Source organism: Tenrec ecaudatus, unplaced genomic scaffold (genome assembly GCF_050624435.1).
Source record: "Tenrec ecaudatus isolate mTenEca1 unplaced genomic scaffold, mTenEca1.hap1 Scaffold_690, whole genome shotgun sequence".
Classification (NCBI taxonomy): Eukaryota; Metazoa; Chordata; class Mammalia; order Afrosoricida; family Tenrecidae; genus Tenrec; species Tenrec ecaudatus.
In genome coordinates this window covers 40,496-112,584 of record NW_027459582.1, presented here as the reverse complement: position 1 = coordinate 112,584, position 72,089 = coordinate 40,496, and the positions used below count along the sequence as shown (strand labels likewise).

At 42.3% G+C, this 72,089-nt stretch overlaps 2 long non-coding RNA genes across 2 annotated transcripts; both read right to left on the bottom strand.

Annotated features, from left to right (window-relative positions):
- Positions 1 to 15,286: 15,286 nt before the first annotated feature.
- On the bottom strand, positions 15,287 to 68,510 carry LOC142436847 (uncharacterized). Its single transcript, XR_012782153.1, has 3 exons — positions 68,373 to 68,510; positions 68,036 to 68,079; positions 15,287 to 16,574 (listed from the first exon to the last, which is right to left on the bottom strand). It is a non-coding gene; the product is annotated as an uncharacterized LOC142436847 (long non-coding RNA).
- LOC142436848 (uncharacterized) lies at positions 49,465 to 67,400 on the bottom strand. Its single transcript, XR_012782154.1, has 3 exons — positions 67,065 to 67,400; positions 50,060 to 50,323; positions 49,465 to 49,693 (listed from the first exon to the last, which is right to left on the bottom strand). It is a non-coding gene; the product is annotated as an uncharacterized LOC142436848 (long non-coding RNA).
- Positions 68,511 to 72,089: the final 3,579 nt, after the last annotated feature.

Genomic DNA, 72,089 nt, shown 5'->3' with positions numbered 1-72,089 from the left:
TCATATCAGTTCAAAGACCCAGAAAACACAATCTCTGAGTTGTTCTGTATTATAGTTATGATGAGCTGCATTATGACCATCTGCTTCTCTTTCTTTTTTTAGATAGTTTACCATAAGTAGCATGCACTCATGCTATACCACACACCTCTGATGCCATTGTAGCTGTAAGTTTATATCCAATGTATTCAAGACCCACAGACTGATGACGGTGAGATATGTAAAACCAGGGGGTGGGAGTCCCCCATCCAGAGATTTTTCATTTTTTTTAATATTAACTAAGACACTCAATATTGGTTTCTCTTGTTAGTTTTTAAAAAAATTTTTAAAAAGATGCTCAGTTACTGTTTTGTTGGGGTTTTTATATTTTGTGTTTGTTTTTATATTTACCTCTTTTGTATAGGTAGGGAATTTATAGGGAAATATGTACTGTATGGAATAAATTTTAAGAACTAAAATATATTTTATTTTAAATAAATTAACGGATCTTTGATCTTACAGCTAAATCACTGATTATATATATGCAGAGCCGACTTAAAGGATGAAAGAAAATTCTATCAAGGGTGTTACTTTTGACTTCAAAGCCTTTTAAATAAAGTCTTTTAACTACCTGTGGAAAAAAATATAAGAAAAAAAAAGCTAGAATCATGAGGTATTTGACTTCGGTCAGGACTGCCTCTTGACAAAATCGTCGGGATGGGATCGGACATAACTGAGAACTGAGTACCTTTCATCCAAACAGTTACTGTGGGGTAGATTCCAAGTCATGGAACTACCAGGTGTGCAGAGCCAAACTGAACCGAGTGATATAGGGCCTGCTAGGCTGTGTGAGGTTACAAAAGCAGACCACCAGGTCTGTCTTCTGAGGTACCACGATTTGGGTTCAGATGATCGTTTAAGTTATGAATTGAGCACTTTACTGTTTGTGCCACCCAGAGATGGCATGGATGAAAATAGCTTTTCACTGTTTAGTGTCTTTCCCAAACGGAAATGGGTGCTTACTTGTGTCCTGCCTTTTCTTATATTACTTGGGTTAGTCTGAGTACATTAGAGAAATAAATCCACTGAAACTGAAATGTATAAAATAGAGCTTTAGATAAAGGGTAAATGCACATGGAGAAAAAATCCCAAACCTGTGCAGCTGAAGTCTACAAGTCCAACATTAGCGCATATGTCACACCCCAATCCACTATGTCCTCCTCCATCTTAACAAACACATGCAGTGATGGTAGCTGCAGGTGGAAAGAACTGCCCATCTGGGTTTCTGAGGTTGTTAACTCTTTACTGGAATTAAAAGCGCCTTTGGTGCGCCTGGAGCGGCTGTTGTTTGTAACCACTCAGCCACGAGGGCTCCATCTCCTTGTGCAGGACTACTCGTGATTTATTATCTACTCCAATGCCGATCAAAGGGTGGTACATGGGTCGGTGATAATCTGTGACCTGTTTAAAATCTGTCCATTTGTGGCTAGGTACAGAAAGGAAGGTCAGGGTGCAGGTCACTGCTCTGTCATGTAAAGGGCAAAGCCGCAGCAGGGTTTCTAGAGTAAGGACACACTGAGGATGATGAAATACACCACTGAAAACCTTATGCTAATCATGGAACCACTGTCAGGTAGTGGAGGACTAGTAAACCAAGGCAGAACCTTGTCAGAGAGAGGGCCAGATGACGAACCCTTCTGGTCAGATTAAAGGAGAGGGCCAGTGACAAAGAGCCAGGCCGTTTGCAAGACGCATGGCCACGGGGGCTGCAAAGATGGGTTCAAACATCAGAAAGATATGAGGGTGGCCCAGGACTGGCAGACTCATAGTGACCCTATAGGACAGGGTACAACTGCCCCTGTGGGTTTCCCAGACTGTCACTCTTGACAGGAGTCGACACCCTCATATTTCTCCCAAGGAGTGGCTGGGGGTTTAAGACTACTGTCTTTGTGGTTAACAGCCCAAAAGTACCAGGGCCTCTAGAACTGCAGAATCCCAGGTCCCACCCTGAACCCACAAAATCAGAATCTGCCTCCCACCCTGATTTCCAGGAACCTGGGTAAGTGCATGCATGTGAAAGTTTAAGAAATACTGCCTTAGAAACCATTACTTTCCTGATCAACTTCCTCCTGCCAGGGGTGCAGAAATGGAATTCCATTGGGCTATGCTCCCCTAGAAGCATATTGAGGTCTCAGTGCTCCTATATCCTGCCTGTCGTCCAGATTTCCTGATTCTCACCTGGACTGTGGTCCCTACAGAAGGGTATTGGTGAGTCCTCAGTATGAACAGCCCCAAATTAGGTCTAGAGACACAGCTCCCATTTCAGAGTAGTAGAATCCACAGTTTACTGTAGAATTAATGACTTTTACTGGCTTGGGGTAGGGTCTAGTGGGAAACGTGTTTCAGCAAGAGATAATATGTATTCCAGATGTACACAATGAGTTTGTCTTGAGACATATTTATGCCTGTAGTTGTTATGGAGTCTCTTTATATCCCATGCAATGTTAATCTTTTTGAAAATTTATATTTGCTTTTTATTACCCAGATATATAAGTGATTTATAGCTAGGTCTGATGGATTGGAATCAGATGACCAAGCCTGGATTAACCATGGGTCCTGGTGACCATTAGTCAGTTCTTTCTGTTAATGATATTTTCACCTGAGTGAATGCATTCACGACTTTTCTTCTCTTAAGATAAATAAGCAGGTGGGTATCATTTTGCTATGCTGGCACTTCCTTGTGCTGTTTTAAGTTCACCCAGCAATTTTTAAAAAGACAGACATATTGAAACTGTCATACACTGAATAATTCATGTGGAAAAATGGGGGGAGTGCTAAATAGAGGTGACTCGTGGTACAGTCTTATTTACTGCTTGTTAGAAGGTACTGTGATCTTGTATACATAAACACTAGAAACCAGAAGAGAGGAAATGGTGGCTCCATGGCACAATTCTCACTAGTCATGAAGGAAATTTGGGTTTGATTCTTGGCCAGTGTGCCTCCTGTTACAGCTACCACCTATCTGCTAGTGGAGGCTGGCATATTACTATGATGCTGAACAGATTTCAGCAATGGTTTCAGCCTACAGTCAGACTAGGAGGGAAGGCCTGGTGACCTCCTTTCAGACATCAGCCACTGAAAACCCCCCAGCTGACAAGGGGTCAAATCTACAACCCACTGAAGGAATGGGGCAGGACCAGTGGGCATTGTGTTCTGTAGCGCATGGAGACCGCATGAGTCAGGAGCTGACTGACTTGAAGGCAATGGGCCGCAGCACTCTCTCGGAAGGCAGTGGTTGGAGCACATAGGTGTCTTTCATGTGGCCCCATGATCATCAAGCCTAAGTCACACAACCAACTCCGGGAAATGAAAGATACCCAGGGTACCAGGAATATTTGAAGGACCTGGTGTAAATTGGTTCAGTCCAGGGGAGTTCTGGAAGCCACCGAGGTAAGCTTCCTGCTGAAACCACTAACTTAGCCCAGTGCAAGTGGATGGGTGTCTGCGCATGCACCCAGGCACCATTAGTGTTTTGTTGTTGTTGTTGTTGTTGCTGCTGTTCACGTCCATAGAGTCGATGCCAATTCACAGTGAGCCTATATGACAGGGTAGAATTCCCCCTGTGAGTTTCTGACACTGTGACTCTTTATGGGAGTAAAAAAAGCCTCATCTTTCTCTTGAGGAGTGGCTGGTGATTTTGAATGGTTGATCTTGCTGTTAGTCCATTGCGTAACCAGGTGCTGTCAATTTGGTTCCAACTCATGACCACTCTATGTGCAGCAGAACAAAACAGCACGCTTCCCTGCGCCATTCTCACAGCCATTCCTACATTTGAGCCACTGTGTCAACCCATCTTGTGGAGGTTTGTCCTCCTTTTGGCTTGGCCAAGATGCTGCCCTTCTCCAGGGACTGGTCCCTCCTGATAACACCCAAAGTACATGAAGCCAAGTGTCACCATCCTCGCTTCTAAGAATCAATCTGGCTGTAGTTCTTCCAACATAGATTTGTTTGTTCTCCTAGAAGTTCTTTGGTGTATTCAATATTCCTCACAAGGACCGTATTTCAAATGCATCAATTCTTCTCTTGGGACTTCCTTATGCATTTTCCAGCTTCCACATGAAAATAATCATGCCTTGAGTCAAGATGCTCCTGGGTTCTTAAGGTGACAAATTTTCTCAATGCAATTTGTCCAGTGATTTCTTGACAGATGTTTCCATGAGCGCTGGTTGTGGATTGGTCCAAGTAAGATGAAATGCTTCACCATTTCTATCTTTTCTCTGTTTCTCATGTTGCTTATTGGTCTAGTGGTGAGGATTCTTGTTCTCTTAACCTCGAGTTGTAATCCATACTGAAGACTATCATCTTTGAACTTCATCAGTAAGTGCTTCTACTCCTCTTCCCTTGCAGCAAGCAAGGTGAGTCGCCTGCATATCTCAGGTTGTTCTCAAGTCTTCCTCCAATCCTGAAGTCTCCAATTCAGCCATTCAAAACTCAAAACAGCTCAATGCCATGGAAGTCAGGTCAATTCTGACTACAGCAACCCTGTAGGCCAGGGAAGAACCTCCCGGAAGGTTTCCAAGACTGTAATCTTTCTCACTTGGGATAGCTGGTGAATTCCAAGTGCCGTCCTATTGATTAGCAGTCATGCTTAACCAAGACCCTACCTGGATTCCAAGTGTGACCTAGCAGCCACAGTTTTCTTCCGAGATCAACGGGGTTGTTAGGTGTGAATTCTCGACCCACGGTGGTCCAGCAGACCTGCTCAGTATTCTCCCAGGTGCAAAATCCATCAAGATGATGCATTGTCATTACTTTTTTAATCATGTAACACACCCAGGTGTAGCAGCAACCCAGCTTTCTAATATCTCCCTGGTTTTGATAAATATGTCACATTCCCTGATAACTCTTCCAAATCCTTTAATATCCCGCAGCTCAGTCCCTGATGTCTGGCTGTAACAAAATGTGTGAAGGGAGACCAAATGCCAATAAATTCTCCCTGTCTGCCTCAACTCAGCACATAATCAGCTCCAAGGTAAATGCATGATAAGTCAGCTATGCGCTGGCGGGGTGGGGAAGAGGGTGGGATGAACCCCCTTTCAGTTTTGTCTTCTTATGGAGCTGACCAAAAGGACTTCTAATTTCAGTCTATTAGGAGAGTGAGAGTTAGGGTTTCCCCCTCACCCCCATTTTTTTCCTTTCCCTTTTTGTCCCTTTCCCCTTGGAAGATCAGCCTGCTCTGCTGTTCTGAAAGGGTTGTCTGCTTTATGCTTCACTCTCCACTCCATTAAATCACCTTTCCTCACATTAAATACAGGTCTTCAGGTGGTCAGAGAGCTTCGCTCTGAGGGATGATGTTATAATGAGGACGACATGTATGAAATATCATTTTTTAGCTCAATCCCAGGCAGACCACGGGGAAGCATGAATGGGGAGGGGGAGAGGTGTACCTCACTTTAGACAAGAGTCAGGCTTCTGAGAGGGCAGTCTCAACCTGGATGGCTGCAGAAGGCTTCTTTACCTCAATCACTCATTCATTCAAACAGCTTGCTACTTACTTATTAAGTGCCAGGCCTTGGGACTCTTTCAGTGAACAAAAGAGACAAAAATCCCTCTTCTGTCAAGAAGCTTCCATACACAGAGGCATTCAAACCCTTCCTGGGGAATGTGTTTAAAGTCCAATTTACATGAAAGCAGAGGAAGAGCCTGATGTGAGGGACTTCAGACACCCACACACACAAATCATCCAGGAGACACTATTCACTGGAGTTAAATAATTTTTTATTTTTTTCCCCATGAGCTTTCTTTTTTTTTTTCTTTCTGAGAGCAATTGTCCTTGGAAGCGATTAGCTGTTATCACTGTCTAACACCTTAGTGTGTATTTATTAATTGGCTCCTTTTCCTGCCTAGATAGGAGGGGCCTCCAGGGCTGCTAAAAGACAGAAAAATCCCCAAAAGGCAGCAACAAGAGATGCAGAAGACAATTGTGGCCCGTGTTTCTCATTTGAGTCTCTGGGGGGCCATTTGGTAAAGATGCAGATTACACACACACACTGCCCCGCCGCCCCCACCCAATATGGCCCTACTAAATAAGGATCCTACCCCACCATCTGTCCGGGAGCCCCTGAACTGGCCCTTCCCATGAAACAAGCCAGGGCCATTGAAAGTGAATCTTTAGGCAAAAAACCAGTGACTTAGGCTTTCCAAACCAGGATAAAGCCCATTTGCTAAGCACTTGCATATTAAAACCAAAAGGTTGATGCTTCAAACCCACCCACAGGTTCCTAAGAAAGCAGGCCTGCCAATCTGATACTGAAAGGTCACAGTCTTGAAAAGGATCCCTGGTGACATATTGTCCTGCTACCCATAAGGCCAGCAGTTCAAAACTACCAGCTGCTCTGAGAGAGAGAGCTGAGGCTTTCTACTGTAAAGATGTATAGTCTCAGAAACCTACCAGGGCAATTATACTCCGTTGCCATGAGTCAGAATTGACTCAATGGCAGTAAGTGAGTGGATGGGCTGGAATTGATTTACACCAACTAACACCAAGAACAACTATTTTGGGCGGCAGTGCCATTCTTCTCCTTTATCTAGAATCTGAACTCTCAGCGTCATTAACAATTTAGACAACAGACAAATAATAATAAACTACAGAAGGATAAAGAAAAGCTAACGAAGTTACTTCTTATTGAGGTTTAGTTGTGTTTTTAGCAAAAAATATGAAATATGAAGGGACTTGCTGAAATTAAATATAAACCTATTTTGCAACCCCAAGTCTTTCTTGCCAAAAAATAATGTCTCACAATAGGAATGGCCTCTGCACTGCCAAGAAAGCATGGCTTCTGCGTTGGATCAGATCAAGATAGCTATAATACCCTGTATTGAGATCACAAAAGAATGTAATGCAGTGCCTTGTAGACAGTCTCATGTACATACACAAAATATTTTCTAAGAGTCTTCAGGAGGCTGTGCTACAGCCTAAGTAGGCTGAATTGCAGCTTAAAACAGAGAGAGATCCATCTCAAAGAGATGTGGGGATAGGCTTTCATAAAATGGAGTGCATCATGTAATCCAATGCAAGGGAAACCCAGTAAGTTTGGGAAGGAACTGCATTGGCTTGGACTAAACAGCCAGAGATTGTGCCACATAAAAAGAAGGAAGACAATTGATAAAGCAACCCAGACATTATTGTGGAAAAGGAAAAGAGACTTAGAAGACAATCAAAAGCTACAAGGAACCTCTCTCAGGGAGAATGTCCTGTGGCTTCAACTTGTGTGCTCTGGGGGATATTCGGCAGTCACATATAAAATTGTGTATTCAATTTAATCCCTTTAAGGGATTTATTCATGGGCCGTCACCCCAACTATCCTGACAAAAAATCTATCTTGAAAATCACCCTGCAGTGAGGAAGTTAAAGGTAAGAACATGGTACGATCACATGGAGGAAAATTGGGGAGCCAATGCAACAGCAAGAACCAAGGCCCTAGACCTATGAACCAAAGCAAACCCGTCTTGCCCGGTCTTGCTGCCTTAGCAGCTTTGGTCAATGCCATGTGGAGCGGAGTTGAGCTGCCCTGGTCAAACCTTCCTCAAATTACAGAATTGTGAGCAAATAACACACTGAGTGGGATTGAAAGTCACTAGGCAGCAGTAGGTAAGTAAAACATATGGGTCTACTATTACCTATCTGTAAAAAGTCTTTGGCAACTGGTTTATGGAAGACCCAGGCCCTGATTACCTCCCATAAACGTGTATTCTTTATCATAGCCACGGACGCTCATGAAAACATGACAGTTGTGCTCAGGAGAGGAAAAGGCGGGATAAGAACTGAGAAAGACGGTCATGTGACCTGGATATTGCTCGAACACTCCATTCTCCTCGGTGTCTTGGAAGAAGTAGAGGGATGAGAACCTAAAGCTGTAAACATTGTGTGGATTAGAAACATGTTAAGTTTGGGGTGAAGGCAGAAGGTGCAGTTTTAGTCCTATAAAGAGTTCCAGTCTCTAAAACCCACATGGGGAGTGTTACCCTGTCCTATAGGGTCACTGTGAGTCTAAAGGGATTCAACAGCAGTGAGGTTATTTGTTTTTAGATTCGTTGGCTGATTTGTTTCATGGCTGAGGAAAGTGGAACCCAGAGAGGTGAGATGCCTTGCCAAGGATATACAGTGAACGACTGGCAAAGCCAGGGTGGGAACCCAGGCCACCCACTCTGGAGTCTGGCCCTCCCCGACTTTTGACCCAGCCTCTCAGGAGCTCTGATTTATCACAAGTAATTTTCCCCGATGTATTTCGTCATCCTCAGTGTGTCCTTAGTCTAGAATCCCTGCTACGCGCTTTGCCCTTTACATGACATTGCTGGAATTGGAAATAGCAGTGACCTGCACTCTGACCTTCTTTTCTGTACCTAGCTACAAATGGACAGATTTTAAACAGTTCACAGTTTATCACCGGCCCATGTACCACCCTGGGAGCAGCATTAGGGTAGATAATAAATCACGAGTAGTCCTGCACAAGGAGATGGAGCCCTCGTGGCTGAGTGGTTACAAACACCAACCGCTCCAGGTGCAAAAAAGGCGCTTTTAATTCCAGTAAAGAGGTAACAACCTCAGAAACCCAGATGGGCAGTTCATTCCGCCTGTAGCCAACCTCACTGCATGTGTTTGTTAAGATGTTGGAGGACACAGTGGATTGAGGTGTGACAAATGCGCTGATGTTGGACTTGTAGACTTGGGCTGCACTGGTTTGGGATTTTTTCTCCATGTACTCTAATGTACTCAGACTAACCCAAGTAATATAAGAAAAGGCAAGACACAAATAAGCACCCGTTTCCGTTTAGGAAAGTCACTAAACAGTGAAAAGCTATTTTCCTCCATGCCATCTCTGGGTGACACAAACAGTTAAGTGCTCAATTCATAACTTAAACGATCATCTGAACCCATACCGTGGTACCTCAGAAGGCAGACCTGGTGGTTTGCTTTTGAACCCTCACAGAGCCTTGCAGCCCCTATCTCACAAGGTTCAGTTTGGCTCTGCACACCTGGTAGTTCCATGACTTGGAATCTACCCAACAGTAACAGTTTGGATGCAAGTATACTCAGTCCTGAGTTATGACCGGCCCCATCCTGACGATTCTGTCATGAGGCAGTTCTGACCGAAGTCAAATACCTCATGATACTAGCTTTTCTTTTCTTATTTTTTCCACAGGTAGTTAAAAGACTTTATTAGGAAGGCTTTGAAGTCAAAAGTAACACTCTTGATAGAATTTTCTTTCATCCTTTAAGTCGGCTCTGCAAATATATAATCAGTGTTTTACCTGTAAGATCAAAGATACGTTAATTTATTTAAGATAAAATATATATTAGTTCTTAAACTTTATTCCATAAAGTACATATTTCCCTATAAATTCCCTACTTATACAAAAGAGGTAAAAAATAAAAACAAACACAAAATATAAAATCCCCAACAAAACAGTAACTGGGCATCTTTTTAAAAATTGTAAAAAACTAACAAGAGAAACTAATGTGTGTATTTGTTAATATTAAAAAAAGTGAAAAATCTCTGGATGGGGGACTCCCACCCCCTAGCTTTATATATCTCACCTTCATCAGTCTGTGGGGCTTGAATACTATGGATATAAACTTACAGCTACAATGGCATTAGAGGTGTGTGGTATAGCATGAGTGCATGCTACTTATGATAAACTTTCTAAAAACAGAAAGTGAAGCAGACGGTCATAAAGCAGCTCATCATAAGTGTATTACAGCACAACTCAGAGATTGTGTTTTCTGGGTCTTTGAACTGATATGAGCCAATTGAGATGTGGGCTGATGAACTGAATGTGAAATTGACCTGTTTTTTAAAAGCTTGAATGATCTGGAGGTTAAATGGAATGGGGGAAAGTATGGTTTAAATCCTTGGAATAGTGATTTGGGGACCTTTCAGGAACCTGTTTCATGACGCCAATTTACTTCCAACACTGTGGATAGTGACACACATTCAATGAAGCAAGTGCTTGACTGCCAACTTTGAGCCGGCTCTATTACTGCCTACGCAGCCTCTCCAGACATTTCCTTGCAAACTGGCATATTTTTTTAGCCAAGTAAGCTTCTAGTGGCTTATTTTTTCAATTTCCATAAACCACATTATTTAATAACAATTTTTAATCTCCACAAATGAAAATGTGGTTATAAAGTATTAACACCAGGGTTATTGGGTAAAAGGGACTGCAGGACACAGGGTACTAGGAAATTCAGAAGCCTAGGGATTTGGGTGGAAACACTGATTGAGGCACACTAAGACACCGCTTGACGTGGAATAGCCCTCATGTGGACCTACGACGTGTGATATCTAGACAGTGAGCCCTCCTACTCAGTCACAATCACCGACTCCTCAGAACTGTTTTGGAGTCAGGGGAGACTGCATATAATGTCCCCAGAAAGGATCAGTGTCTAGGCTGGAGTCTGAACGCATCAATATATTAAAGATACTTGCTTCTGTTTGCATCACTTTTATCCCTATCATTCTTCTCATGCAGCCAAAACTCAGTCCCAGGCGGATGGCAACTACAGTAACCACACTGTTCTGTCTGACTTCTACGTTAGGACACATAGACCATCTGAATAAACCCTTTGATTCTGTGTCCCTCTCCTTCCCATAGACAAAAGTGCAGCCAGCACCAGACCTTAAACCTGCAGACTAAAGGTTTGTCAAAAGTCTAGAAAGAGCAGTCAATACCCTGAAAACCTAGCCTGCAGAAGAGAAGACACAGAATCAAAAGCTACAACTGAAAAAAAAAAACTCCAGGTGGGTGTCATTCAGACAACCAATTCCAATGAAAACACTTGAGCTTCTCACAGTGTAAAATTGCTTTTACTTCTATACTATTGTAATTCAAACAGTTTCCCATATCTCACCTCCAAATGTAACTCCAGCAGATTCAAGTATATTAAGGAAGAGGCAATTATTCTGGTGTTTTCTCTGCACCGATTATGGAGCATCAAACAGTTTTTTACTATTCTCAGCTCATGCCTTAGATTTTCAACTATTTGAATGTGAAGGAAATCTTAACATGCCGCGTTTCACTGGCTGCCTTCTGTGTTGCCTCACCCAGATTTACGTTTTTCATTTTGAGAGTGCCTCAACATGGTTTTTTTGTTTTTGTTTTTTTTGGTCAAGGGGCATTGTCATTTTCCATCTTCAGATCCATATGGGAAATTTTACATCCTGCATGTTCCCGTATACAATAATTACATTAAACAATGGAGCTTTCTGTATCTTCCTGTTTTTCACAACAGGTTGTGCTCACTCATATTGTTAGCTTATCATGCCAAATGTCCAAAATGCACAGGTGGTGTTAATTGAAGGGCGGAATGATTCATGCATTGGTCACTTTAGCATTGCAAGTTCTTGAGCATCTTGATTTTGAAATTCAGTAAAGTGAGATGATGCCTTAGCCAGTTAAATGTTACTCCTTCCAAACTTCACGTACACTCAGACATATCTGAGCAGAAGCCACATTATCTACGTGAAAAAGCTTTGGGTGCTCCCCAGCTATATGCAGATGCCCACCAAATATGAGATTATTTTGCTTTCTCTGACTTTGCTCTTAATAGCAGTCAGCCTCATTCCATCTCTTTTGTAGATGGTTGTGGATTCTGGGGGGCCTATGGCATAATGGTGGGCTTATGAGATTAAAAAGATCTTTTAGGGAAGTTTTCTTGATGTTCATTTAATATTTAATTACAACTCTCTTTTATACACGTGTGTCTGTGGATTTCAACATTTCAGTGAACAGATTAGCACATTCCCATAGCGGAGTGAACCTCCCTTCCGTCATCTGGTCCCAAGTATTCTTGATATTGGTCAGGAGTGTTACCTGGAGTTGTCTCAGCAGGTTTCCTGCCATGGGCAGTAGAGCTACCACAGTGGTCAGCACAGCAGTTCTCGCTGACCAGGCACTGCAGTCCTTATCCAGGCTCCTGTCCTCACTTCTTTCTTCACTTGGTCCAGAGCTGATGGGTCCTTAGCACTCCTGCAGGTCAGCTTTCTCCCTGAGGTTAGTTTTATGTCTGGACTCACACTGACTCTCCCTCACTGTGAAAAACTTTGGAGGTAGAGAGTGCTACAACTTGAAGACAATCTGAATTGGGTACAGTGGAAGGAAGTATGATCTATAGATATAGATAATTATATAGATATTATATTGAGATATATTCCGCAATAAAATACTGATTAAGAAAGAAATCTGCCTGAAAGACAATGAAGGTATTGAACAGAGTGTAGGCTTCACTCTTTCCACATGAAGAGAAAGATACTTAAAACAGACTTCTATTCAAAATAATTGAAGCAAGAAAGTAAAAGTTATTTGTCCCATGTAAAGGAGGGAATTGTCAAGTCAATTCTTTTTGATGGGTGTCTGTGATGTGTGTGATAGGAAAGCTTACAGCTGTTGGCAATTGTTGAACATGATGATAATCTAAGGCCACTGAGTCATTCATGAAAAGAATTGTTGAAAATTTATTTTGTTGCCTATACATGTACCATGAGAAAAATAAATTAAAAATGAAAGATAATTTCTTCATGCATAATCAGAAACTGATGGAAAGTCTTGCTGGTACAACACTTCAAAACACTAGCTAAAATATTGAGCTGGAAAAGAGATTATGATATAAGCCAGAAATTTGAAATTAAAAAATTGTTAGCAATGGAATAGTCTTTATTTAATATTTAATTATTTTCTCATTTTTTTCTCCAAAACCATTTTATTTGGTGCTTATAATCATATCAATTCTTAGTTTAAGTGCATCAAGCAGCATTGAACAATTGTTACCAGAATCAGTTTCAAAACACCCCCTTCCTTCTTGAACTCCTTGGCATTAGCTCCCTTTTATCCCCGCCACGCCCTACTGTAGGCCCCAGAATCTCTTATTCTCTTTGCTATCTCGATGTGTTCATCAATTCTGGGTGTCATCTAATGTAAAACAGATAAACAAAGAACAAAATTTCAAGAATGTTACCGCCCATGACAAAAATACATCTGAGATAAACCCAAATAGGAATTGGAAATTGAAGAAGCAGGCAGTCCAAGTGCAGTCTGCTGCCCTTCCCCAGAGTCCATCACAGACCCAGGTGTGCTTAGGACCAAATGTGTCAGGCTGGCTACTGGAATGTGATGACCTTGCTGTCTGACTGCCTTTCCCAAGGCTTCTGGATCTAAAAATACTCTTTAGTAGCTGGCATCCTACAACACACCTACCTTCTTCTGAACATAAGCCAACATTCCCCAAACTGATTGTTACATACATTACATGGAATATACAAAACAACAACAACAAAACCATATCACTCCCTTCCAGTAGATTCCACCTTATAGCACAGCCTTCCAGTAGATTCCACCTTATAGCACAACCTTATTTCTCTATCTCTGCTGTTGAGGAGGGAACACTGTTCTTCACTTTCAGCACAAAGGAGGGATGCTTGCAAACCTCCATTCCTGCACTGGCCACAGTGTGAAACCACTGGCTGTGGAGACTGGTGCCCATTCCTGATGATGAGCCGGCTCTGTCTCTTCTCTCTGTGAGAAAACTATTGCATCCAATGCCTGTGAATAAGGTGTGCTTTTTCTGGTGACCTCAGACATTGGTTGAACGGAAATATTCTGTTAAGTCGTCCTTACACTATAAAAGAAGGGGAAAATGCAAATGGATGGAAGAATAAGGTTATTTTTATCAAGCTACTTTGTAAATTGAAGCACAACCAGAAAAAAATATCTTTAAAAGGAAAACCATTAACATGTTAATAAATATAAACAATATCATAAATGATGTCACAGAAAAGATGAGATTATTAACCTAAAAACACAATGTAGGAAATTCTATGAAGACCATGGTAATGGGAAAAAAACAATTCCTGACAATAGAATTAAATATGTTTAAACAAAATACAGAAAATAAACTAATGGACATAAGCAACCAAAATAAGATTCAAATTGGAAACACAATTAACGTAACTCACTGGCACTGACTCATAGTGACTGTCTAGAGTAGAGTAAATCTGCCTCTTAGAGTTTTAGGCACTGTAAAACTTTTTTAATTGAGAAATTGGCAATTTTATTATGAAATATATAATAGATAATATTATATCGATGTTAGATTTCTTATTTAATTTTCAATATTATTTTGTTAAAATAATTTTTGAAAGTATTCAAAATAAAAATATTTTAAAACATTTTTTCAAAACTAATATGTTTTAACATTTTATTTCTTTCAAACAAAAACCCTTTTATTAAGACCTAATCCAGACATCATCCCATTCTACAGTTAAATTGTATCCAGCAGTGTTTTAGAGTTAGAAAACATGTTTTTTCCTTCTTCAACTCCTATTAACTCCCCCATCTCTCTTGCTGAAACCCCCAGGAACCCTTATTCTGTAGAGTCACCCACCCTGTGCTTCATACATTAAGAAACATATAAAAATATATGAGGATCAAAAGTGCTACCAACAATAACAAAACACAGCAGAAATAATCCCTTAAATTTGTAAAAATCACATAAAATGTTAAAACCCAGATTCAGCACAAAATTCATAAAAGGAGAGATCAAGTGAAAAGTTTTAACCATCAAAGTCAGATGTGTCACTCTGAAATTCTATAGTCATCTCTCCAATACTCTCTGATCACCAGCTTTTTCCACCCCTCAGTTACGGTCAGAGGGAAATCACAGGAGGTGTATTCCCTGTGGAGATCCTGCAAATGTATTTTGAGATTCCACTGTCATCCATGGCCTTCTGCATGCCAGAATCTCACAAGTTAAGCTCTGATACTATTTAAAAATTTTTGTTTTTTAAGCTCTGATACTATTGGCTTCTTTGGATTTGGATTATATAATTTACATTCCTTGTAAATCTTTTTAAAGCCTCATCTGTCTCCCTTGGAGTGGCTGATGCTTTTGAACTGCTTACCTTGTACTTAGCATCCCAATGTGAAATCCACTATGCCACCAGGGTAGTGGAGTTGTAAATAACCTTTATTTGCATATATTATATATTAGTTATTTATTATACTTTGTTCTCCTGATTGAAAAACATATAGCTGTAATTTAATTAGGACTGGTACATTTATTACATTTTAAATGTTAAATAATTTAAAAATTATTTAACATTTAAAATTTTAAAAAACGGTTTCAGATTATTTTAGGTAATTACACTTAGCTGACCATTCTGCACCTCAGGCCATCAAAGATGCTGGGTGTTTTTGAGTCACTTTTACTCATGAAGACTTACAGCAAATAAGTAAACTTCCAAATCCTGAACCATCCTCACTTGCTCTTAAGTTTGATACCATTTTTGCAGCCACTCTGTCTGTGCTTCTAACTGAGCGTTTTCCTCTGTTTTGCTGACACTCTACCAAACAGGATGTCCTTTCTCTAGGAACCAGTTCCCCTGATCACAGATTCAAAATACGTGTGAAGTCACACTATTCTCAGTTCTAAAAAGCATTCTGAGATATGAGTGTGGAATGTCCTCCTCTTATGACACATTTGCTTTCTTTTGGAAATCAAAGTTTTCATTCCAACAAGCGTTCACTTCCTTGGGACTCCAATGAGTAATCTTACAAAGGAGTCCGCGAACCAGACAGCTCATTCCAGTTCACCTGTTCCCCTCTGTGCCTGTAACACTTGTTTTTGCATCAAGGGAGACAGTGGAGAGCAAGCATTATGAAGGATATGCCACAAGTTTAGCCCCAGAAGTCACCCATTTATTTTCTCAGACTTAGAGATCTTTAGTCAATTATCACACACAGTGCACAGGGAGCATTGTAGAAAGAACTCCAGAGGCCTGCCCGGGCTGTAATAGATCAGCGAGCTCAGGACATTTGAAATCATGCTTTGCACTCATGAATCTGTGCATGCCTGTATTTCATTGTCAACAGATTTTGAGTAACAGATAGGATGAGAATGACCATGATAATCAGTTTGTAGAGAAGGAAAATCGGTCATACAAGATGAGTATGAAGGATCAGAGTAACTTTAATATTTGTTCCTCCGTTCAAGTATGCAGGGAGGAAATTAAAAAGCCTGTAAATTTAGAGGTGAGTGGAGAGAAAAAAAATTGTCCCTGGTGTGGCTGAGAGGTAAGAGAGGAAACCCTCATTCAACAGGAAATCCTCCCTGTCATTCATGTGTCTGTCTAGGACTGGGTGTGTGTGTTCAGTGGGTCCTGCACGCCCCCTGCTGCCCAATGTGTTCCCTGCAGGGGAGGCTTGTGTCGGCTCACACTGACTTCCCTCACTGTTCCTTGCACAGTAATACATGGCGGTGTCCTTAGCAGTCATGGAGCTCAGCTGCAGGGAGAACTGATTCCTCCATGTGTCTCTGGTGATGGAAAGTCGGCTCAGGAATGACGGGTTATACTCTGTACCACCATCATAATCTCTGTATCTCATCCACCACAGTCCTTTCTCTCAGGTCTGGTAGATCCAGTTCCAGTCGTAACCAATGCTGGTGATGGAGACACCAGGGACAGTGCAGGTGAGGGACAGCTTCTGGGAGAGTTTCACCAGTGCTGGCCCTGACTCCTGAGGCGGCACCTGGGACAGGACGCCTGTAAATAAAAATAATTGGAATATGTCAGTCACTTGCAGTTACAACCATCCTCATAGAATCAACACTGATATATGAGACCCTCAGGTTGGGGAACTGTCACCAGGCACAGAACTCACAGAAATGGCATCTTTAGACCACAGTTCTGCTTTCCCAAGGGACCCACAGCCCTGTCAGAAGAGAACTGATAGCTTTCAGTACCCAAGGCTGGGATTTTAACCTAGTGCCTGCAGAATGATTTGCATAGGAGGGAACCCTGTGTTTATCAATAGAGGTTCTTTTGTTTCTTCTGAGGCCATTGTAGGGTAATTCTTCTTTTGAACTTATTTGTGTGTTAGGCTGCAATGAGAGATCTCTTTTCCTAAGAGGTGTGTGTGAATGGCCAAAGGAAAACCCAGCATTTCTGAGCCCAGTGTTCTCTCCCTCCAGCCTTCATTGCTCCTGCCCTGACTGAGGCTCCCGTATATCCTGTGTGTCGAGGACTGGACAGTATGGAATTATCCTGTGTGTCGAGGACTGGGCAGTATGGAGTTCCTTGAAACCATCAGGTCCACCCGAGAGTATCATCATTGCCCCACACTCTCCAACACCCATGTCTTCTTTAGACACTGATGCTGTGAGGCAGAACTATGGGCTGTCACTCTACGTGCCAAAGCCTCTCTCGACCCTTACAGGAAGTTGGAAGCTGCTTAAGGCTAAAGGGCATGCTCACATTCAGGTCTTTGTGAGAGAAAGCCGGCACACCTGGTTGAGACGCCATCTAGGTCAGATGGGCTTGATTCAGCCAATGGGTTTAACCAGTATGGTCGACCACGCCTCCCAACTGGGGCCCTGAAAATGCCAAAAACTTTGAGACTACGCCTCTCTCCCAGCAGACACTATGCAGTTCAGTGCCTCCCGGCACTTAATAATTTAAGTATAAATTATTTCAGGAATTGTAAAATCATGCTTTGTTTTGAGTTGTTTTCTCTTCAAAAGATATTTGGCGTCAGATGTGCACACATACAGTTTCAACCAACTGGCATTTGGGGAAAAATACAACAGTGGAGAGAAACGGAATGTGTTGAAAGAAGCACATTGAGGGCAGAATTTAATGACATTGAGAGAACACTGGGCCTTCTGGGATTGATTTCAACTTATCCCAAGTTTGATGTGTTTCTCCCTGTCTTCTCAGGAAGAACGATGGATTTTCATTTTCAGGGCAGGAAAATAAGAGATATTTGAACTGTCCTTCCGGAGGAGTTCCCGGAGAGGCTCTCGGCTTGGGTAAATTGGGAAAGTCTAGACACAAGAGGAAACAAGCACTCAGCACCCCTGTCCTTGCTCCCATGGCAAAAACTGTATCCCCTGTACCCTGAGCTCCCTCTGCTACCCTCTTGGTCTCCTGACGCTTGAGATGTTTGTCCACGTTCCTTTCACCGTGCCTCCTGGTACTTTTCCCACATAATACATGCCAGTGTCTCCAGGTTTCAGATTATTGCTAAAACATGCTTAGCTAGCTGAGCTATCATGGTTGCAGTGTGTTGATTTTGAAGACGGGGCTGTTGCTAAAATTGTCATCACTAGGCTTTTTTGCCACATAACACACGCTTTGTTTCCCAGAGCCTGATAGATCTAGAAACTTGCTATCTGCAGACATGGCAGTGAGACATAGCCCTCTGAGAAAGCTTTCTGAGCCCATCACTGGTCTGTAGCAGCTCTACCTGCACTATTACACCTAGGAGTACAGAGGAGATCTAATTTAAAAGAGTTCTAAGATGAAAAGCACTGTGTTTGATGTTCAAGGTGCTCACAGGGTAAGACATCCATGTCACCAAGAAGAATCCAGAAGGGTGTCACCGCCACAGGTATCTCTGATCAACATGGGAAGAATATGAGTTTGAGTTGTGCTGCCATATTTTACACTGCAGGTGATCCACGTGTGCTGTGTTTGTGGAAGCAGAAGGTTGGCTCCGAGTAGGAAAGGCTGAGCAATGGCCCCTGGAGGGGATGTTCCTGACCCGCGTTCTGTGTTTCAATCTCTCCTCTTCATCATTCACACTGACTGTGGACAAACAAGTCCTCCCTGAAAACCATGGGCAGTTTGGTAGAAATGCACGTGGTTGGCCTGAGCTGTGAGCCACAATGAAGGAAATTCCCGAGGATGCCATTTTGCTTGGTGACCTTCTTTCTTGGTAGCTCCATCCTATCCTAAGGACAAGGTTAGTCTATGAGAGATTCAGGCTATTGGGTAAAGTGAGGGTAAAATGATGACTATTTCTGAGCATCCACTTCTCTTAAAAAATAACAAAATGACATTTTATTGATAATTTATCCACATAATATACAATTCAGTAATTCAACCATATCAAAAGGGTTGTATAATCCTTACCACAATCAATTTTACATTATTTTCTCCCCCATAATCATTATCATTTATGTAACTTTTTATTTTGCAAAAATATACACAAGAAAGCAGTTACCAATTCAACAACTTCTACATGTGTGCTTCGGTGCCACTGACCATTCTTTTTATGTTGTACAACTATTATTTTTATTCTTCTGTGAATTGCTACACACCCATTAAAATGAATTCACTGTCCCCTAAGCAAAAATTCTTCCTCCTTCATGCACAGTAAAAAGTTTGGTTTCTTTTTAAAAATAATTTTCTTGATATAATTTTCACACTTCCCTTGTTAAACCAGACCTAAAAAGAGTTCCGTATGCATCATCACAATCAGCTCTAATGTTTCCTCCTGCCTCCCGCACCCTCTGATCACTCCCCAATTACCTTCTCCCTCCCCTTCCAGATAAACCATTGCCTCAGTGGTTGTCTTTATGTATCCACTTCTTCTGTGCTCCAAACAGGAAACAAATAACAGAAACTATAAACAAATACAGAAAGATAGAATAATAGCGCTGGAGGCTCAGGGAATCTAGGGTGGACGATACCTTCAGGACCAGGGGCGTGAGGGGCGAGGCTGGGAGAGTGGAGGGTGAGTGGGTTGGAAAGGGGGAACTGATTAAAAGGATCCACATGTGACCTCCTCCCTGAGAGATGGACTGCAGAGAAGGCGGGGAAGGGAGACTCCGGATAGGGCAAGATATAACAAAATAACAATCTGTGGATTATCAAGGGCTCATGAGGGAGGGGGCAGCAGGGACGGAGGGGAAGAAAAAGAGGACCTGATGCAGAGGGCTTAAGTGGAGAGCAAATGCTTTGAGAGTGATCAGGGAAAAGAATGTACGGATGTGCTTTATACAATTGATGCATGTATATGTGTGGATTGAGATAAGAGTTGTATGAGCCCCTAATAAAATATTTAAAAAATAAATAAATAAAGCATACAAAAAAGGGGGGAGCACCCACTTCTCTTCTCATTTCGTCCTCCTCATCTACCTTGGTGGTTGTGGAGTCTCACCTGTCACTTTCCAGGTACTCGATAGATGTGCCCATGGTTTGTGACAAGATTTAGCTAGATCAGTGCTCTAGGTGATCTTATTCTGAGGACAGGATCTTATAACATGGCTCTGCACAATCCTCGCCTTCATGGGGAGATCACTAAAGATAAGGGCATTAGAGCAAAGTGTGGTGAAGAAAGCAAATGGCGCAAGGCTATCGATTATCTGGGGTCTTAAAGGTCTTGTCATCAAACAAGCACCAGTCTAAGTGAGGCGTCAAGTAAGTCCACACTGAAGAAGCACATCAGCCTGTGTGATCCAAAGATGGTGACAACAAAATACAAATATGATGAAGGGAAAAGTTTCAGAGCTACAATTGTGAACCTCCAATTTGTTAAAGGCTAAGTGGACAGTGGGAACTCAAAGTCCATCTGGAGAATATCTAGTCATATTAGGCATTTGGCAGATCCTCTTGACAAGCTTTATTATCAGACAGAGATGACTGCAAACTTGATCATAGTGGATCAGACCATGGCATAATATGATACTTGGTCAGTTGACCTACCTCTTGACCCAACCTGAATTTGCTCTAGGGTCAAGTATTTCTCACTTGTTCTACAACAGATCCCCACCCACCTCTGGACTTTAAAATACTGAAGGTGAACTTTCCTTTCTTACTCTTTACTTTCATTTTTATAATGTTTTTATTCTCTTCCTGCTGTTTTGTTTTTGTGTTTTATTGTTTCTATGTGTTTTATTGTTTCTATTGGGTTTCCAAGTGTGTTAAGCACAGAAGGAGTGGATACTTAGAGACAATAACTGATACATTGGTCTGGGGCATGTGGGGAGCAAAGGAGTCAGGAGGGTGAGGGGATTTGGGGAGCAAGCAATGAATGCAAGAGGGGGAGGGAACATAAGAATTTGTTATGATATAGGTATATATATATTTACAATTCTTTTAAAAAGTGATTTAACTATGCAAGTGTATTACATGTGAATATTATATTAAAAACCCCTACATTAAAAGCCATCAAGAAGGCAAGGCCCAGGATGATGTAGAATAGCTGCTGCTTCAGAGAGGGGTTCCTGCATAACCGAGGATGAGGCTCCCAAACCCAGTCCCAATGCCGGCTCCAGAGACACCACTCCAACTGTTCCAGTCCCGGCTCCAATGAGCTTGGCTGCTATGTCAATGTCCCTTGAGATGGTGCTGACTAGAAGCTTCGACAAGGGATCAGTGAGGTCAGGGAATGTGGGACTCTCGAGCTGATGAAGTGCTCATCTGTCAGTGTCTCCAGTTATTTCGGCACCTACACAGACAAGGGTCGAGTCAACAACTGGGAGGTGTTCCTGACCAGGGAAAGGGTGGAGATGAATTTGGTGCAGGCATACATTTTCAGGGGATGAGGAGTAGTGTCAGGGGAGTTGCTCTTGGTGCAGAGAAGATAGACAGCTCTACACCTATTCTTGATATGACTGAATTATTGAATTGAAGCATATGTACATGAAGTTCCAATAAAATTGTTTTAAGGAAGAATGTTGTCTGTTACTTATGCAGACCTTCAGATAGGGCTTTGGTTAACAGGCTCATGGCCAAGAGTCTCTCTTTGTGAATAAAATTCTATCAGCACACGGCTATGTCCTTCTCTACTGCTTGCTGCTATTTTCACACTCCATCAGTTGGGTTCAGTAATAGTCTCCAAGAGTATATGACCAGTGGAATCATAAAGTATGATTTTCAGGCCTTTTTCAAAAAAGAAATTTGCTGATCCTTGATCTAGGGGAAGAGTCAGGAAGAAAAACAGCAAGACTTTCGGAAATATATAATTTTAAACTATAATGATTATTTGACAGAATATAATATTTTAAAATTTTCACTTGAATGGATAGGTAAGAACTACCTACTATGGTTGTACAGTGGTGACTTGCCCAGTAGTTAAATGAAAAGTCAATCATTCAGACCCAGCAACTGCTCTGTGGGAGAAATTTTTGGTAGAATAACCTCATAAGGAACTACAGGCTTGGTATTCTTATATGAGAAGTTCTCATCTGTCCTATAGGATTACTAGGAGTTGGAAATGATCAGTTTTAGCAGACTTTTAGTTTGGGTGAAAAGCAACTTTTTTCAATATATTATACTTGAATAAATGACACCAATTTTCAAACCACCAACTTTACAGCCATTAGTTGAGTCCTTAACAGTTAGCACTACCCAGGAACTTCACTGAGTCTGCCTGAAAGCTATTCGACTGTGGCAGTTAAGTGATTTCCTGTCAACTTGCAAAGGAATGAACTCTAGCCTGTCAATCAGTTTGCAGCTAAATGACCTAATTTGGAGGTGCAAATAAGATAAACATCTCACTAGAGGCCACATACATTCTCTCCATGCGAGGCATTCCTGTTCACAAGTCACATGGAGCTACGCAAATAGCAGCCAGAGCCTTGAAGCTGGAGGAGTCCCATGGAAACCCATGTTAGCACTAAGATGCTTTCAAGGCCACTGGATCCACAAGACCTTCCACCCACTAACTAGCCTGTGATCTGCCTGTACTCAGCGTTGTTGCATATGTTGCATGAATCGAGAGGAATTTACAGATTGGTGTCAGACATATGGACTACTATTGGACTTATAAGTTTGATCTGTCCTGGGCTGGTATGCTTTCTCAATTTACAATTGCTGCTTCTATAAAGCTCTTTCTATACACATAGAAGTGCCTATGAATTGATTTCTACAATCCACCCAGACTAACATACTGACCTCAAGACATATGCTGATCACCCCTGACAGAGTAATATACACTCCCTGTAGAACAAGCTCATTTGTTTGTTTTCCTCTCCAACAGAATGTTTTCTCTTCTTACAACTTTGAATCCACAAATATTAAGGGTAGGCACTGAATCATAAACAATATAGATTCCAAGTGGGAAACTATGAGATGAAGAACCCTGGATCAAAGTAAGAAACCTGACTTGAAACTCCCTCTCCAAATGCTCCAGAGTCAGAATGCTTCCTTCTTTTCAGGCCCTTACAGCACCCTACAATACACAGCTCCCTCCCTGCATGGGCGGTTCGTATCTGTACTCACACTGACTTCCCTCCGTGTGTCTTACCCACCGTAATACATGGAATTGTGATGGACTTTTAGACTGTCCATTCGCTGATACAGTGTGTTCTTGGCAATGTTTCTAGAGATGGTACACCAGCCTTCACGGAATCTACATAATATGCGATAGCAACAGTACTAATATGTGAAACCCACTGTAGGCCTGGAGCATGACTGATACAGGTCACAGCAGTGCTACTGAAAGTGAATCCAGAGATTGCACAAAAGAATCTCAAAGACATCTTAAGCTCCCTCAAGTCTCCTTCAGACCCAGCCGGTTGCACATTAGTGTTGACACTTGCAAACACAGAATATGCTGGTCATGAAAACCATGACATATTTCCAGTCTCCTGCTCCACACACTAGCTCTCAATAAAATGACTTGTTAAAATACCTGAGTGAGACAAGTCTGTGTTCATACAAACTACTGAATGGGCTTACCTGGGGACTCTGGTACTGAGGATCTTTTCCCAGAGCTGTATGGTTGGGAATGGTGTGGATTTTATTAGCAGAAGGGGGGGGGCGGTATTTGCATATCTTCCTAATATACAGTGGCAACTATGGCTGAATATTTTCAAAATGCTCACTGTTCCACCTTAAACGTAAATGAGTCTCCCAGAAGGATTCATTGGGATTATTACTTGGAAATGGTTCCTTATTATGTGATTGCGATACACAGAATACAGTCCTGTTCATATTGTTTCATACACAATAAGCGATTTATATATAGCTGATTTAAGACAGTATGTATGCTCATTTGCTTAACATATTTCACTCAATTTATTTCATTTATGTGGCAATAGACCCATAAGTTTATATCTAGTCAGCATGAATTGATTTTAATGCTTAACATCTTAGAGAAGGAACACGCATATACTACAATTTATCTCTTTTTAGACATTTAGGTTATTTCTCATTTCTGGTTTTATAATGAAAGTTACTATTTGGGTTGAAATAAAAGAGAAGAGAAAAAAGCATTCACATTAATATTACAAGAAATCACAGTAACAGACATGGCCTTACAGTAAACTTTTCTTCAACACAATTGTAATATTAACAATAAATATCATATTTTTAGTGAGAGCGTTCCCATTAGGACAGAAACACACCAAAGTCTTAACTTTGCTAGAGAAGATGTCTTAGATGACATTGAAACTGCATAAAGATTTTTCTAAAATATTTAATAGTTTAAAGCCTCTTGTGTCAAAGTCAATAGGATCTCCCAGAAGCACAGACTTACGACAATACTTGTTTTATTGCAGAACAGAGAGTATGTTGTAGGACAACAGTTGCTAAAGGATGGTTTTGGGTCCAGAAGCCCTGGGAAAGGTAGTCAATCTGCAAGATCTTCACGTTCAAGTAGCCAGGATCCCACATTTGGTCCTAAAATAATAGTAGAATTTCCAATTCTACTTTCACATCCCTTGTCCTTTGGTTAATCTCTTCATTTTTTCATATGCTATAATTATATAATAATGTATGGCTAGTACTCTTGTTTTAAGAGTGATTTTAGTGCAATTAAACAAATAATATATTGAATATAGACTTTACTTATTCCATTGATAATACTGTTCATATTTCAAGGCTCTGAATTATATGAAAATCACTTTTCCTTTTCAATATTTTAAAGTGTAATTTGAAATGTTGCTGTACCCACAGATTTCCATCAGTTGTGCCCGGCTATCAAAAGAGATAGTTACTGGGGTCTTAAAGGCTTGAAGATAAACAAGCGGCCATCTAGCTCAGAAGCAACAAAGCCCACATGGAAGAACACACCAGCCTGTGTGATCACGTGGTCCTGAAGGGATCAGTTATCAGGCATCAAAGAACAAAAAAATCATATCATTGGCTGCACATCTCCATGATACGATCGCCGAAGACAAACGGGTGCATAAGCAAATGTGGTGAAGAAAGATGATGGTGCCCAGCTATCAAAAGAGATAGTGTCTGAGGTCTTAAAGGCTTGAAGGTGAACAAGCGGCCATCTAGCTCAGAAGCAACAAAGCCCACATGGAAGAAGCACACCTGCCTGTGCGATCACGAGGTGTCAAATTGACCAGGTATAAGGCATCATGCAAAAAAAAAAAAAATATATATATATATACCATAGTCAATGAAGGGGGAAGTGCAGAGTGGATACCCAAAGCCCATTTGTCGGCCACTGGAGATCCCCTCACAGAATGGGTTAAGGAGAGGAGATGGGTGAGTCAGGGTGCGATGTAGTACCGATGAAGAACGCAGCTTACCTCCAGATGCTGGATGCTTCCTCCCCCCAACTACCATGATCTGAATTCTACCTTGCAGGACTGGGTAGGGCAGAGGTTGCACACTGGTGCATATGGGAGCTGGAGGCACAGGGAATCCAGGGTGGATGATATCTTCAGGACCAGGGATGTGAGGGGCGACACTGGGAGAGTAGAGGATGAGTGGGTTGGAAAGGGGGAACCGATTACAAGCATCCACATGTGACCTTCTCCCTGGGAGACAGACAGCAGAGAAGGGGGGAAGGGAGACTCCGGATAGGGCAAGATATGACAAAATAACAATCTATAAATTATCAAGGGCTCATGAGGGAGGGGGGAGTGGGGAGGGAGGGGAAAAAAGAGGACTTGATACAAAGGGCTTAAGTGGAGAGCAAATGCTTTGAAAATGATTAGGGCAAAGAATGTACGGATGTGCTTTATACAATTGATGTATGTATATGTATGGATTGTGATAAGAGTTGTATGAGCCCCTAATAAAATGTGAAAAAAAAGATTTCCATCAGTTTCTGACGATGTGTGAACAAATATATCTGTCATTTATTTTAAATTTTTCTCATTGAACATATATATTCAAAAATATTTTCAACATACGTTTCATGCATAATTCAGTGGCATGAGATTTATCATTGCTTCAACGATTACCAACATCTGTTAATTTCCTGTCACCCTTAACAGAAATTGCGGAAAGAACTCCGACTTAACCCTTCCACACTACCATGGAATAAATTACTCTATCAATTTCTTGTTTCACTTGTTTTGAATAGAATTCTGATTTAAGTACTTTTCCTCTTCCTCTGGAAAGAAAGCAACCTAAACTCTGTTCATTGCCCCATTGTCTTTAAGCCAGATTTTTGAAATCAGTATTTTATTGTGGCATATCTCTCTATCTCAATCTCTATATAAACATCTATAGATCATACTTCCTGACACTGGAAACAATTCATAGAGCTTGAAACTTGTAGCACTCTCTACATCCAAAGCTGTTCACCGTGAGGGAGAGTCAGTGTGAGACCAAACATAAAACAAAACTGCGGGAGAAAGCTATCTGCAGGCATGCTAAGGACCCATCAGCTCTGGACCAAGTGAAGAAAGAAGTGAGGACAGGAGCCTGGATAAGGACTGCAGTGCCTGGTCAGCTAGAACTGCTGCGCTGACCACTATGTTAGCTCTACTGCCCATGGCAGGAAACCTGCTGAGACAACTCCAGGTAACACTCCTGACAATAGTCTGAACACTTAGGGCCAGAGAAAATGTTGATGTGCGACCCACAGAAGTTGGAAGACAGTGTAAGCCCAGCAAACACCTCTCCTGTATGTGATGGGATGCTGTCAACAGGGGGTTCTCAGAACACATTGACCCAAAACCCACCCCGGGTACTAATTCATGGGTGGAAAACTGAGCTTCCTATTTCTGTGGTTTCTTTTAGCCTCACAAATAGCCCTGCTGTTAGGAAACCTTTTCATTCCAACTCTAAATATAGAAAATAACATTGAAGTATTTTTTACCTCTTTCCAAATATTGTAAAATGTATTGGGGGGAAGAAGAATTTGGGATGATATCCACTTTTTCCCCTGTGTGTTCAGATGTACAAAAAGATTCAGGTTGACCTGGTCTTGATTCCAAAGCATGGTGAGGATAAAGATTGTCTTGAATTTCAATAGATCATTTGGGTACTTTTGATGGGAATGCACATGAAGTTACATTGAACATGAAATCTGCACAGATATTCATGTGATTGGTACAGTGAACACCTCAGAGAGAAGACTGTATTCTCCCAAGGACTCCACCAGCATCACTTTAATAGTCTGAGTCCCAGAGCTACAAGCTCCATTCAACCCTTTCCACCTTTAAATACAAGTGCACCTACCACATGCAAATACCAGTCCCATAAAATCACAGCATGCATGTACTTAAATTCATATTCCTTCGCAAACTGGAGAGTATTTTCTGGGTGTAACGATTCTTATCCACATGATCATGAATTGTGTGTGGGTTTTCCTCTTTCTGGTGGCGACGCCGGAAGGTAAGTGCTTCAGGGATTCACACATGAAGTCTGGGGATGCAGCATCTGACCACATGACTCACGGTGTTTCTCTTTATCCCCAGGTGTCCTGGCCCAGGTGCAGGTACTGGAGTCAGGCCCTGGACTGGTGAAGCCCTCACAGACCTTGTCTCTTACCTGTGCCGTCTCTGGATTCTCTTTAACCAGCAATAATATGCACTGGATTCGCCAGGTTCCAGGAAAGGGACTGAAATGGGTTGGGGTGATGTGGAGTAATAGGAGCACAGACTATAATCCAGCTCTGCAGTCCTGAGTCAGCATCACCAGGGACACCTCCAAGGGCGAAGTTTATTTAAAACTGAGCTCCGTGAATCCTGAGGACACAGCTATGTATTACTGTGCTAGAGACACAGTGATGGGAATTCAGTGTGAGCCCAAACACAAACCTTAGTACATCAGGCATGGTTTCAGCAGATGTGAAAGACAAGTCAGTGATGTTTTCCTCTCAAAAGCTGTGGTTTCCCCACCTTGTCAGAACCTCTCTAGGGACTACCAAGCACAGATTCTAGGGAACCTTCATGTATCTGAACCTGCCATCTTTTCAGTGAAATAGGATTTGTCTGTTTCACCTTTCAATAGTAATAGGTATCAACGAGATCTCAGTGTACAATTCAGAGGATTAGCAAGAGCTGTGTGTTGTCAAAGTTAGAAATAATAAAAAAAAAAAAACCTCACTGTCATCGAGTTGATGGCAATTTATGGTGGCACCCTGTGGGTTTCTGAGATTCTAACTGCTTATGGGAGTAGAAAACCCTGTCTTTCTTCTTTGGAGTGGGCATTGGCATGCAGATCTCAGCGCAACACATGACCACTATGCCACCAGCCTTGTTATAAAAATATTAATGCAGGAAAAATTCTCATGTGAGCCCAAAATTGTCTCCAAGCCATCAGGTAGATGTTCAATGTTTTCATTCCAGTGAATGCTCTCAAGTGTACATTATGTAATGATTTGAACTTACAATGATCTGGACCATAATTGTATACGTTGATATTGTTAGGCACCCTTGAGCTGGCTTCATATCACAGAGACCCGTGTTCAACAGGATGAAATGCTGCCCGGAAGTGCACTCAGAATCATTCCTCTGTTTGACTCATCGTTGCAGCCTTTGTGACAATCCGCCTCCTTGAAAGTCTCTCTCCTTTTCATTGACAGTCTAATCTACCAAGCACAAGACCATTCTCCGGGTTCTGGTTCCTCCTAACAACATGCCCAAATAAGTGAGATAAAGTCTTATCTGAATGCTTCCAAGAAGCATCCAAGATGTGCTTATTCCAAGATAGACCTGCTTGTCCTTCAGGCAGCCTGTGATATATTTAATATTATTCTCTAGCACCAAAACCCAAATGCATCAATTCTTCTTTGATATTTCTTATAGGGTAATTGGCCTTTATTAGAGTCACTCTTGGTTATCACAACTGTGGTTGCTGTTTCAGGCAATAGAGATAACGTTCAGGTTGTTACTAAAATCACACAATGTATAGCACAGCATCCTACAATAAATACTCAAGGATCAAAATTCAGCAGTAGTGCCGACATTGAAGAAATCTATATAATCTTAACTCTGGTCAACATGAAGAGAAATGTTCATCTTCAGAAAGTAAAGGTCGGTACGTGTAAATTATACTTAGGTGAACCTGGACCACAAAACTATGTAGCACAATGATTAAATGCTCAAGTTTTAGCCAAAAGATTGGCAGTTTAAAACCACTCAGTGAGTCCGTTGACTAAAGACCTGATAACTGTCTCCCATCAGTATTACAGAAAAGAAAATCCTATTTGGACAGTTCTTTTATTTGATTCAGGGTCTAATAACCACCCTGCACCCAAACAACCTTGGATGCTTATAGTCATATCATTACATAGACAAGACATTTACAAGAGTAATTACCCGAGACAAAGTGAATGGCAACATAAGAATTATTATAAAGACAGTGTATTGTTACATATTTCCCTTTGCTAGGTGTGTTTTCCAACATAAAATATATACCTTTTCCCCAGCACTGACATTCAACATGGGAAGAATGTGGTGTGTTTGAATATGTTAAGTCCCATAGAGTCAGTTCCAGTTCTCAGTGATGCCATGTACAACAGAATGAAATAATGCCTTCTTCGGCACCATAATCACAATGAATATTTTTGAGCCCATTGTTACAGCCAATGTGTCAATCCATTTCATGATGCGCCTTACTCTTCATTGATCTCCTGCTTTATCATGGATGATGTCTTTCTCAAGGGACTGGTATCAAGAGTCTCACCATCCATGATTCTAAGGAACTTGCTGGCTGTTCTCCCTTCAAAACAGACCTGATTGTTATAGTGCCAGGTCTCCCCACAGCACTTTCCTCATTCTTTTTCAGCATCACAAGTCAAAGGCCATCATTTATACTATGGCCTTGCTTATTCATAGTGCAGAGTTCATATGTATATAATAATGTTGAAAATATTATGATTTGGATTCTAAAAGTGACATTTAGGAAACCCTGTAATATGGGTCTGTTGGTGCAGAGATATAAAGGGCTATGGTGGTGCTGTGGGATAAGATTTGGTTGCTCAACACAAGGTCAGGGATTCATACCAGCCAACAGTTCCCCTGAGTAAGATGACTTCTATTCCTGTATATAATTACAGTCAGAGAAAGCCTAACGAGCAGTTCCAATCAGTTTTCTAAGTTTCCTATGAGTCGGAATAGATGCAATCACAGTGGGATTGGTTTTGGAGGAAGAGATTGCTCATTTTGTCGCTTAGTTGCTTGGTCTACCAAGTGTCCCTCACCCAGACACATCCAAGAACCAGTTCTCCCTGCAGCTGAGCTCTGTGACCCCTGACAACCACTGTGGAAGGAGCCAAGGAGAGGGAAAGTCAGTGTGAGCCCCCACACAAACAACCCTGCAGGACAGCTGGGGTGTGTGGGGGGGTGGCTATTGGAGGGGTGACTGATGTAAAGATCAGCAGGGGGAGGTCAGGTCCAAATTAACAGGCCCAGGAACCAGAAGCAGGTGTGTGTGTGTGAGCACAGATGAGATTTTCTGCTGTATCTTGGTTTGGCTTTTTTCCCACCGCTAAGCAACTGATTGAGAGGAAACTCCAGTAGAAACTCTTCTATTTTGTCTTAACTTAGAAGAGGAAAAACTATTGTGAAAGCAAATATACAGAAAAACAGAAATATACTCCACTAAAATAAGTGATAGAAAATGGGTAAGGCTGCTGTTGAGTCAATGAAGACTCATAGAAATCATACAGGAGAAAACATAAGGTCCCTTTGGATTTCTGAGACTAAAACTTTCAATGATCAGAAAGTGTCATCTTTCTCCTGAGGAGTATATGGTGCTCATGAACAGCAGAACTTTCAATTAATAGTCGACTGTGTAATCCACAACACCACAGGATCTCTGAGGTATGACGGGTGGGTAGTTCTGACCTTGCTTATCATGGGTCTGTTTCATTTTTTTTAACTTGATGAGTATTTTCTTTTAAAATTTGGTCAGCAATTTCCATGCCCTTAAAGACCGACGCTGTATCTTGTTCAGAAGTGCATTATAATTATAGATCACTTAGAGTGTATTATTTTCACATACGTAAGCCTTCATCTTCCTGAACATGGTCCATTATTCTAATTATTTGTGTGTCATTTGGTACCTTGGAAGTGTTTTTCTTTTTCTTTTAAATTTTCTTTATTGTGGTGGTGTTGGGGGGGAGTAGTATTTTTCTTATAGTTTTCTTTATGTAAGACTTTTGTTTCTCTGCTTAGGTTTATTTCAATTTATTTTAACTTTTAGGTGGTTATTGTAAATTATATTATTTTTTAAACATTTTATTAGGGTCTCATACATGTCTTATGACAATCCATACATATATATATATATATACATCAATTGTATAAAGCACATCTGTACATTCTTTGCCCTAATCACTTTCAAAGCATTTGCTCTCCACTTAAGCCTTGCATCAGGTCCTCTTTTTTCTTCCCCCTCCCTCCCCATCCCCCCCCCCCCGATGACCCCTTGATAATCCATAGATCGTTATTTTGTCATATCTTTCCCTATCCGGCATCTCCCTTCACCCACTTCTCTGCTGTCCCTCCCCCAGGGAGGTCACATGTAGATCCCTGTAATCAGTTCCCCCTTTCCAAACCACTCACCCTCTACTCTCCCAGTATCACCCCTCACACCCTGGTTCTGAAGGTATCATCCACCCTGGATTCCCTGTGCCTCCAGTGCCCATATGCACCAGTGTACATTTTATTTCCTTTTCAGAACTTTCTCTATTGGTATGTGGAACTCAAACTGATTTTCTATGTTGACCTTATAACCTGTGAAAATTTTTAATCTTTCAACTACTTTCAATAATTGTCTTCTATGGCTTTTGGCTTTTCTATGTTTAGAATGATGCCATCAGCAACTATAGAAGAGTTTTACTTCTTTGTTGCCGTTTTGGATGCCCTTGTTTTACATGTGTTAATTGATAGCTGTAGTTAAGAGTTTGTGTTAGTTAGGGTTGACTAGAGAAACATGTGTTTAAGAAAGAGCTTTATATAAAAAGAGCAAGTGTAAAAAAAAGCTGAGAAAACATCCCAGCCCAGTCCAGATCAAGTCCCTAGGCCCGATATTAGCCCATATGTCTGATACCAATCTACAAATTCCTCTTCAGACTCATGTAACACATGTGATGACACCGAATGCAGAAAGATCACATGCCAGTGGCTGGGCAGTCTTGTGGATCCAGTTGCGGTGGGAGCATCTCAGTGCTGGCAGGCGGTCTCCAAGTGGTTCTCCAGTTGCAGGATTCGAGTGTAGCTCCATGTTTCTTATCAGCAGGAATGTCTCGCAGGGAGTGAGTGTGTATCCTGCCTCCAGCAAGCTATTTATCTCCATAGCGCCCCAAAATGAGGTAATCAGTCTACGATCTGATTGACTGGCTAAACTCCACGCCTTCACTTTTAATAGTCTTAAGTTGACACCAGATTATGTAACTATCATAGAGTTTCAGCACAATATGAAATAAGTTTGGTATTTAATGGTATCCTTATCTGGTTTCAATCTGAAAGGGGAATGCTTTCACTCCCTCTCCACTGAGTACAATATTTGTCACTGGCATTGCATTTTGCTGTTTAAAATCATATTAACTCAGTTTGGACTCACAGCAACAATCGAGAAAACAGAATGAAAAACGGGTCATGCTTCATTTTCACAGATGTCATGTATGAGGCCTTTGTTGCAGTTACTGTGCCAATCTATCTTGCTAAAGGTCAGTTTTAAAAATAACTTTGTGCTTCATCAACCATTATGTTCTTTTCCAAGTTCTGATTTTCCTGATACATGTCCAAAGTACTTGAGATGAAGTAATCACCTCCTCACTTCTTTCAAGTAAGCATTATAAGAGTACATCATCCAATATACTTTTTTTTGTTTTTCTGGCTGTCCATCCTACCATCAAATTATTCACCATTACCATAATTCAAATACACCGTTTAATCTTTTATTTTTCTTTCTTTTTCTGAGTTGCACGTGTATATGAGGCAATTGGAAACCACATAGGTTGGGCCAGGTACATCTCAGTCCTCAAAGAGTCATCCTTGATCTTCAACCTTTCAGGAGTTCTGTGCAGCAAGTTTGCTCAATGAACTTCATCATTTGATTGACTGTGGCTTCCATGAGTATTGATTGTAGATACAAGCAAGATGAACTCCTTCACAACTTCAATATTATCTCCATTTATCTTGATATTTTCTATTGGTCCCTTAGTGGGGAGTTAATTTCTTTACAATGAATTTTAAACTAAAGTGAAATCAGCAGTCCCTGATCTTCATCAGTAAGGTTTACAAGTCATACTATCTTACAACATGTAGTACTATGTTACTTGCATGACAGATTATTAATACAGCTTCCTACAATCTTGATGTCATTGTTTTCATTTTGTACAGCTTCTCAGTTTATTTGCTCAGTATAGCATGTTGCATAAAGAACCTGCTGAAGTTTTCAAAGATTCTGTATTACTGTGATGAACAATGAAAATCAGTGGAAACAATAAACAAAGCACACTATAGATTGCATTGAACATGTTTTTTTTAATTCTATGAAAGTACTTAAAATGTTTTCCAGAAAATATGGCCAGGCATTCTGTAACCATTCCAAGAAATGATCTCAAAACCAAACAAAGCCAACCGACCACACAATAACAGCACTAATAAATAATGGGAGTTAATATCTTTGTATGTGTTTTTTTGCAACTTGAATGTTTCCTTTGGTCAAGTTCATGTCCTTTACCCACTTTGAGTCTCAAAACTCTGTACATGTTTCACTCTCCAAACGGATGCTTAGTGAGATGTTAGGAAGAAGAAAGAGGAGAGAACTCTCAAGAGAATATGCAGAGAACTGAGAAAACATGGTAGAATAAATATCCATTATCAATTGCGGGTCTTAATATAATCCAAATTTCCTAACACTCTCTGTGCTTTCTGTGTCCCAATAGTTTCTCTGGTCTTCTGCTTAAGAATCTTGATTTCTCAATAAACAGCGGTAATCCCAGAGAAAAGGAAGGCATTAGACTTTCTCATTGTGATTTATGAGAAAAGATGGAAAATTTCTCTACTTTTCTCTCCTGGGATTCTAACATGTAGATCACCCCTTCAATTTCCAGATTAAAGTTCAAAACTTGGTGCAAGACACCACATAGTGGTCAGAGTTCTGTAGGAACTACATCACTTGTTCATCAGTTTTTATTTTCTTTTGGGTATTCTTTGGCCTGATAGTATCAAGAGATTCTAAAAATGGGTTGACATAAAAGAGGTTTGCATTAGTTGTCATCATGGATTTTTTCCATGCCCTGAGTGTCCTGTTACAGGTACAGCATCAGGATTTGAGCCCAGGAGTGACAAATGCACCACAAATCCTCCCCCTTAAGATATTCTGTCTCTGGTGGCTCCATATTTTTGGAGCTGGATCTACTACAACCTGCAAAAAAGTTTTCAGTGGTTGTTATCAGTATGTCTGAGCAGCAGAAAACAATTACCCGCTTCAATAGAGTTGACTCTCAAGCGCCAAAAGAATGTCCACCAATCCGTTCTCCCGGCAGCTGAGCGCAATGACCACTGAGGGCACAGCTGTCCATTACTGTGTGAGAGGAACAGTGAGAAGACTCAGTACCATCCAGGCACAACCTATCCTGCAATAATGACCTCAGTCTATAGAGATCTCATGGCCTGCACAAAGCACAGGAGCCAGACTTCTGGGCAAGGGCAATGGGGGAGGGATGGGAGCAAGGAGCTTCCTGTTAGTAACTAGGGTTTCCTTTCCCTCCAAAATATTTTCTCTGAAAATCTTGTCTTCCTAAATATTACAAAACACCACATAAATTTAAATATTAATTCATTTATATGTTGTATGCATAAACACATTTAAATACATGTATGCATAAATAAACCCTGGTGGTGTTTTGGTTACTCATTAAGCTGAGACCTGAAATTTCAGGAGTTCTTAAGCACTAGCTGTTCCACAGTAGAAAAACGGGTCTATTTTCTCCCATAAAGAGTTACAGTTTCAGAAGTGCTCAAGGACAATTCTACCCTGTCTATAGGGTCATTATGAGTCTGCACTGACTCATGGCAGTGAGTGTGAGTGATGAATATATGGATATATACTATTTGTATCATGAACATGTGTTTAATGATTTTCACATCCTGGATGGCTGTACTGGATTAAATGAAAATTAAATCACAAGATCACAAACCGTGGGGTTCATCTGAAGAGAACTTAATGAGGAATTCATAGCAACACAGAATTGTATAGTATAGAAGTAAAACTGAGATGGATTAGTTCAGTTTCCAAGTAATGGAACTAGAAAAAGATGAGCATGCATAGGTAATATCCATGGCATAGGTAGCACACGCCTGGGAGAGGCAATAAAAAAGTAACCAAGATAAATGAAATAACAGGAACACAACCAGTAATCTGATTATATGAAAAATGACTTTTTTAGAAGATGAACAAAAGTGATCAATAGCCAGGTTTCCTGATCATCCCAAGAGCAGGAGGGCAGGAATCTCAGATCAGAAACCAGAGAGGAGACACCATTCTGCATGTTTTGTGGACATGCTTTATGAAGAACTTCCTGTCCACACTGTACAAATATCACTGAAATATGGAAATGCCTTAGAAGGAAAGAAAAATCAGTAAGGTTCCCACACAAGAAAGAGGTAATAGAACGGTCTACTATCATGTGTATCCAGTCCGTAAGGTGAACAAGAGAGGATGCATTGTGAATGCTCATACGACACAGGAAGTCTGTTATGTATGTAATATAAAGTTCACACATTGAAAACTATTTTTTAAAAGATTGATAATACATAACAATTAAAGCAATGCTTGATAAACAACCTGTTTAAGAGCTGTTTTCTGTTGGAGGTGCTCGTGTTTCTCTCAGTCCGAGGGAGAACTCTTGTCCATATTCTCTACTCATCTGCTTCTAAATATCAGGGGACATGCAAATGCAGCTCTCTGCCTGCTGATAAAACAACCACAACCTCTGATGTGGGACATCTCAGAGGACAGTGCCAGTTTCAAGGGTCTCTGCTGTTAATATTTTGAAATCAGGAGCTAGTCCAGAGGACACATAATGAATTTCGTACCAAACTTGGCTTTCATTTTGGCCATTTTACATGGTAATCATTGTAGAGCTTGCTGTGTGTGTGTATAATAGTGTGTGCGTGTGTTGGTGTGTAAGTCATCTAATCAGAGTGTCTGTTTGCAGGTGTCCAGTGTGAGGTGCAGCTGGTGGGGTCTGGGGGCGATCTGAGAAAGCATGGGGTCTCTGAGACTCTCCTGTGCAGCTTCTGGATTCACCTTCAGTGATCACTGGATGACCTGGGTCCGCCAGTATCCAGGGAAGGGCCAGCAGTGGGTCGCAGGCATTAGTACTGGGGGTAGTACATACTATACAGATTCAGTAAAGGGCCGATTCACCTACTCCAGAGCCAATACCAAGAACACACTGCATCTGCAGATGAACAGCCTGAAAGCCGAGGACACGGCCATGTATTACTGTGCAAGACACAGTGAGGGGAAGTCAGTAAGAGCCCAAACACAAACCTCCCCTGCAGGGAGAATACTGGTCTCCAGGGGGCACTCCAGATGCACAGAGCACAAGATTCAGACCCAGGAGCAGCTGGAGCTTCAAGGCTGATTTCCTGTGGTTATATGTGGATTCTTCTAAATCTCACAGTTCCTCACAGATCTCTAATTCAAAAAAATAATTCTTCTGTGCCTACTCCTGGCATCTATGAATTAAAAAGTTATATTGTAACAAAAGAATATATTCTGTCCTACAGCAACAATCAGCTTCTTAACCTTTAAGGACAAGAAATGACTCTGCCAGTGGTCCCTGCATCAGAGTTCTCATGACGCTCAGATAAAATACTTTCCAGTCAGACTTCAGGAAAATGGTGCTTGAGTATTGGCTGACAGTCTTAACAGTATGTGCTTCCATCACACTCTGTGGGGAATTCTGGCAATGATCTAGCTAATGATTTAATTAAAAGGTAGGCAGTCTGCCTATTTTATATTGAATTTCTTCAAATGACACAATTTTTGTTGTTGCTGATTTTTGCTTTTGTTGTTTTTCCTTTTATTCCCCGCCAGGGGAGAGCGCAAACTCAGGGCCCCATTACCACAAATTTTGCAGTCAAGTCTCCAAAATTTGGGAATCTCAGGAGTCAGCACAGCTTTGGTTGTTTTTCCTAACATTCGTGGCCTAATGTTTCTGTGTGTGTGTGTGTGTGTGTGTGTGTGTGTGTGTCTTTTCTGCAATCCCATCTGAAAAACACATAAATTCACCAATTGCATTTTATTACCTGGGTGCTAATATCCTCTATCAGTCTATCCTTCAGAACCTGCAGGCCATGATAGTCCAGGAAACATACTAACTTTTGTGAAAATTCAGGATTCGGGGAGAATTCTAGGGCCAAACAGGATCATTCAGTTCTTCATGCTGGATGCTGTATCTTCATCTTCACAGCCGCACAAAATGTCGGACACTCTTTCTGGTTTCACCCAGAGAATCCACATTTGTCCTGTTAATCAGCTTCTCATCCTCCTGGTGGCTTTGCTAGTTAATTTGCTGTTTGTTACCGGTAACATTCCCAGTATGCAGTGACACACAACTGTAGGTGAGGAATTTCAGCTATTTTGGTATAAGATCCTGTATAAAATGTAAGATTATGTGTGAATAACTTTATCAATGATGACTTTGTGGACAAGAAATGTCTTCCTGTGCCAAAGGTAAATTTTTCATTGTTGCAGGTACTCTTTTCACCTTAGAATGACTCTTGAGCAGATGTAAGAGTATAGTTGTCAAAGGAAAGCTCTTCCTTCTTAGTGACTTACAAAAGCCATTCCTATGTACAGCATACATTGAATGGGAGCCACTTTGGGCTGAATTCAATGAGATTTCTAGATTTAGCTGACCTTCAAGCTTTTGAGTATCTAATGATTTTCCATAATCTATTGCAGAAGAGAAAATGTGTATCTGACAATTTAAGTGTTCCTGGATTTGTTCTGAGTGTCTTATAAAGATGTAAGTCCCCGAGAGAAGAATACAATTGCCTTTATTCCTAAAGTCATCCTAGTCATCCTCACCTTTCTCAACCATCTTCTTCATCACTTTCTGTGGCCTGAAAGAACAGGAGCTTGGTCTTGGAGAATGGAAAAATCATGGAAGGGAATGTGTTCTCTGAGGAAGCAGTCAAGGTTCTCATCCCAGATTGATTCCTTTTAAACTTTATTACAAACTTACAAATCGCATGCATACCAACATAGCCCATCAGATATAGTCTCATGATGTATTTATTCAAATTGAGGTCTTACTCACTCTGAATAATACACTTGGGATAATAGGCCTCATTGCCAGTATGTCAGTTTCTTCCTCTTCTTGGGGAAACTCTGAGGTGAAACGCTCAGGGATTGAAGCATGAGGTTTTGTGACTGCTTTATTTGTGAACCTGGCTCTTTCTCTCAAGGAGAAGCATATGCAAATAAAGGCCCTCCTTCTGCTGATAAAAAAAACACCCCAATCCCAACAATACAGTTCTTGGAGAAGATCCTCAGTACCATAATCTACAAGAGTCCCTATTATGCAATCTGTATGAACACAGACTCATCATGGAGTCTGTACTAAGCTGTGTTTTTCAGGCAGCTATTTCAATAAGTAATGTTATTGAGAGCAAGTGTGTGTGAGTGGGCATGAGTTACAGACAGTTGACATGTGTGATCGTTTTCATGACCGGCATATACTGTTTGAAAATGTCAACTGTAATGTGCAACTGGATGAGTGTGTAATGTGTAACTGGATGAGTCTGAAGGAGACTTGATTGAGCATAAGACATCTTTGAGATTCTAATGTGCAAACTCTGGATTTACATTTAGTAACTTTTCCATGACCTGTAGCAGCCAAGTTCAAGGCCTGCAGGGTATCTTATCAGTACTGTTTATATCACGTATTGTACAGATTCCATGAAAGCTGGTTTACCATCTCCAGAGACATTGCCAAGAACACACTGTATCCGCTAAAGGACAGTCTAAAAGTCAATCACACATCCATGTATAATGGTGGGGAAGAGACACAGAGAGAAGTCAGAGTGAATACAGACACAAACCTCCTATGCAGGGAGGGAGGGAGCTGTTTTGCAGGGCTCTGTAAGGGCATGGACAGAAGGAAGGATTCTGGATCATGAGTATTTGGAAAGGGAGTTTCTAGTCTGTGTTTCTATTGTGATCCAGGGTTCTTCATCTCATTATTTCACACTAGGAATTTATGTTTGCTTGTTTTTTATGATTCAGTGCCTACCCTTAATATCTGTGAATTCAAAGTTGTATTGTAAGAAAAGAAAACATTCTCATAGAGAGAAAAACAGCCAACCAAAATGAGCTTGTTCCATAGATAGTAGAAATTTTCCAGGGGTAATCAGCATCTCTTTTGAGAAGGTCAATGTGCTAGTCCTGGTAGACTGGAGAAACAAATTCATGGACACTCCTACCTGTATAGGAAAAAAGTTTATATAAAGAACAATGGCATATTGAGAACACATATCACTCCAGTCCAGACAAGCCCATGAGTCCAATAGTAGCCCATATGTCTGATACCGTCCTGTAATTCCTCTTCAGTCTCATGCAACACATGATACAACGCTGAGTGCAAGAAGATCACAGGTTAGTGGGTTGAAGGTCTTGTGGATCCAGTGGCATTAGAAGCATCTTACTGCTGGCGTGGGCCTCCACATGGCTCCTCCAGCTCCAAGGTTCTGGCTGCCATTAGCATAGCTCCATGTGGCTTGTCAACAGCAATGCCTCACAGGGAGAGAGTGTATCTAGCCTTCAGTGAGCTATTTATCTCCTTCGTACCTCCAAATGAGGTCACTAAGATGCAACCTGATTGACAGGATAGACTCCACCCCTTCTTAAGTTGACAAGAGTTCATGTAACTGCCAGTCGAAGAATCTTTCAGGCAGACTCAGTGGAGTGCCTGGGTAGTGCTAACTCTTATGGCTTCAACTAATGGCTGTACAGTTGGTGGTTTGAAACTTGGTGTCATTTATTCAAGTATAATATAGTGTAAAAAGTTGCTTTTCAAGCAAACTAAAATTCTGTTGACATTGATCAGTTCCAACTCATAGTAATCCTATAGGACAAACTAGAACTGCTCCCATAAGATTTCCAAGCCTGTATTTCCTTATGAGATTATTCTACCACTAATTCTCTCACAGAGAAGTTGGTGGTTCTGAAAGATTGAATTTTCATTTAACAGCTAGGCAAGTCACCACTGTCTAACTGGGGTTGGTAGTTCTGACATATTTTTAGTGAATTTTTAAGTATTATATTCTGTCAAAAATCATCATACTTTAAAATTATGTATTTCATGAAGCCTTGCTCTTTTTCATCCACACTCTTCCCCTAGATCAGGGGTCAGTAAATTTTTTTTCAAAAAAACCTCTGAAAACTATAATTGATGATTGCATTGGTCATATAGACTTGGAGACAAATATTCAACCTTACTGATTGTGTAAACAACAGCAGGCAGCAGAAAAGGGCATAGCAGTGTGATAATAGAATGCTATTCACAAAGACAGGAACTGGGCCATGAGCCTGTTAACCAAAACCCTACACTGAGGGTCTGTGTAAGTCACAGATGATCTTCTGTTTCTTTTCTAAAAACAGTTTTATTGGAATTTCATGCACATATGATATAATTCAATCATACAAAGAAGAGGCATACACGTCAGTCTTCTCTGCAGTAGGAGCAGCTCGCCTGCCACTACCCTCATCCCTTAAAAATTTTTGTCAGCGCCAAATTCTTCTCCACCCCTCCTCTGGTCAGAAGCGCCTCCCAGCTGATGAGGTGACCCTTGTCTGTCGCGCAGAAACAGCACAGGCACTGACAGAGGAGCGCTTCAGCAGCTTGGCAGCCCCACATTCCCTGACCTCACTGATCTCTAGTCACAGCTTTCAAACCAGCATATCTCAATGGACTTTGACACAGCAACCAAGCTCATTGGGGCTGCCACAGTTGGAGTGGCATCTATGGAGCCCGCATTGGGACTGGGTTTGGGAGCCTCATCCTGGGTTATGCCAGGAACCCTTCTCTGAAGCAGCCACCCTTCTCCTATGCCATCCTGGACTTTGCCTTCTTGAAGGACCTCAGGCTTTTCTGCCTGATGGTGGCCTTCCTCATCCCTTTTGCCATGTGAAGGAGCCATATCCACCCCCCACATTTCTCTGTCCCATGTCTGTCTGCCCAAAATTTCCCTTCTCTGCACCTCCCCGGGCAGTCTGGGGAAAATAATTGGCTCAGAGTTTGACAGAGGAAAGACAAATAAATACTTTATTAATAAATATGTTTCTTTTTTTAATAAAGTGGGGGGTATACAATTATCATCACTATCAATTAAAATTTTTTCTTCCTCTTTGTTCATATCATTACATTTTTATTTTGGCAAAATGTACACAGGAAAACATTCTCCAATTCAACCACTATTATATGTACAATTGAGTGTCTTTGATTATACTCTTCATGTTTACAACCATTATTGATATCCTATTCAAAATTATCCCGCCACCATTCATATAAACTGACTTCCCCCTAAGCAACAACCCTATCTCCTCCACCCACGGTAACCCTTGGTCAAGCTTTGTTTTTATGTAGTTTTAAAAATAGATGTATATAATATTCACATATCAGGCATCAAAGAACAAAAAATCATATCATTGTTTGCACATCTCCATGATATGATCGCCAAGGACAAACAAGTGCATAAGCAAATGTGGCAAAGAAAGCTGATGGTGTCCGGCTATCAAAAGAGATAGGGTCTGGGGTCTTAAAGCATTGAAGGTAAACAAATGGCCATCTAGCTCAGAAGCAACAAAGCCCACATGGAAGAAACACACCAGCCTGTGCCATCAAGAGGTGTTGAAGGGATCAGGTATAAGGCGTCAGAAAAAAAAATCTTACCATAGTGAATGAAGGGGGAAGTGCAGAGTAGAGACCCAAAGCCCATTTGTAGGCCGCTGGAGATCCCCAATCAGAGGGGTCTAGGGGAGGAGATGAGTCAGTCGGGGTGTAATGTAGCACAGATAAAGACTACAGCTTTTCTCTAGTACCTAAAAGCTTCCTCCCCCCCCCCCAACTACCATGATCCAAACTCTACCTTGCAAGTCTGGATAGAGCAGAGGATGTACACAGGTGCAGATAGGAGCTGGAGGCACAGGGAATCCAGGGTGGATGATACCTTCAGGACCAAAAGTGTGAGGGGCGACACTGGGAAAGTAGAGGGTGAGTGGGTTGGAAAGAGGGAACCAATCACAAAGATCTATATATGACCTCCTCCCTGGGGGGACAGACAACAGAAAAGGGGGTGAAGGGAGACTCCGGACAGGGTAAGATAGGACAAAATAATAATTTATAAATTATCAAGGGCACATTACAGGGGGGCGGAGGAGCGGGGAAGGAGGGGGAAAAAGAGGACTTGATGCAAAGGGTCTAAGTGGAGAGCAAATGCTTTGAAAATGATTAGGGCAAAGAATGTACAGATGTGCTTTATACAATTGATGTATGTATGAATTGTGTTAAGAGTTGTATAGGTCCCTAATAAAATGTTTAAAGCCAGGAAGATGGCCGACCTGGACACCTGCATACTCTGAGAGCTCCTCCAAACAAAGCAGATTTGGTGTCCAGGTAGCTGAATAGTAGGGGTCTGGTGAGTGAAATATCCCCCTGGGACAGCACCCCAGTACCACCCCACACATTTGTCCTGAGCAGGGGTCTAGGTGAAACAGGACCGGACTCGTGGGACATCTCTGGTCACTAAGCTGCCACCATCTCACTGGCGACTAGCCTAAGCTCCATCCCCAAACCGGACCCCCGCCCAGAGTCGCTTGCCTGCCCTGCTTAGACCAGCGCAGCAGGTCACGCGCTCCCCTACACCAGCGGCCCACTCGCGGATCCCCACTAGGAGAGAAGTTTTCCTCTCCCGTGGTTCCCCTCTCCCTTCAAGGCAGAGATCTGCCCTGGGGCCGTGTCCCTCCCTCCATTTATCCAAGCTCTGGGGGGCAGACCCGCAGGTTGTCTGGCGACCCCCACGGGTGACCACCACTCACACTGCTGCCGAGGACCTCTCCACCGGCCCTCTGTGTGCTGGCCGCCCACCCCACCCACCCCCTGCAGCCTAGCAACAGCTCCACTCCCGGCAAGGACCCTGCGCTGAGCATTTCCCGCCGGCGGGAGCCATAGCCCAACCCGCGCCTGTCCCGGACCCTGCGCTTCCGCAGAGCGCCGTGGCCCGTGCTGCTGAGTCTGCCCGAGGGCCCCTCCCGGTGCCAGGCACAAGAGTGGGTGCCTTCCCCAGGGTGCTGCAGGGACCCCGGCAGCCACTGCTCTGAGCTCTGAGCCTGAGCGGAGGACAGGCGCCATTGCCCCCTGCGGTTTCACACCAAGCCGCTGCTGTCCGCACAGCTCTGAGCTCTGAGTGGGGGCAGAGGACGGGCACCATTGCCCCCTGCAGTTTCGCGCCAAGCCGCCATTGTCCACACGGCTCTGAGCTCTGAGCCTGGGCGGAGAACAGGGGCCATTGCCCCCTGCCGTTTCGTGCTGCTGTCCAAGGGGCCTTCCCGTGCCCGCTCACAGCCCGGGCAGATCAAACATTCCAACTGCGGTGGAGCCTAGGACTCAGCTTTGCAGTCCCTGCGGAGCCGTCAGTGAGCTACAGCCGGCTCTCACCACCTGGGGGCCCTGTGGGGTCCCCAGTGCCAACCCTAAGCCTGCCGCAGCCCTCCCCAGACACCACAGGAGACGGGCACAGTGGCCTGTGCCCCCCCACAGTACCCTTAGCTGTCCTAGCACTTCCCAGCTAGAGCACAAGGACTGCCAGTGGGGAGCGGCTGGACCTAGAAGGGCTTGCTGAGCTGAAGAGCATTCCCACCATCACATAGATCAGCACCATATCTTGGGACAACACGAACTCACCCACCTCTGCGCTCTATTAGGCATCACCAGCGCTTAGAGGAAAAGGGGAAATTTTCAGATATACACATCTACACATCCTCCATCTAGCATAGGTTTTTTTTTTTGCCTTTTTGTGTTTTTTGTTTTTTGTTTTTAATTTCTTCTTCCCGTTATTTTACTTTCTGTGCTGTACTCTCTCTCTCCTTCCTTCCTCCTTTTTCATTAATGCTTTTATTTCTCTTCTGCCCCTTTTCTATAGATTCTCCTTCTCTCTCTCTTTTTCTTCTCCTTCCACCTCTACTAGTATCACAGCTTGTCCCTCTTCTATTACAGATTCTCCTCCCTCTCTCTCCAATTTTTTTCTTCCTCCTTCCCAATATTTTGTTAAAAACTATTTTTAAATCGTTAACCTTTTAAATCCTTTTTATTACTAACCTCCACTCCCCATAAAGGGGGTTGCTAAGGGTACCCTGTCACACCTGGTCAAAGCAGCCTGAGGACACTCACTGAGGCTCCAGCCCCCATTCCAGCTGCTGATACATCTCTGCACTGCGGGTTACCAACCCGACAGGGAACTCGGTCTACACAGCAGTCTGACCCACCCTTACAGTAGGTCATAGGCAATTGCCTGAAAGAATCCTTAACAATAACATAGATAAGGTTACCTCAGTCTCCCAGAAGCATGGGGCCTATGAAAGAATCAAGAAAAAATCAACAGACCACATCACTCCCAACAAAGAAAGAAGAGAAACGAGGCACTTAAACAGACCTAATGTCACTCATAGAAGAAACAGATATGGATCAGCCACAAAAGGAAATCTTCAGAACTCTGCTTAGAGTAATACAGGAGCTAAGAGAAGCAACCCAGAATAAGGATGCAACAATAGAAGGGATGAAATACACAATAGAGGGGATGAAGTCCACAATAGAGGGGATGAATTCTACCCACCAAAGGGAACTGCAGAAACTAACAGAGGAGGTAGCAGAGGCCACACAAAAGGTCACAGAAGCTACATCTAGGCTTGAGGAGGCTGAGAACAGTATCAGTGAACTGAGGACACTCAAACCGAACGAAGCAAGCAAGAAAAACAATCAGATGGGAAAATTAACGAAACAGAAGACAGCCTGAGATCAATGACAGATGCTATGAAGAGGAATAATGTTAGAATAATCGGTCTACCGGAACACAACATAACACAAAAATGGACAGCAAAGATAGCAAAGGAATTTCTGGAAGAAGATTTTCCCAACCTAGCAAAGGAGAATCAGACTTTCATACAGGAAGCAGAGAGGACGCCGGCTAAGGTAAACACCAAGAGCAACACGCCAAGACATATAATAGTAAAAATATCCAACTTAGAGGAAAAAGAGAAAATTTATGAGCAGCAAGAGAAAGGAAGACAGTCACATACAAAGGAGCGCAGGTAAGAATATGCTCAGACTTATCAGCACAAACCATGAAGGAGGAGAGAATGGAGCAACATCTTCCAAAAACTGAAAGATAAAAATGCCTCACCCAGAATCCTACACCCTGCCAAGTTATCCATTAAGATAGAGGGTAAGGGTCTTCCAGGACAAGGAAGAACTCAAAAATATGCTTCAAGTCACCCGACCCTGCAGAAGATACTGGCGGACTCACTATGGCCAGAAGATCAAGCTCCAACTAGAACCATCGGGAGGCCACCATATATCCCATCTCCATCTAGAAGTTAACATGCCAGCAACAAGTACCAGGACAACAGGGTCTCAGATGGAAAAGAGGACATGATAGAAACCCTCACTCAAACGCAGCACACTGATATGAAGGGAGATAGGTAAAGACCCAAAACACAAAACAGAGTATGGAAACTATGAAGCCAGAGACAGTAATAATCACTCTGAATACCAATGGGCTCAATTCGTACATTAAAAGTAAGAGGCTGGAGGACTGGATTAGAAAACATAACCCATCAATCTGCTTCCTGCAAGAGACCCACCTTAAGCTAGCAGACAAGCTGATGGTTCCCGGCTATCAAAAATATATAGCGTCTGGGGTCTTAAAGGCTTGAAGGCAAATAAGCGGCCATCTAGCTCAGAAGCAAAAAAGCCCAAAGAGAAGAAGCACACGGCCTAAACGAATACAAGGTGTTGAATGGACCATGTAGCAGACACCAAGGAACAAAAACAATCATTGTGTGATCACCTTCCTCACATAATCACTGAAGACGAAAGTGTGCATAAGCAAGTGTGGTGAAGAAGGCTGATGGTGCCCGGCTACTGAGAGACATAGTGTCTGGGGACTTAAAGGCTTGAAAGCAAACAAGCGGCCATCTAGCCCAGAAGCAACCAAGCTCACACGGAAGCAGCACACCAACATATAGGTGATCATGAAGGGCAGAGGAGACCAGGTCTCCAACAACAAAGGTGGGGTGGTGGTGAGAATCATATCACCGTGAAAGAGGGGGAGTACATGATGGGGACCCAATGCCCAACTGTAGACAGCTGGACATCCCATCCCTTCCAGAGGGGTAGTGGGGAGGAGATGAGTCACTCAGGGTTCAGTGTAGCAACAATGAAAGTAAAAACCTTCCTCTAGTTCCTGAACGCTTCCTCCCCTCCCAATTATCATGACCCCAATTTTACCTAGCGGGCCTGGTTATACCAGAAGATGTACAGCGGTGCAGTAGGGATCTGGAAACACAGGGAATCTAGGACAGACAAACCCCTCAACACCAGCGGTGGGAGTGGCGACACCAGGAGGGAAGGGGGTGTAGAAAGGGAGAACCGATCTCGGAGACCTATGTGTAACCTCCTCTCTTGGAGATGGGCAATGGGGAGGTGGGTAAGGGGAAGACGCCGGGGAGTGTAAGATAAGATATAATAATTATTTATAAACTATCAAGGGACCAGGGGTGGCATCGGGGAGGGAGGGGGACAGGGGCAAAAAAGGGAAACCGAGCTGATTCCAGGAACCCAAGTGGAAGGTGAATTATGAGAATGACGAGTGCAACGAATGTGTAAGGGTGCTTTGCTCAATTGATGTATGTACAGATTGTGATAAGAGCCTTATGAGCCCCAATAAAAAGATTGAAAAAATAAAATAAAATGTTAAAAAAATATTCACTGACTTAATGTTTACAGTGTTGTAAAATATATATGTATATATGCATATATATCATAATGAATTCTTATGTTCTTTCCCCCTCCCACATTCATTGTTTGCTCCCAAAATTTCCTCACCCTTGCTACTCCTCTACTCCCCTAGGGCCCTATAGACCATTGCATCAGTTATTGTCTCTAGGGATCCGTGTCTGTGCGTTACAACTTTGGAAACCCAATAGAAACAACCAAAACCAAAACTAAAATAAAGCTGCAAGAAGAAAATAATAATAATATAAAGATAAAAATGAAAATAAAGAATGAGAAAGGAAAGACTACCATCAATATTTTAAAGTTCAGCAAAAAAAATACTGTTATGGAACAAGTGGGAAATACTTTACCTTAGAGCAAGTACAGGTTGGATCGAGAGGTAGGTCAACTGACCAATTGTCATATTATGCCATGGTCTGATCCACTGTGATCAAGTTCACAATCATCTCTGTCTGATGGTAAACCTTTTCAAGGGGATGTACCAGAGGTTTAATATGACTAGATATTCTTCAGATGGATTTTGAGTTCTCACTGTTCACCTACCCTTCGACAAGATGGATGTTCATCATTTGAGCTCTGGGACTTTTTCCTTCATTACATTTGAATTTAATTGTCACTATCTTTGGATCCCACATGCTGGTGTGCTTCTTCATTGTGGACTTCCTTGACACCTGACTTAGATGGCTGCTTCTTTGAAGACAAGCCTTTTAGACCCCAGATAATTGATAGCCTGGCACCATCTGCTTTTTTCACCCCACTTTGCTGTAATGTCCTTATCTTCATTCATTTTTCAATGAAGGTAAGTATTGAACAGAGCCATGTTAAGATCTTGTACCCAGAATATGATCACCTAGAGGATGGATCTAGCTAAATCTTGTCATAAACCATGGGCACCTCTACCTAGTGCCTGGAAAGTGAACATGTGAAACTCCACAACTGTGTTACTCTGGGTTGACTAGGGAAAAAATTCATAGACATTCATATGTGTACAAGAGAGAACTTTATATCAAAGAGCAATTGTACATTAAGAAAGCATACCTGCCCAGTCCAGTTGAAGTCACTAAGTCTGAAATTAGCCCATATATCCAATACCAGACTATAAATTCTTTTCAGACTCACACAACATATACAATGATGTCGAATGCAGGAAGACCACATGCCAGTGAGTGGAAATTCTTTTGGATCCAGTGGAGGCGGAAACATCTCAATGCTGTCAAGGGTCTCCACGTGGCTCCTTCAGCTCCAGGGCTCTAGTGTCGCTTCATGTGTCTTGTTCACAGGAATGTCTCACAGGGCATGAGCTTGTGTCCCGCCTCCAGGGAACTATTTATCTCCTCAATGCCTCCAAATGAGGTCATCAAACTGCACCCGCACTGACAGACTAAACTCCACCCCTTCATTCTTAAGTCTCAAATTGACAACAGATTATGCAACTACCACAGCAACCAAGGAGGCAGATGAAGAGGAGGACAGGAAAAGAGAAGTAGGTGCCTTCTCTGTTTTATACTCTACTTAAATTTGTATCTTTATGTTATTATTATTTTTCTTTATGTTTCTTTTTTGGGTTTTTAATTGTTTTTGCTATTGTCTCCCTGTTTGGAAGCAAAAAAGAAGTGGATGCATGGAGACAATAACTGAGGCAATGGTTTATATGGAAGGGGGAGGGGAATTAGGGAGTAATTAGTGGATCTGTGAGGCACGAGTGAGCATTAAGCTTATTTGACAATGGATATACAACTCTTTTCTAGAAGTGTTTTAAGTATGGAAATCTGAATGTTATATCAGGAACATTACAAAAGAAAGGGGGGGGGGACTTGATCTATGGTTACCATGTGTGAAGGAGGAAGAGTTTTTGCTTAGGGGATAGTGAATTAATTTTAATGGTGGTGGAAAAATATGCAGGGTGATTAAAATAATGGTTGTACAACATGAAAAGAATACTCAATGGCACTGAATTACACATGCAGAAGTTGTTGAACTGGTGAAAGTTTTGTTACATACATTTTTGCAAGTATGTGAAATATATTACATGAATAATGATTATGGAGGGGAAAATTGTTCCATAATTGACTGTGGTAGAGATTGTACAACTCTTCTTGATATGATTGAGGTATTGAATTATACGATAACTTGAAAAGTGCCAATAAAAGTGATTTGTTTTGTTTTGAAGAGAAGCAAATTCTCAGAAATGTTCATCATTTTACCTCCCACTTTAACCCTACAGCCTGCACATTTCATGGGGTACCCTTGTACTAAGGGTAGAACTGGGCTGCCCAGAGAGAAAGTGAAACATTCCAAGAAAAATAGTATCCCCAGGAATTCCCTTCGTTATGGCTCACACCTCAGGCCAACTGTCTGCATTTCTACAAATCTACACATGGTTTTCAGGAAGAAATTATTTGTCCATAGTGAGTGCAAATGACGAAGGGTAGAGATTGACCTCACAGAACAAAGGTCAGAAAAATTCCCTCTAGAGGCCATTACTCAGCTGCTCCTACTCAGAACCATCCTCCTTCTGCTTCCACATGCACAGCACACGTGAATCACCTAGAGTAAAATATGGTAACAGAGCTCCAAGTCACAAATGAAAGTCAGACTTCTTAGGTCTTCATCCTTACCATGTTGATCATAGATGCCTGTGGAGGTAACACCCTTCTGGATTCTTCCTGGTGACATGAATGTCCTACCCTGTAAGCACCTTCATGTCAAAAACAATGATTTTCATCTTAGAATGGTTTTAAATTATATCCCCCCCTTTATTCCTAGGTGTGATTGTTCAGGTAGAGCTGCTACAGACCAGTCATGAGTTGGGAAAGCTATGTGCAATGTCTCAAAGTGCTATGTCTAACTTTCAGGTCTGCAGATATCAAGTTTCTAGATCTATCAGGTTCTGGGAAACACAACCTGTGTTAGGTGGCAAAGAAGTCTTGTGATGAGAGTCTTAGCAACAACTCAGTTTTCACATATTGATACATTGAAACCACAACAGCTCAACCAGCTGGGTGTACTTTAACTGAACAATCTGAAACCTGAGGACAATGACATGTAAATGTAGGAAACTTACCAGGAGACACAGTGAAGGCTAAATGGTCAAACATCTCAAGCATCACAACACTAACTGGGCAGCAGAGGGAGCTCAGGGTACATGGGACACAATCTTTGCCACAGGAGCAGGTGCAGGGGATGCCAAGTTTGTTTCCTCTTGTGTCTGGAGTTTCTCAGTTCACCCACGTGGAGTACCTCTTCAAGGACACTTCAGCAACTACAGTTCTCATGTCTCTTATTTTCCTGAAGGGAAGATCCTAAAAATTAAAATTCCTTGTTCTTCCTGAGAAGACAGGGGAGAAAGAAATCACACTTGGGACAAGTTGAAATCAATCCCAGAAGGACCGATAATCTCTCTAGGCTGTTAAAATCTGACCTCCATGTGCTTCTCTCAACACAATCAGTTACTCTCCATCCTAATTCTTTTTTACCAGTTACTGTAGGTTGAAACTATATGTGTGTGAATCCCAGCCCAAATATCTCCTGTGAAGAGAAAACAAAAGCAAACCTGATTTTACCATTTCTGAAATAATTGACAGTTGCATGTATTTTTGAAACTTGGAGAAACTGACATTTTGAGATTCTTAATAAAGCATCAAAATGTCTCATAGTCATTAGAAATCATATAATGGCGCTTGCCCCAATCCCAACTATGTGGACTCTCCCCCTTCCCTTCCCCCCACCCCTACCTAAAGAAGGCAATTCAGAGAACAGAACTGAAGCTGAAGCTTGGGGACATGTGCATCTGTGATTAGAGCACACGGGAGAAGCGAAGAGGGTAGGAGTGTGAGAAGAACACATCCTGACCCACTAATCCCCAAGGACGATATTACTGCTCATAGCAGATAAGGCACAGTGAGGATCATAGGGCCAGTCACACCACAAGACATGATGTCCCTAACTGAACCATATCACTATGGGGGACAACACTGGAGACTCAGGGTGGGACTTGTGTCTGATCAGACCCCATCACATTGGGGCAAAATACTAAGGGCATGCAACAGCAAGGGAAGCAAAGCAATGAAGTCCCCGGGGAATGCCAAAATTAGATGTTGGGGACAGTGTGACACAGCACCCCTTCAGACTCGACTTGAAAGCATTCCTAAAAGTCAAAAACCAGCCTGCAACGATTTATATGCATTTCTTGTTTTGTCACTGGCTATCTTTTTGTTGTTATTTCTGTTTGTTCGGTTGGTTTTGTCTTCCTCTGTTGTTTTGTTTGGCTTTGCCTTGTTTTTGTTCTTATTAATGTCTCTGCATGTCGATCTAGATAGAAGACTGGATAAACAATTCAGAGAAGGAAAAACAGGACCAGTGGTCCCGGGGGGACATGGGAGAAGGAGAGGTGGGAGAATAGAAGGTGGGGGTGAGGGGATCAACCAACCCAAGGTCAAGTTAACAACAAATGAACTAAAATCGTTGGAGAGAAAGCATAGGATGCCTAGTGGGGATTAATCGAGGGCAAAGTCAGAGCGAGGAATTACTGAAACTCAAATTAAGACTGAACATGTTAGTGGGGCAAGAGGAAAGTAAAAGGAAATGGAGGAAAAATTAGAAAGCAAAGGGCATTTACAGAGGTCTAAATATAGGCATATACCTATGTAAATATATTTATATGTAATGGCAGGGAAATAGATATGTTAGGTATTAAGGTTGAAGATGGAAACTGGACCTCAACTCAAGTACTCCCCAAATGTAAGAACACTTTGTTCTAAAACCCTGCATTCTGTGATGCTCACTTTCCCAACACGATGGCGGTCGACAAATTGGGTGCATAAGCAAATGTGGTGAAGAAAGCTGATGGTTCATTGCTATCAAAAGATATAGTGGCTCTGGTCTTACTGGCTTGAAGATAAACAAACAGACATGTAGTTGAGAAGCAAAAATGGAAGAAGCACACCAGTCTGTGTGATCATGAAGTGTCCATGTGATCATGTATCAGGCATCAAAGACCCAGAACAAAAAAAATTTTTTTAATCATATCCATGTGAATGAAGAAGTGTGTGCAGTGGAGACCCAAAGCCCATCTATAGACAATTGGAAATCCCCTTACATATGGGTCACAAGAAAGAGAAGAGTCAGTCAGAGTGTACTACAGCACCAATGAAACAGACAACTTTCCTCTAGTTCTTTAATGCTTCTCCCCCCACTATCATGACCTCAATTCTACCTTACAAATCTGACTAGACCAGAGCACGTTCACTTCTACAGCTAAGATCTCTCAACAAAAGGAATCCAGGACAGATAAAACCCTCAGGGCCAATAATGAGAATAGAGATACCAAGAGGATAATGGGAAGATGGGAGTAGAAAGGGGGCATCAATCACAAGGACTGACATATAACTCCCTCCCAGTGGGACAAACAATGGAAAAATGGGTGAAGGGAGACAGTGGAAAATGTAAAATAAAAATTTATAATTTATCAAGGTTCATGAAGGAAGAAGAGTGGGAGAGGGAGGGGGGAAATGAGGAGCTGATATCAAGGGCTCAGGTAGAAAGCAAACACTTCCAACATGATGATGGCAGCATATGTACAAATGAGCTTGACAATGGACGAATGCATGGATGGTGATATGAGCCATAAGAGCCCCCAATAAAAGTATTTAATAAAAAAGAAAGCATTAGTATTGTAAAGCATAATACCTAGATTTGGAGAACAAAATCAACTCCTTAACCATGGGAGACTTCCTCTAGTTTTAGGAAGATGCCCTGGAAACGTCCTGATGTGTTATGCAAATTCACGAACAGCATTGGCTTCTCTGGGAGATGTAGAGATCTTCAGCATTTAAAGAACATCTAAGTGTAACTTGATACCTTAAAATTCTTGGTGTGCAAAAGATTTGTGAAGGGAAGGCAAGCTTGATTAAGGCAAGACAAACCTGCAGGGAAGGAGCAAAACTCAGGAGCCACTGTCATATTCAGCTCTAGTGGACAATTAGGGAAGGTCTAGAAGGTGATGATGAGGGTTTTACTTTTAGCATATGAATTTCCTTTCCAAAAGATAATTTAAAACAGAATTAGACAAGGGAAGCTTGTGTCAGATTAAATATATATTTCTACGGGGAATATTTAACTGCATCAAGAAAAGAATAAGCACCACACAGAGGGGTGGGGAGGAGGTGGGCACATTTCAAGGAAGTGTCTCTAACTGTAGGTTGACATTTCCATTAAGTCAATTCTTTCTCATAACAACCCTATAGGATAGAATAGGACTGCCCTTCTAGGCTTCTGCGTCTGTAAACCTTCATGGGTGTGGAGAGCATTCTTTCCCCTGCACAGCCATTGGAGATTTAAAATGATTGACCTTGCATTTAGCAGCCCATCGCATAATGAACTCCACACGCAGAGCTCTCCAAGATATCTAGAACATCCTTAGCTACTCTTGGAGTGACTCTCTTAGAAGTCATTCAACATTACTTATGACTATATAGGCAAAAGGTATGCAAATAGACATCTCCCCTGCTGATGAAAACCATCCAAGTCCCAACTCTGAAGTTCTTGGAGAGGTGCTCCAACTCTGGAATTCCCAGGTGCCAACATTCAGGACTGAACACATCAAGTCACCATGGAATCTGTATTGAGCTCAATTTTCTTTTTTGGAATTTCAAATGGTGCTTTGATGCAGATAAAGTGTGTATGAGGGGGCGTGAGTGAGAGGCAGTGAATATGTTATGATTTTCATCATCAGGATGTCGGTGTGTTTACAGGTGTCCAGTGTGAGGTGGAGCTATGGAATCTGAGGGAGACTTTAGGCAGCCTGAGGTTTCTCTGAGACTCTCCCCTGCTGTCTCTGCATTCACTGTCTGTGTGTATAATACACAGAGGGTCTGCCTAGGCCCAGAGAATCGGCGGAAGTGGGTTTCATACATTAATAGTGTTGGTAGGAAAAGCCACATAGATTCTCTGAAGGGCCAATTTACCATCTCCAGAGACAATAGTAAGAATATACTATAACTTCAAATGGACAATCTGAAATTCGAGGACATAGCTCTGTAATTCTGTGCAAAAGACTCAACAGTTGGTAGTTATATAATCTGGTGTAAATTTGGGACTTGAGAGGATAAAGAGGGAAGGGTTGGAGTCTGTCAATTGGGTCATAGCCAATGATGCCTATGTGTGGGCATCTCGATCTCCTGAGAATTCTGGGAAATCCCATATTCCATCTTTGAGGGGAAGACACTCTTTCTAATCCCTGGGAGACACCCTACTGACAAGGGTGACCCCCTGTGAGACATCCCTGAGTAGAAGCCATGTGGATCTACCTCATGAAGCCCTGGGTGCTGGAGAATCCATGTAGAGCCCCCGTCAGCACTGAGAAACTTACAATGCCACTCGATCCAAAGACTTTCTGCCCACTTTCCTGTGATCATCTTGCATTCTGGATCATTGCATGTACTTCATAAGTCTGAAGAGGAATTTATACATTGGTATCCGACATATGTGCAAATTATGGACTTATGGGCTTGGACCTAACTGGGGTTGAGATGCTTTCTTAATGTACAATTGCCCTTTATATTAAATCTCTTATACACAATATGCGTGTGTCTATGGATTTGTTTCTCTAATCTACCCAGACCAACGCATACAGTTAGGGGAAGTCAGAGTTAACCAAGACACGAATGTACTCTAGTGGAAGAGGTTAGGCTGCAGGGGCCCTCAGGACCCAGAACACAGGTCTCAGACCGAGGAGCAGGTGCAGATGGAGCTTCACCACTGGCTTCCTGTTGTGTCTGGGGATTCTTCTCCTTCTCGGTATCCCTCAGGGAATCAGTGCATCTCCTCACATCTTTCTCAAACACTCACCCAATCTCCCTGTGACGATAGGATGATTTTGAACTTAGTTTCTGTTTCGTTTTCCCCTTGAATCGCGCCACATTTCCCATATAATTGGTAATTCCTGCATCTAGGATGAATTCTGTTCACATCATCTGCTTCATCAAGCTCTTTATGCCTTGCATTCAATACCCCTCCTGTATTCCCTCCTTCCCTGGGACAACAGTCCCTGCTGTGCAAAGGATCTCATTTTATTAGCTTGTGTGTATATATATTTTTCCAGACAACATATTACAAGAACTTATCACCAGTAGCCCAATCCTATATCAAGTCGCCTGTCTCCATTCATCCAATCGGAGACTTTCTTCTCTGAGTTCATTCATTTTATTAATTCACAGCTCCTGTCTGCCCTTGTCCACCACAGACTGATTTTAGAGTCCGTTTTTTTTTTCTCCAAAGGCTGTTTGTTTAATTCAGTACTTGTGAATATTGATACAAGAGTGGGAAAAGGGAGACAAGACACATTTTATGCTTAGTCTCAAGGTACCTCCACAGAACTCACCTCCCTTCGTGCCCTATGTCCCCTTGTGCATGGGCTATACACGTCCTATTCTGCACAGGGCACCCACAGGTTCCCTTCAAGTTCTGTGGGTGGCTATGCCTCCACATATTATTGAGAGCAGAATATCCTTCTCTAGAGACATGACCAGGAACTGATTTTCCCTCAATTAGCAGTGTGACTGCTGTAGTTACGATCGTGTATTTCTGAGTCGGACACACAGAGGGAAAGGTTGTGGGAACCCAGACACAAACACCAATACAGGGATATGGCTGGGCTCAGGGGTCACTGAAAGCCCACAGATAAAAGGGGCCCTCAGGGGAGAAATGTAGAGGAGCCTAAGAAGGATTAGTTAAATTAGGTACCTATTTCCTCTACCTGCAGAGAAAAATGTCCCTACCACAGACCTCCACATTCTTGTAGCTCAGTGTATGTTCTTGTATGCACTTTATGTCTGTGTGTTTTGTGTGTGCTAGCACATTGCCTTAAGATGTTATACAATGTGACAGAACTTGTAGTCTGTTCTGCATTTATTTTATTATTATAATTCTAGTATATTTTAGTGTGTCTTTGTGGTTTTTCTTAAGTAAATGCATGTGTATTTATTAATCTGAGGGTATTATATGAAGATTTGTTAGTTGTAGTAGATGTGCTAATTTGTTCACAATATGCATGTGTATGTTAATATGACTGTTAGAATACAAATGTCATTTTGTGAGTTTCCTGCTAGTGTGTGTTCACTCCAACTCATCTGGGCTCTTCATCAAACTTTATGAGCTCGCATCTCCTTGAATAATCTACTGAGTGTTAAGAAATGACTTAGGCTGGGGGAATCCATTAGAGGCCCATAGTAATATGCACAGCAGAGTGTGCTAATCAGTGAAACTTCTTTTTGAAGTGGACAATAAGAGACAGAGGGACATGAACAGCAAATCCTAGAGGTGAGCTGGTCAATGCAGAGACAGCCTTAACTAGGAAACAGGCCAAGGGGGATGCTTATTTTCTCCTCTCTGCAGCTCTTGTGTTTACAGATGGCAATGATAAAGCCTTTGTAGAAGGATGCATGCTATACTCAAAGAAAGCCTAGTTGTAGGTAAATGGGTAATGCCAAGAGCCAAGGTGACGGCTGAAGCTTGAAGGTAAATGAGATGGATCAAGGAAAGAGATAACTTATCTTCCGTCATCTTTGCCCAGAGCATGAGGTTCAAGCTCTCTAAATAATGTTCAACTGATGACAAACAACACAAACTGTTGGAAAGGGCTTATTCACTTGTATTCTAGGATGTCCCATCCATAGACTTGGGCTTCTAGGAAGAGGGTGGATAGCTAGTGTGTGGGCATGAGCTTGTAAAACATGCTCCACCAGGAGGCTGAAGGGGTAGGAAGACAAAATGAGTGTGGAGGGAAGAGGCTGTGCTGCGATCAAGTGGGGAGGCATTAGCCTGGGTGGCTACTTGGATATCATTACCATTGGCCTTTTGCAAGCACCAGTGAGTTTCTAAGGCAAGGAGATGTGAAGTGGCAGTTATCTGACAGAGGTGTAGGTTAGTGCCCCTATAAAACTAATCTGCAAATCAGCCTACTAGAGAAATACACACTTCATAAAATTTCTCCTACCCACTCATCATGCATATGTGGAATATAAGGCTCACCATTCCCCTATGTTATAAGTCCAGGTTCCAATTTCAGAGCTCTGGGGCAGGCAGGTTGAAGAACAAGGTTGGATTCTAGGACCCTTGTTGAAGGCCATAAAGACTCAGCCTTGAAACGGCTGAGAAGTCTCAAGACCTATGTGTCACTGTTTGCTGATTTCTTCTGTGAGTTTACATTTAGAACAGACTGTTAAGAACAAGAACGTGTGCAAGCTCTGGGAAAATAGGTCACAAGAGTTGCTATGTGTATCAAATATGCTTGCTTAACAATGAGATAATTAACCCCAGGTTGTTTCTGCATGGTTAAAAGGAGTATGAAAAATAAACGCGAGGCTTCAGTATTCACTATTGCCCTCCCAATAAATTCTGTCTCACTCCCTCTTTCAGGACTGTTCAACTCATTGGCTGGCTTGGACAAGAGTGGCGCCCAAACCAGGGACACTGAAAACGGGGGACAAAGTGAAGGACACCGTGGATTACAAAGGTGTACACAAAGAGATTGGTGGTGACGTGAGTAGCTATTGGGAGAAAAATGGGGCAAGGAAATAGTAAACAGATTTTTGTAAATATTTTTCAAGATATGTTAAAAGCTAGAGGAGCAAAAGTAAGCTACCAAAGAATAGAGAAGTTTTTAGATTTTGTGGTTAAGGTTTGTCCTTGGTTTCCTGAGGAAGGGACTGTAAATATTGAAACTTGGCAAAAAGTAGGGAAATGGTTAAAAGATCACTACACCACTAATGGACATAGAAGGTTCCCATAGACACGTTTAGCTTATGGGATTTAGTTAGGGATAGCCTGTACCATAGGCATGAGGGACTCCAGCCTGAACACCAATTTGCATGCTCAAACAAAAGTGAAAGTAAACTTCCTTCTGCGCCTCTGCCTCCTCCTCAACCACTGAAGTCACTGAAAAGTTAACTGGAGGGCTTTGAAAGCAAGGATGAGGAACCCCTTGACCCAGGCGATGTGGAGCCCTTAGAGGACAAGGTGGCACATTATCATGATGAGGATTTGGGTATTTTCGCTGCCTCCGAGGCACTTCAACCTGAGGATCAAAACCTGGTGCAAGATACTCAGAAGTCCTGCCCAGATTAAACAAAGGTGGTAGGCTGGCAGGAAGCTTATGCATCATTAGCAGCAAAGATGAGGAAAATGCAAGTCAAGTTAATAGAAAAGCAGTCTGAGATAGAGTCCCATGAATGGGTGCCAAAACTTACTGGGGCCAAGGTATTTCAGAGGCTTCAGAGTGCATTCAGTGAAAGGAATCCTTTTCTAGAAGACTTGCCAGTTGCAGCACTGGTTGTGACTGGGGCTCCAGGAAAGGATCTATGCTTAGTGCTGCTGCACATGCAGCAAAACAAGGAGAGGATATAGGGGAGTTCAGTATGCAGTTCCCTGTAACTGAGTGACAGGATGCCCAGGGTAATCTGATGAGAGATCATACTCCTATTCCTTTCAAACAGCTAAAAGAATTCAAGGTTGCTTGTGACCAATATGTCCCGAGTACCCTTTTACTCAATCTTTATTAGATACACTTTCCATCGCGGTACTTGCCCTCACAGAATGGAAACAATTGGCTTTTGAAAATGCCAGGCAGTGCTGAGACCTTTTAGAAAAAAGGGCAACATGTCCGAATATATCAGACTATGCTCGGACATTGGACCTTTCTTTACTCAGGGGCTTGCGACAGCAGCTGCTTTGTAAGGAAAAACAGTAAAGGAGGGTTAATAATACTATGGAACTTATGGGAGCCCTGCAGGCTGGGCTCCCTTCCCCCTCTGCTATTCCAGCCAATACATATGAGATCATTTTAGATTTAAAAGATTGTTTTTATACCATGCCCTTGGATCCAAATGATTGTAAAAGATTTGCCTTTAACGTCCCTTCCACCAACTTCAAAGAGCCTATGAAGAGATCTCATTGGCTTGTTTTGCCTCAAGGCTTGGCCCCGAACCGGTATTAATATGGGGACGAGGGCATGTTTGTGTTTTTACGCAGGATGCTGATGGAGCACGGTGGCTGCCTGAAGAGTTGGTGCGGTTTGCAAACCATGCGGATGGTAATTTGCCTCGGTGTGTTTCTGAGGACATTGCTCAGTGAGCAGTATAGGCTTCTGTTCCTGATTTACCCTTCTTACATCCTCCTGTCTGGGAAGGTCTGGAAATCAAGGTGTGAGTTAATGACTCATGCCCTCCCTGTACAAAGTGAAGGAAATGTAATCTCACCCACTCCGCAGTCTTTTTCCCCTTGTGGACTAGAGACTCAAAAGAATAAAAGCATATTGTAGAGATTGTGTCTCACGGACAAGCCCATCAGGTATAATATCTCAAAGGAATTATATATCATAGCTTGGTCTCGCAACCAGGACAATACTAAAAAAAAACACTGCTGAATGGGAAAGGGGGCTGTCTGTAGGACTTTGGTGGTCAGACTCGGGTTTTCCACAAATTCAATGGTGGAAAATAGGGGCTGCTTTAGTGGACACGAAGCTTATGGGCCCTTCCTCCAGACCGCAGGGAAACGTTACTGCCTGCGTACCATCGCCTTATGTACTTTTGGCAGGGAATATTACTATAGATCATGATGATTCTAAGTTTAACATGTCTTGTAATAATTGTAATTTGTCTACTTTTATTACCTGGTCCCCTGAAGATATTATCATCGCCATTTTGTATCAATCTTCTTTTGTTATGCTACCAGTGAATATTACTGGGGCTTGGTGTTCAGAAAGAGGGTTATAGGTATTAGAAGAGATTGAAAAGCATTAACCAGACCCATGTGCTTTGTAGGTTTGCTTATAGCAAGTATTTTACATATACTAAGTTTAGGTGCTACTGCTACTACTGCAGCAATTGTACTTTCACAAATCATACAAACTGCCCACTGTGTAAATGAATTATCCAAAAATGTGACTACTGTGTTGGGAACTCAAGAAGATATAGACAGGAAGTTAGAACAAAAAGTAAATGCTCTTTATGACATGGTCATGTATTTAGGAGATGAGGTGCAAGGGCTTAAGGCCAGGTCTAGTCTACAGTGCCATGCTGTACGTACATGGATCTGTGTTACACCTAAATAGTACAATAACAGTCAGTATAGCTGGATTAAAGTGAAGAACCATCTTCAAGGTATATAGCACAATACTAATGAGTCTTTAGATTTATTACAACTCCATCAAAAAATATTAGCCATAAAATATGCTAAGTCTCTTGATTTTGATGCCGCTAAACTTGCTGAGGATTGGCTCCAGCACATTTGAGTTGCTTTCCCTTCATTAGGAAATCTCAGAGGCCTACCTCACATGCTTATGTCTCTAGTCAGAGCGGGAGTGTGTGTATTGTTGATCTCATGCATACTCCCTATGATACTGCACAGGGTTATGGTTGAATTATTGGACTTAAGAACAAAGCTTCATGAAGTACACCTGTGCACTTTGCCCCCTCCCCAAACAGGGGTGTAAGACGGAGGCTGGTTAGTCAGAGATGCGTAAGATGGAATCTGAGTTTCCCAAACTAAGACGGGTCATAGTCACCAACAGGACTGTGACTGATGACAGGTAAGGGTGATTTGAGGACTCCACAACCTAAGACAGGCACAGTCAGTTGCCGACATTTTGAGTAAAGACACCTTCAGTAAATAGAAAAGGGGGAGATGTTGAAGGCCATTAAGACTCAGCCTTGAAAGGACAGAATTCTCATGACCTATGTATCATTGTGTGCTGATTTCTTCTGCGACTTTATGTTTAGAATAGACACTTAAAAACAAGAACAAGGAAGTATGCAAATGTATCAAATGTAGTTGCTTAACAATGAGATAATTAACCCCGGTTGTATCTGCATGGATAAAAAAAATATGTAAAATAAACTCCAGGCTTCAGTATTCCCTGTTGCCCTCCCAATACTTTTTGTCTCTCCTTTTTCCTTAATCATCACTCCCCCTTTCAGGACTGTTTGACTAGTCGGCTGGCTCTGACAGCCTCTCATTTATCAAAACTCTTAATCTAAAGCTTGAGTAAATTTTAACTCCTTCCAGAAAATTGGTTAGCTTATGGAAAAAAGACCAAACAAAAACCCTGAATACTGAAAATAATAGTCAAGAGATCAATAGTTACACTGTATTAGCTAAATCTGCTGAACTATGCCTCTTTAGAGTATTGAAAGGAAAAGATATTACCTCGAGGACTCGGTTCACCTGACCAAAACATGCTATTGTCAATTGATTTCATGTGCATTTGAAAGATGGACAAAGGAAGGCTGAGGAACAATGAATGCATTAGAATTGTGGTTCTGGTCAAGAATATCTCACTTACCATGGACAGGCAAAGGACAAACAAGTCTGTCTTGGAATAAGTAATGACAGAGTGCTACTTAGAGGTAAGGATGGTGAGAGTTCATATTATATACTTTGGACATATTATCAGAAAACATCATTCCTTGAAAAGGATACTCTGTTTGCAAAAGACGAAGGGCAGTGAAAAACATGAATCCCTCTACTAAATGGATTAACAAAGTGACTGCGACAATTTGTTCACCCTCACATCAGGGCCCACCAAACCCCAAGCATGATATTCTTGCTCGAATTGGCCAATGCACAGAGAGGACCATAGGCCCAGCCACACCACAAGACACAACATCCCTCAATGACCCATAGCACTATGAGGGACAACACTAGTGGCACAGTGTGGGAAATGTGCTCGATCTGACTCCACCACACTGGGGCAAAATGCTAAGGGCATGCAACAGAGCAGCAAGGGGAGCAAAGCAATGAAGTGCCCGGGAAATAAAACAATAGAGTGTGTGGCCAAGGCATGGTACCACATCAAACTCAACCGATAGTAAAATACTCTTAATGGTCAAAAAACAAACCTGGGACGATTTCTAGTCTTTTCTCTTTTTCTCCAATAGTTGTTTTTTGTTTGTTTTGCTCTGTCTTGTGTTTGTGCTTACTATTGTCTTTGCATGTCTATCTAGATAAGATAGGCAAGATAAACACACCAGAGGAGAAAACAATGGGGCTGATGGTTCTGGGGGGGGATACAGGAGACAGGGAAGCGGGGGGAAAGGAAGTGGTTGTTAACCTGGGGTCAAGGACACAAGTAATCTAAAATCCTAAAATCGATGTCGAAGATACTCTGGGATGCCTGGTAGGGCGTGATCAAGGGCAATGTAATGAGAGGAATTACTGAAAACTGATGAATGCCAAACATGATAGTGGGACAAGAGGAAAGTAAAAGGAAATAGAGGGAAGTACCAGGAGACAAAGGGCATTTATAAATTTCTAAATACAGTCATTTGCATATTTAAATATATATGATGAAATGGAAATAAATCTATGTACATATATTTAAATGTTAAGTATTAAGGTAGCAGACGGACATTGGACCTCTATTCCAGTACTCCCTCAATGAAAGGAGACTTTGCTCTAATAACCTGGCATTCTGTGATGCTCAGCTTCCTGACACAATCAATTAAGACAAAATGGTGCAGAAAGTTGATGCTGTCTGCCTATCAAAATAATAGCATCTGGGGTCCTAAAGGTCATCTAGCTGAGAAGCAACAAACTCCACATGGAAGAAGCACACAAACCCGTGTGATCATGAGGTATCAATAGGATCAGGGATCAGGCATCAGAGACACAAAACAAAAAATCCTATCAATGTCAAAGAGGGGGAGTATGGAATGAGACATACAGTCCATCTGTAGGCAAGTGGACACCCCCTTACAGAAGGGCATTTTATAAACTAAACCAGGACACTTGTAAATATATATACATATATATGTATATATATTTATGTGCTGTATACATCTATTATATATATTATATATAATCATGATATATAAAATCATTCTATATAATATATATAATCATTATATATTATTATGTATTATATATAATGGATAGACATATAAAGCACAAAAGAATATAGCAGCTAATTAGTCCACACGGCTGTACAAAGTGCTCAGTTCATCTCACTTCCATGAAACATTTAATATACTGGAAATCCTTCAACTCATGAGAGCCCCTGGGTCCAAGGTCAAGGAAGCAGACAGGTGAGTCTTATGTAGGGCAATGCAGGTAGTGTGGACACAGGAAGCAAACAGAAGGTCAGGTCATCAACAGTCAGCAAGACAATAGGATCCAACAGTCCCAAGCTCAAGTGATGTATAAACCAGCAACATGATGAACCACTTCTCGAAGGAATCTCAAGTTCTAGCGACATGATCCACAGGTTGGCAGTCCCACTGTTAGTGTAGCTCACAAGTTGGGGCAGAGAACTAGCAGGCACACCCTGATCTGATCAGAAGGGAGCAAGAGAGAGAGAGAGAGAGAGAGAGAGAGAGAGAGGCAGGATTTGCCTAGCCATTTATCTATTTGCCCTCCAATCAAACTGCAACATTATTAATACCATGTTCCTATTGCCCAAGTTGGCACAATAAACCAACCTATCAGAAAAGGTGAAAGGATGAGAAGAGCCAGTTAGGGTGCAGTATAGCACCAATGAAACATACAACTTTTCTCTACATCTTTAGTGCTCCCTCCCCCCCACCCCCCCTCCCCGCCCCACTATCATGAACCCAAACCTACCATACAATTCTGGCTAGACTAGAGAAAGCACATGGTTACCGATAAGAGCTAGAAACACAGGGAATCAAGGGCAGATAAAACCCAGCAGGACCGGTAATCAGAGTAGCAATACCAGGGGGGTAAGTAGTAGGTGGGGGGTGAAGGAGGAAATAAACACAATGATCTACATATAACTCCTTCTCAGGAATGGACAACAGAAAAGGGGTGGAAGGGAGACATCGGTCAATATAAGACACGAAAAAGCAATAAAAACATAAATTATCATGGCTTCATGAGGGAGGAAAAAAACGAGGAGCTGATACAAAGGGCTCAAGTATAAAGAAAAATTTTAAAAACAATTGATAGCAACATATGTACAAATGTGCTTAACACAATGGATGTATGCATGGATTGTAATACAAGCTGTATAAGCCCCTAATAAAATGAGTTAAAATAAATAAATTAATTAAATTTTTAAAAACATACATTCATCCTCAATTGTGAGGATGGCACAGGAGAGTGCAGTGCTTTGTTGTTGTGCAATGGGTCCCTGTGAAATCGAATTGACTCAATGACAGCTGACATAACAGTCTCAGAATCCACAAATATGCATCCAGCACAAACACAAAGACATTAGTGTGTGTTTACATAAGGTATTATTTCTCTCATTAAAAAAGGGAAGAGGTTTCTTCAGTTAATAAAATTGGAACAAACAAGGTGACAACGAAATCACTGAGGCATTCCTACCCCTCATTAATCCATTCTTTTGGTGAGCTGAAGGCAGTTCTCTAAGGGCCTCACAGCATGCCAGATGGCAGAGTATTTTCACAAACATGAGCTCTAGTCTAAGGGCAGCACAGTCACTAAGTTTTTGGTTTTTTTTACAAACCCTTGTGTGGAGGGCTGACTTTCAATAGATCGCAGCGAGGGAGCTGCTCTGCTATGTACAAAACCCCGACCCAGAAGCAGGTCGTCTACGAATGGTTTAGCACCAGGCTCCCCACGAACGTGCGGTACGTGACGGGCGAGGGGGCGGCCGCCTTTCCGGCCGCGACCCGTTTCCCGGGACGTGGGGCACTCTGTACCAGACCCCGGTTCCGAAGCACAGCGGGGGCAAGCGCGTGGCCGGCCGAGGCGGATGCGCTCGTGGCCCGCCTGCCGGCGGGGACGGCAGAGCACCAGCTATCCGAGGCCAACCGAGGCTCCGCGGCGCTGCCGTATCGTTCCTCCTGGGCGGGATTCTGACTTAGAGGCGTTCAGTCATAATCCCACAGATGGTAGCTTCGCCCCATTGGCTCCCCAGCCAAGCACATACACCAAAGTCACTAAGTTTTGAGTAGCTATTTGTCTTTCAAGGAAACTGTGAATCATGTAGTCCTGTACACTGAGGGTTCAGCTGGAAGATCAGAGATCTAGCAGAGCAAGAGACTGACAATAGTTAACTCACTGGATTTCAGTATGTTTAGAAGGTCTATAATCAATTGAATCAAAATAAAATGTCATGAGAAACTTCCAGCCTAACTGTATGATACATGAAAACTAAAAATTTTGGCAGAGTATTCACAAAAGATGAATAAACACTTTTTTTTACTGTTTTGTTGTTTAAGTTCAACTTATTGGGTTCCAACATAACAATAGTTTTGAGAGAGTACTTAGTAACACCATCTATGAGACCAGAAGTAACCTGAGACCAATGTCAGATAATGATACTTTAAGAAAACTGTAGACCAGTGTTGATAAGGGATCTGAATGAAAAAGTTACATTAAAAGCAGGAAACTGAGACAGATAATATATTAAAATAAGTATGTATCATGATTAATTCTAATCATCCCAGAACTGAATTAACACAAGAAAATAAACACTCAGATATGTCTACTGATGGGGGGGAAAGTCAATTATCTAAATAGACACAGAATACATACTAAACAAAGTCAAAAGCTTTTCACGTTAAAAACAACTACAAATCTAACATGAAATGGGTCAAATCCAATATGCTAATACACATTCATGAAAAAAACTGCAAATTTCACATGTAGAAGAGGAAAAAATTCACACTACCTCAGAATCAGCATAAACATACGTGTCCATTTCCACCACTCATATTAAAAATTGTACTAGCTAGATTAATCAGAAAAAAAGAATTAATAAAAGGAAGAAAAACTTCCAGAAACAAATGAAAATTCCTTCTTCATCATAAATTGATGATTTCATATAAAAAGATGCCAAATAGGTGATAAATGCTATAGCTAGTAAATGTAAAAAAGTTGTAGGCTACATTTCAACACTCAAAAATAATTTGGTACTTAAATCCCTAGTGATTAACTGCTAATCTCCAACTCCCAAACTATTAACTCTTATATATTAAGATGCTGCCCATCTTTCCAACACACCGATACCCTCCTAAAACACAAGAGGAGGAGGAGGTGATGCTGTTTGCTAGCGAATAGTGAGCTGGCCAGCCCGGCTGCAGGGCTAAAATGGGCACAAACAGGAATAGCGGATTTATATACGCACTTGGCAGGTAGCACACATATTTCCGAACAAGACTACTGGTCGACCTCCTTAGTGGTGATCCAAAAGGATACTACAAAAACGTGTGCATGGTACACACACATGCACATATGTACACACAAAAATCACGTAAGTAAAATAATAGAATTGAAAATAGACATTTTGTGAAACATTTTGAAACAATGATAAGATCTAAGAAACTAAAATGGAATCCAACTCAACTATTTAAAAGTTTGTGAGAACAGGAGGGAGAGCCTGGGGACCCCAGGGTTGGAGAGCGCCGACAGTGGGCCAGGGATCCAACTGGCATGCTGACACACAGTGCACAATGTGAGCATCTCCAACGTGTTTTCCTAATAGGATCTACCAGTCGACCACCTACGTAGTGTCTAGAAAAACAATTAAGTCCCCACTCAGTGGCTGGTATACCCACCTTGTCGGGCAGGGGGCAGCCTGGGAATCCAGATTAGGGGCCATCAGGGTGTGTGGAAGCTGCTCCAATCTCTCTCTTTCTCCTCCTTCCGCTCCTCTGTCCTCCCTCCTCTCTCCTCTAACCCAGCCCTTCTCTCTCCACCCCCATCTTACAGGAGAGATCAGATCAAATCATTCCAACATTGAAGGATTAAAAAGTGACATCACTATGAACACTTGGCCACCACAAGCCAGTTATCCCTGTGGTAACTTTTCCAGCAATTCCTGCTGAAAACCCAAAAGGTCAGAGGAATCTGGAGGTCCTGCTTTCACAGTCTATATTCCTGAAAATCAAGATCCTGCAAGCTTTAGCCCTTCTGCTCCAGGGGAGGTTTCTGTCCTCCCTCAGCTCACCTTAAGACACCTACATTACCTTTGCCAGGTGTACTGTCCCAGTCAAACAACCCACTTGACCCTGATAAGTCCATGGAGACTCTAGCTAAGGCTCAGAGGGAGCACTGTAAGAAATGCCAGTGCAGCAGCAGAGGCTTACTTTTGTGTATGTGCACAAGGTGCTCCATTAAGTCCTCTTGGACTTCAGCATCTCATTCAGGGCCATGGACATCGTGCACTCGTTGATCGACAACTGTGGGCTCATCGCCTACCAGGCATCTCAACTGGCACATTCCAAACTGCTCCACCATCAAAGCCTGGGACATCCTGGCAACTGTGCGCCTGCTGTTGCCCTGCAGGCAGGCTGGCCAGCTCTCGCTGCACTCTGGTAAAGTAAATTGTCCTTCAGCCTCACAACGTTCATAACCCAAGGGCCCATTTCAGGGTCACTTCCATTTTCATCCCCAAAATAGAAGTCAAGTACTTTAGCATTACTTTTTTTTTGTTTCTTTGTTTCAGTTTGTTTTTTTGATTCTTCTGTGCATAGTTTAGTTAGATTGCTTTTATGATGGAGAACTTTCTTTTTTTCTTTAACACTTTTTGGGGCACTGAATCCACATATCCCACAAATTCCCACAATTCCATAGTTCAGCCATCTTAAGCACTGCAAAATCATTACCACAATCGATTTCATATTGTCTATTTTCCCACCATGATTCAATGGCCTTTAAAAAGGCTTATTAGTCACTTTCAGTTCTAGTGTTCAGTCCCCTCAATCCTTCATTCTTAGTCCCCAACTCCGCCAGCCACCCACCCCGACCCCACCCAGACATCCTTACAAACCATCGCATGTTATTTCATCTCCAGATATCCACTCCTTCTGTGCTTCACAAACTGAACCCAACAGAAGCAATAAAGAATACCAAGGAAAGGAAATGGGAATGGTTTAAAAAACCATAGTAATATATAGATAGAATTCTAAACAAGGGGTTAAGAAAAAAAAGGGCCGCGACCAATATTTTAAAGCCAGGCAAGACGTTTCTGTCACGAACTCAGCAAGAAATCTTGTGCCTAGAACAGACTCTGATCGGGTCCAGAGGGAGGTCAGCAGAACAAGACTCCGGGGCTCACCTTTGAGCTGAGGAGGTGCAAGGAGTCTCGGGGAGCAGGCATCGCTGTGTGGAAGGAAACAAGGGAGGGGGGTTAGGAAACTCACAAAGCAACAAATCTGGGAACCCGGACCCCAAAACCCCAGCCGTGATCCCCTTTCTCCAACAGGGACTCCCACCATGAACCCCACCCAATCCGAAAGCGGGAAATAGGACTGGCCTTAGGGACACCCGCCCACCTCTCACCAAGAGAAGCGCTGGCAGGGTTCCTGGGGGAGAGAAAGGGCGCTTGCACCCTAGTCAGCTGGACTAAAATAGCCTCCGCCCACATACATGTCCCGGAGCCCAGAGCCTCCCACCTGGGAGCGCCGGCAACAGGGTGCTCAGGCTGTGGGCGCTTCTCTGGCACCCCAAGCAGAGTACCGACAGTGGAATCCTTGCAGTGAGTTGCAGTTCAGAATAAGACACCGCCACTTCCGGCCCTGTCTGGGCGTGAACCGGGGTGGGAGGAGCTGGCGGGGTCAGAGAGGGGTAGGGGTCTGCCTTCACTTCCTCTCAAGGCAGCTCTTTCCCCGCCCATTTCTGCTGAGATGCCAGCACAGGCGCCTGGTGAGGGGGTGGGCGGGGCCTGGCCGGCTTGGGGCGGGGCTTGGGGAGGAGCCAGAGAGGAGAGAGGCGGTCCACGCCAAAGGGCCCACACCTGTGGCTGAAACTCCAGCGGCAAAGACTCAGATAACAATGGCTGAGGCACCAGTAATTTGGCCCTTTGCAGAGGGAGTGCATGGGTGACATGGTTGAGATAGAACCATGTACATTGGGTGTGGATGTGCATCCTCCTAACAAACTGGAAACACCCAACCCCCCAACTCTGCCAAAGTGTTAATGGGGCTGAAGCAAGAACTGAGGGTCCCTGCTTAACATATGAGTTCAAACAGTTACCGTACCATGGGCTCAGAAGATAAAGGGGGGCCTGGCCTCTATCACTTTCTGTTTATAAGGACAGGACTCCCTCATATGCAAATTATCTTTCAGGCACTAGGGTACAATTTCACCCTTGGGGTGGGAAAACTATCAGTTCTCTTCAGACAGGGCTGTGGGTCTCTTGGGAAACAGAGCTGTGGTCTAAAGATGCTATTGCTGTGTGTTCTGCTGTGCCTGGTGACAGTTCCCCAAGGTGAGAGATTCAGATATCCGACCTGGGTCTATGAAGATAGTTATGACTTCAAGTGACTGACATGGAATATTTTTTTTTTAATTTGCAGGCGTCCTGTCCCAGGTGCAGCTTCAGGAGTCGGGTCCAGGATTGGTGAAGCCCTCCCAGAAGCTGTCCCTCTCCTGCATTGTCTCTGGTTTCTCCATAACAAGCAGTGGTTACTGTTGGAGCTGGATCCGCCAGACCTCGGGGAAGGGGCTGCAGTGGATGGGGTGCATAGATTATGGTGGTAATACAGGTTATAACCCGTCCTTCCAAAGCCGACTCTCCATCACCAGAGACACATCGAAGAATCAGTTCTCCCGGCAGCTGAGCTCCGTGACCGCTGAGGACACGGCTACGTATTACTGTGCAAGGAGCACAGTGAGGGGAAGTCAGTGTGAGCCCAGACACAAACCTCCCCTGCAGGGAAGACACTGGGCAGCAGGGGGCGCAGAGAACCCAGCCTTAGACAGGCACAGATGGATGACAGGGAGGATTTCCTGTTGGAATTAGGGCTTTCTCACTTAACTCTTAGCCTCCCCTGGCACAGGTTTTCATTTTGCCATCTTTTTATCTATTTTACATTGGGATGCAAAGTTCAATGTCAGTAGTTTGAAATCACCAGCTCCTCCAAGCGAGAAAGATGAGGCTGTTTGCTCCTCCAAAAGATTAACAGTGTCTGACACCCTACGGAGCAGTTCTACTCTGTCCTAGAATCACTGTGATTCGGGATTCAACGGTGCCAATGGCTTATAGTTATCGAATTTCTGAATTTGCATCTTGTTTTGTTTATTTATGTCCATTAATTTGTTTTCTGTGTATTCTGCATTGTGTTTAATCATACTTCATATTATTATCAGGAATTGTTCTATTTTTTAAAATTGTTCTATTTTTTCCATCATCCTGGTCTCCACAAAACTTCATATATCGTATTCTCATTTTAATTATATCATCCTTTTCTGTGACATCTTTTATATTATTTTAAAAATCTTTATTAACATGTTAATGGTTTTCCCTTTAAATATATATTTTCCTGATTGTGCTTCAATTTACAAGGTTCTTTTATAAAAATAACCTTATTCTCCCTTCAAGTTGAATTACTCCCCTTCTTGTGTACTGCACACATATAACTGTTGATTTCTGTTAAACCAGTGTCGTAAGTCACTGACAAAAGCTCAGCTCACACACAGGCTCTGTGTGCAACAGTAGTTTGCTCACAGAGAAGAGACAGAGCCGGCTCACCATCAGAGTAGGCAGCAGTCCTCACAGCCAGTGGTTTCACTCTGTGGCCAGTGCAGGGAGGGAGGTTTGCAAGCATCCCTCCTTTGTGCTGCAGTTGAAGAACAGCAAACATAGAGAAATAAGGCTGTGCTGTGAGCTGAAATCTCCTTGAAGGCAGGGAGTAGGTGTTTTTTGTTGTTTCTTGCTGTATTCAATATCATGCATATGACAAGCAGTTTGCGTGTTCAGCATGAGCCACAGGGCGTGTTGCAGGACACCAGCTACTAAAGAGTGCTTTTGGATCCAGAATATCCTGAGAAAGGCAGTCAACTGACAAGATCCTCACATTGCAGTAGCCAGACTGACACATCCGAAGCACACCTAGGTCTGTTATGGATTCCGAGGAAGGGCTGCTGGCTGCACTTGGACTGCCTGCTTCCTCAATTTAAATTCTTATTGGAGTTTATCTCATGTATTTTGTCATTGGGGGATAGCATTCTTGAATTTCAGCGATATGTTTTTCTTTTTGATGGTAGATGAAAGCCAGAATTGATTAACATAAAGAGACAGCAAGTAGAATAAGGGTTTCTGGGACTACAGTGGAGTGGTGGTGGTGGTGGAATAAAGGGAGATGGTGCCACTAGTTGAGAAAGGAAGATGATGTTTTCAAGCTAATTGGGGTAGCAGTTGTATAATACTGCTTGATGCACTTGAACTACGGATGGATATGACAACTGCATTTGCTCCCAATAAAACAGTTTTGGAGGAAAAGTGAGACAATAAATAAAATATTAAATAAAGAATATTTATTCCATTGCTAACACTTTTTATAAATTCAAATTTCTGGCTTATATCATAATCTCTTTTCTGATTGAATATTTTAGCTAGTCTTTTGAAATGTTGTACCAGCAACACTCTCCATCAGTTTCTAATTGTGAGTAAAAAATGAAAACTATGTCATATTCTAAGTTATTTTTATCATATATGTGCTACAAAATAATATTTTCAACATTCTTCTCATACATAATTCAATGGAGAGGTACATAGTTTATTGTGCCAACCTGGCCGATAAACACTTATGGGGTCAATTGAAGGGCCGAGGGATAAATGGCTTGGTGAGCCTCGCCTTTCTAGTTCTAGGGTCACTTGTTTTCTGATGGTCAGACAAGGGTGCAGCTGCCTTAGACAGTTCCCTGCTTCATCTGGCAAGGCTCACTTCCTGCAAGAACATCCCTTAAGAGAAGCTGCATGGACCTACCCCCATGAAGCCCTGAGTGCTAGAACAGCTGAGGGGTGACCCTGCCTGTTCTGAGATGCTTACACATTCTCTTACTTGGCTTTCTTCCTGCCATCGGCCTCATTGTGCATGTTTTGTGAGATGGAAGAAGACTTTGTGGATTGGTGTTGGGCATATGGGCTAATGTTGGAGTTGTGGGCTTGGGTACCACTGAGTTAGGATGTTTTCTTGATGTGCACTTAACCTTTATATAAAACTCTCTTATACATATGAGTTTCTGTGGATCATTTATCTAATGTACCCAGACTAACACAAATGGCATTAGATTATTATTGTGTTCAACAACTACCAACAGCTGCAAAATTCCCTCCCAAACGCATCACAGAAACCCATAAAAAGAATTCTCACTTGACAATTTCTTCC